Below are 72,089 nucleotides of genomic sequence, written 5' to 3'. Positions count from 1 at the left end.
CTTTGCGGATGATGTGGTGCTAGTTGACGATAGTCGGGCGGGGGTAAATAGGAAGTTAGAATTATGGAGACAAACCTTGGAATCGAAAGGGTTTAGGCTTAGTAGGACTAAAACCGAGTACATGATGTGCGGTTTCAGTACTACTAGGTGTGAGGAGGAGGAGGTTAGCCTTGATGGTCAGGTGGTACCTCAGAAGGACACCTTTCGGTATTTGGGGTCAATGCTGCAGGAGGATGGGGGTATTGATGAAGATGTGAACCATCGGATCAAAGCCGGATGGATGAAGTGGCGCCAAGATTCTGGCATTCTCTGTGACAAGAGAGTGCCACAAAAGGCGACATGTTCAACAGTTAGGTGTGGCGGAGATGCGTACGTTGAGATGGATGTGTGGCCACACGAGGAAGGATCGAGTCCGGAATGATGATATACGAGATAGAGTTGGGGTAGCACCAATTGAAGAGAAGCTTGTCCAACATCGTCTGAGATGGTTTGGGCATATTCAGCGCAGGCCTCCAGAAGCTCCAGTGCATAGCGGACGGCTAAAGCGTGCGGAGAATGTCAAGAGAGGGCGGGGTAGACCGAATTTGACATGGGAGGAGTCCGTTAAGAGAGACCTGAAGGATTGGAGTATCACCAAAGAGCTAGCTATGGACAGGGGTGCGTGGAAGCTTGCTATCCATGTGCCAGAGCCATGAGTTGGTTGCGGGATCTTATGGGTTTCACCTCTAGCCTACCCCAACTTGCTTGGGACTAAAGGCTTTGTTGTTGTTGTTGTTGTTGTTGTTGTTGTAGTAAACGTGATAGTTAGGCCCATGACAATATGCGAGTGAGAAATGCTACTATCGTGTCAAAACAAACCTACCAAGACCATCTTTCTATTTGAAGGCATAATTGAGTGCTAATGACTAGGTGCATTGAATCAATTCGGCACTTCGGCAGTTTAAAAAAATTCTACGATTTTATTAATTTATTTCAAGCTAATCATTTTCTGACATTTGGGGTCACACTTCAAATAAGGTAGCAATTAGCTATGCCCATTGCTGCATGTCTGCGCCCCAGCATAGTTCTCTATTAGAACCTTACACGTTACTAATGTGATCATTCTTTCCTTTAATCTGTGCTAGATAAAATTGGTTGATCAGATTCTTGCTTGCTCAATTTTTTCTTGATTTTTAAAGTTTGGCTAATATTTCATCATGAATATCTTGCCGAATAAGGGTATCTATATGATTAAGTTGGACCTTCTTCGCTCATTTGATCCGCATTGATCCATGATTATTCTGTCCGATACATAGGATATTAGTTGTTTTACTTATTTATTTCTTTGCTCTCCATGGTTAAATCTGTTTCAACATTTTACATGGATGTAAAGCATGGTGGATTTATTACTGCAACTTTCTTATGAAGGTTAGTAGAGGGAGATCGAAGATGAGGAATACGCAGCGGAAACCATCTATTCTCAACTTCGATGCTGGATGCGGATCTTCCTTGTCTTTTATTGTAATAGGCTTGGTGGGATGCACCCTCATTGTCTGCCTATTTTTCATCAGCCATCAAGTAAAAACTGGGCATGCCCATAGCTATTCCAGCCATCTGCCTGCCACCAGAGAATTGGAAGAGGTTGAGGAAGAGCACTTTCGGTTGCCACCTCCTCATAAGGTGAATCCTCGTGCAGTGAAACGTGCAGTCAAACGTCGGGGATCTACCAAGGCTTCAAAGATCATCGATGAATATCTGGATGGGTCCTCAGCATTACACGACATGTTCTTTCCTGGTGAAACAACTGCTGTGAACCCAACAAAAGGCAGAAATGATAGCATGTACTTTTATCCCGGTAGGGTGTGGCTGGACACCGATGGAAATGCCATTCAAGCCCATGGTGGTGGGATTCTGTATGATCAGAATACCGCGACATATTATTGGTACGGAGAGAACAAAGATGGGCCAACCTATCAAATTCACCCTGAAGGGGCACAACGGGTCAGTACAAATTTCTAATAAAACATCTGCCTTAAGCGGTCTCTTTTTTCCAACAACCTGTTCTGATGTGACTCTGGTTTTTATTACCTGTTGTTTGTTCGTGATTGGTTGCTGCTTAGTTGGTTGTGCACTGACACTTGCTTTTGTTTTCAATTTTTCAGATAGACATTATAGGGGTAAGCTGCTACTCCTCGAAGGACCTATGGTCATGGACTCACGAAGGAATCGTGCTTCCTGGAGAGCGTACTAATATCACACACGACCTTCATATATCAAAGGTTCTTGAGAGGCCTAAGGTGATATATAACGACCGTACTCGGCAGTATGTCATGTGGATGCACGTCGACGACGGCAACTACACTAAAGCATCCGTCGGCGTGGCCGTCAGCAGATCTCCCACAGGGCCTTTCAGCTACCTCTACAGTTTCCGGCCACATGGATTTGATAGCAGGGACATGACGATCTTCAAAGACGACGACGGCATGGCCTACCTCTTCTACGCTTCTCGCGGCAACACCGTGCTTCATGTCAGTCCATTGACAAATGATTATCTTAACGTCACATCGGCGATGAGGAGGATATTGGTGAGACGGTTCAGGGAGGCTCCTGCCGTGTTCAAGCTCAGAGGAACCTACTACATGATCACCTCACGGTGCTCGGGTTGGGCTCCGAATCCAGCACTGGCACACGCCACACACAAGATCATGGGGCCATGGGAGACGCTAGGGAACCCGTGCGTCGGAGGCAACCACTTCCTCCGGCTGACAACGTTCCTGTCTCAGAGCACATTCGTGCTCCCCCTCCCTGGCTTGCCCGGCACGTTCATCTTCATGGCAGACAGGTGGAACCCGTCGGATTTGCGCGACTCCCGGTATGTCTGGCTGCCCTTGTCCATCGGAGGTTTGGCGGACGAGGCGTTGGACTACAGTTTCGGGTTCCCGTCGTGGTCGAGGGTGTCGATTTACTGGCACAGGAAATGGCGGCTCCCTGAAGGTTGGAGGAAGAGTTATGCCTGAATCCTACCATGGGCATGGCGACGGTTATATATGACACAGCATCAGTAGGTGGAAGCAATCTGGGTGCAGATACAGTGGTGATTGTTCAGGATCTTGCTTGATGTATCCAAGGAATGCACTCTGAGACTAGATGCTCTTTTTTTACGGTCAATCTGAAAGTAGATACAATATAGGATAGAATCAGCTCATGAAATTTCAGAAATGCGTGGAATTTTGCTGCGACGTAACATCGAAACACAGCCCGGCTAGCTCATATTGGAAAGCGATTTGAGCAAGGAAGCCTCAACTAATAATGCTACACAGATGGTTGGGTCTGAATCCTGTGGCTGTGGGGCAAAAATGAATGAATCTATACTCTAAAATACACCTATATACATTCGTATGTGGTTCATAGCGGAATCTTAGGAACGGAGATAGTAGATAGGTAAAGCAACAAACCAAGCACCGACACACTCCGGTTTTAAGCCGCTGCGCGTGCGCATCAGCACACGCGCCAAACTGGGAGCCGTGGGCCGTGCGCGCACAAGACGGGAGGCGTCAGTGCGCCCCCAGGACCAAGATTGGGACGTGATCACCTGCGTCTTGAGAAACGCCGGTCAAACGGCAAGAGTAATAAGAGCAACGTAAACACTGACGTGGGCGTCTGCGCCCAATCAATTCTATACGAATCTTGGCGCGTTCTAACAGTTTTTGTGTGCCACATAGGATTAAGCTGGTGTGTGGGCATTCATCCGGTCGCCCAAACGTTCTTTTTCATCACACGGGGGGCTGGTGTGTGTGGCCGTTTTCACGCACGCAGCTTTGCCCACACGCCCGTCTACTTGCCCACACCCAAAGCTGGCAGTTGCCATGTGTTTCTGCAGGGTACATGGCAACTGCCCTAGCTTTGCTTGTAAGCAGATGGCAACTCTCTTTTACCCGAGTTGCCATGTGTTTTTGCATGGTACATGGCAACTGCCCTAGTGTGCACGTAAGCAGATGACGACTCTTTCTTTTACATGGCAACTGCCCTAGTGTGCTTGTGAGCACATGACAACTCTCTCTTTTTACCCGAACATGTTTTTTCGCCATGCCTTTTTTAGTGCTACATGGCAACTGCCTAGTGTTAGTGGGCGGTAACTCCTAAAGTTTTGAAATCATGGGAACTGCAGTAGACCAGAGCATATATGGCAACTGCAGTTGAGCAATCATGGCAACTGTAGTTGTCCGACATGGCAACCGAAGTTCAGCGACATGGCAACTGCAGTTAAACGAATATGGACGAGGGTCTGGACCATGGCAACTGCGGGATGCGCGGTGACTGTCACGCGGGGCGTGCGGGACCACGAGGTACGAGGCTTGACTTACGGGGCGTGTGAGAGGGATCGGGAGGAAAAAAAAGGTGTGTGGGCACTACTTGTCTTGCCCACACGTAGGTGTGTGGGCTGTTCCTCTTATACACCACACAAAATGTATGAGCAGACCCCTAACACCTACACGTGTGGCATTTATGTCCTAAGAGCAAAAGCCCAATCTGTGCAAACTTATTTTTGTACTACTCAACAAGATGCGGGTCCCGAGCTTGAGGAGCGACCACAACGGCTGCTTCTCTTGCGGGGCATGCTTCTCTTTTTCCTTGCCAAAATTGTTAGGCGCTGGTTTTCTGCGCTTCTCTGTGCCACTGGGCCTTGAGCGGTAGTAATACAGAGTACTGGTATGTATACGGCGCTAGTGGCACTGCAACTGGGCCTTGGGAAACTACCAGCGCAACGTGATTCCTCCGCGTTTCGCGGTGCCGAGAGCCACAGCCGCCACACACATGACATGCGTCAGAGCCAGAGCCTAGAATAGCACGGCCGCTGCATCCCGCATATTTGCACTGCAGAAAGTGCAGCAGCAAGATGGTTCTCCCTGCCTCCTTCCTATTGCGTGCAGAGATCTGCTCCTGCAGTGCAATGCAATGCCAATGGAGGAGAGGACCCGCCGATTTACAGGGAGGGACGAGATGGATGCGGATGGGATTGATTCCTTCCGTCCTCCCTTCGTTCCATGTGGGCATGTGGCCTGTGGGCTGTGGGCCTGAGGCGCCACCATTCCCTTCCCAAAAATAAAAATAAAAATAAAAATGTGGCGCCACACACCATAGCTTATACTCGGATCAGTTGATGCTCCTACGTGCCACTATAGCGTTTTTAGGAGTTAGCTATAGATAGGTGGCAATGGCACTAGGGCAAAGCAAGGTGTTGGAAACGAGAGTTTTGACAATGCTTCACGATGTATTGATCGGTGCATAGTGCACGTATATATGAAGTACAAAATGGGCCACAACCTCAACTATACAAAGACTAGGAGGTGGGTCGGGCTATACAATATACATGCACAAACCATATGTTCAACACCCCCCGCAGTCGAAGCGTCGCCGGAGACGCAAAGACTGGACCTGAACTCCTCGAAAACAGAAGTAGGCAGTCCTTTTGTCATGACATCGGCGAACTGCTGTGCCGTCGGGACGTGGAGGACCCGGATGCGCCCAAGAGCCACCTGCTCACGAACAAAGTGTATGTCGAGCTCAATATGCTTTGTTCGACGATGGTGGACCGGGTTGGCGGAGAGGTACATGGGGAGACGTTGTCGCAGTAGACGAGCGTGGCCTTGTGAACATCACAAAGCAACTCCTGGAGCAGCTGACGAAGCCAAGAGCATTCAGCAACGGCGTTAGCCACTGCCTGATACTCTGCCTCGGCACTCGAGCGGGAGATGATGGGCTGTCGCTTGGAGGACCAAGAGATCAGAGACGGCCCAAGGTAGACACAGTACCCCGAGGTGGAGCGCCGTGTGTCCGGGCAGCCAGCCCAATCCGCATCAGAGTAGGCGACGAGGTCGGTGGAGGCGGAGGCCATCAGCGTAAGTCCCATGGACTGGGTGCCGCGTATGTAATGGAGGATACGCTTCACCAGGGTCCAGTGAGAGTCGCGCGGAGCATGCATGTGAAGACAGACCTGCTGAACAGCATACTGCAAGTCGGGGCGCGTCAGGGTCAGGTACTGCAAGGCACCCACAATGGAGCGATAGAAGGCCGCATCGGATGCGGGAGAACCCTCCAGAGCGGAAACCTTGGCCTTGGTGTCGACAGGCGTGGGAGCAGGCTTGCAGTTAAGCATGCCGGCTCGATCAAGAAGCTCATGGGCATAGCGCTGCTGGTGCAGGAAGAACCTATCTGGCCGTCGAACCACCTCAATGCCAAGGAAGTAGTGCACGGGCCCCAAGTCCTTCAGGGCAAACTCATCGCAAAGACGAGCAGTAAGCCGCTGGAGGAGCGCGGCAGTGGATGACGTCAGGATGATGTCGTCGACATATAGCAGCAAGTAGGCCGTGTCAACTCCGTGATGGTACACAAAGAGGGACGCATCGGAGCGGGTCGATGTAAATCCGAGCGTCTGCAGGAATGCAGCGATGCACTGGTACCAGGCCCGAGGCGCCTGCTTCAACCCGTAAAGGGAACGGGAGAGCAAGCACACATGGTCTGGATGCGTGGCGTCGACGAAGCCGGTGGGCTGCTCACAGAACACCTGCTCAGCGAGGTGGCCGTGCAAGAAGGCGTTGGAAACTTCCAACTGATGCACATGCCAAGCTCGGGAGACGGCTAGCTGAAGCACGGTGCGGATCGTGACCGATTTAACAACCGGGGCAAAGGTGTCGGTGAAGTCCACGCCCGCACGTTGCTGAAAGCCCCGAACCACCCAGCGAGCTTTATAGCGCTCGAGAGTGCCATCCGGACGAGTCTTGTGCCGAAAGACCCACTTGCCCGTGATGATGTTGGCACAAGTCGGCCGAGGGACAAGTGTTGGGAATCGTAGCATAATTTTAAAATTTTCCTACGCTCACCAAGATGCATCTATGGAGTCTACTAGCAACGAGGGGAAAGGAGTGCATCTACATACCCTTGTAGATCGCGAGCGGAAGTGTTCCAATGAACGTGGATGACGGAGTCGTACTCGCCGTGATCCAAATCACCGATGACCGAGTGCCGAACGGACGGCACCTCCGCGTTCAACACACGTACGGTGCAGCAACGTCTCCTCCTTCTTGATCCAGCAAGGGGGAAGGAGAGGTTGATGGAGATCCAGCAGCACGACGGCGTGGTGGTGGATGTAGCGGGTCTCGGCAGGGCTTCGCTAAGCTTCTGCGAGAGAGAGAGAGAGGTGTTGCAGGGGAGGAGGGAGGCGCCCAAGGCTGTTGTGTCCTGCCCTCCCTCCCCCCCTTTATATAGGCCCCCTGGGGGGGCGCCGGCCCCAAGAGATGGGATCTCAAGGGGGGGCGGCGGCCACAAGGGGGGGAAGGGGTGCCTTGCCCCCCAAGGCAAGGGGGAACTCCCCCCTAGGGTTCCCAACCCTAGGCGCATGGGGGGAGGCCCAAGGGGGGCGCCCCAGCCCACTAAGGGCTGCTTCCCTTCCACTTTCAGCCCACGGGGCCCTCCGGGATAGGTGGCCCCACCCGGTGGACCCCCCGGGACCCTTCCGGTGGTCCCGGTACAATACCGGTAACCCCCGAAACTTTCCCGATGGCCGAAACTGGACTTCCTATATATAATTCTTCACCTCCGGACCATTCCGGAACCTCTCGTGACGTCCGGGATCTCATCCGGGACTCCGAACAACTTTCGGGTTTCCGCATACATATATCTCTACAACCCTAGCGTCACCGGACCTTAAGTGTGTAGACCCTACGGGTTCGGGAGACATGCAGACATGACCGAGACGCCTCTCCGGTCAATAACCAACAGCGGGATCTGGATACCCATGTTGTCTCCCACATGTTCCACGATGATCTCATCGGATGAACCACGGTGTCGAGGATTCAATCAATCCCGTATGCAATTCCCTTTGTCAATCGGTATGTTACTTGCCCGAGATTCGATCGTCGGTATCCCAATACCTTGTTCAATCTCGTTACCGGCAAGTCTCTTTACTCGTACCGCAATGCATGATCCCGTGACTAACGCCTTAGTCACATTGAGCTCATTATGATGATGCATCACCGAGTGGGCCCAGAGATACCTCTCCGTCACACGGAGTGACAAATCCCAGTCTCGATCCGTGCCAACCCAACAGACACTTTCGGAGATACCCGTAGTGCACCTTTATAGTCACCCAGTTACGTTGTGACGTTTGGCACACCCAACGCACTCCTACGGTATCCGGGAGTTGCACGATCTCATGGTCTAAGGAAAAGATACTTGACATTGGAAAAGCTCTAGCAAACGAAACTACACGATCTTTTATGCTATGCTTAGGATTGGGTCTTGTCCATCACATCATTCTCCTAATGATGTGATCCCGTTATCAATGACATCCAATGTCCATAGTCAGGAAACCATGACTATCTGTTGATCAACGAGCTAGTCAATTAGAGGCTTACTAGGGACACTTTGTGGTCTATGTATTCACACATGTATTACGATTTCCGGACAATACAATTATAGCATGAATAATAGACAATTACCATGAACAAAGAAATATAATAATAACCATTTATTATTGCCTCTAGGGCATATTTCCAACAGTCTCCCACTTGCACTAGAGTCAATAATCTAGTTACATTGTGATGAATCGAACACCCATTGCGTCCTGGTGTTGATCATGTTTTGCCCTAGGGAGAGGTTTAGTCAACGGATCTGCTACATTCAGGTCCGTGTGTACTTTACAAATATCTATGTCTCCATTTTGAACACTTTCACGAATGGAGTTGAATCGACGCTTGATATGCCTGGTCTTCCTGTGAAACCTGGGCTCCTTCGCAAGGGCAATAGCTCCAGTGTTGTCACAGAAGAGAGTCATTGGGCCCGACGCATTGGGAATCACCCCTAGGTCGGTAATGAACTCCTTCATCCAGACTGCTTCCTGTGCTGCCTCCGAGGCTGCCATGTATTCCGCTTCACATGTAGATCCCGCCACGACGCTTTGCTTGCAACTGCACCAGCTTACTGCTCCTCCATTCAAAATATACACGTATCCGGTCTGTGACTTCGAGTCATCCAGATCTGTGTCGAAGCTAGCGTCGACGTAACCCTTTACGACGAGCTCTTCGTCACCTCCATAAACGAGAAACATATCCTTAGTCCTCTTCAGGTACTTCAGGATATTCTTGACCGCTGTCCAGTGTTCCTTGCCGGGATTACTTTGGTACCTTCCTACCAAACTTACGGCAAGGTTTACATCAGGTCTGGTACACAGCATGGCATACATAATAAACCCTATGGCCGAGGCATAGGGGATGACACTCATATTTTCTCTATCTTCTGCCGTGGTCGGGCATTGAGCCGTGCTCAACTGCACACCTTGCAATACAGGCAAGAACCCCTTCTTGGACTGATCCATATTGAACTTCTTCAATATCTTGTCAAGGTATGTACTCTGTGAAAGACCAATGAGGCGTCTTGATCTATCTCTATAGATCTTGATGCCTAATATATAAGCAGCTTCTCCAAGGTCCTTCATTGAAAAACACTTATTCAAATAGGTCTTAATACTTTCCAAGAATTCTATATCATTTCCCATCAATAGTATGTCATCCACATATAATATGAGAAATGCTACAGAGCTCCCACTCACTTTCTTGTAAACATAGGCTTCTCCATAAGTCTGTGTGAACCCAAACGCTTTGATCATCTCATCAAAGCGAATGTTCCAACTCCGAGATGCTTGCACCAGCCCATAGATTGAGCGTTGGAGCTTGCATACTTTGTTAGCATCCTTAGGATCGACAAAACCTTCCGGCTGCATCATATACAACTCTTCCTTAAGGAAGCCGTTAAGGAATGCCGTTTTGACGTCCATCTGCCATATCTCATAATCATAGTATGCGGCAATTGCTAACATGATTCGGACGGACTTCAGCTTCGCTACGGGTGAGAAAGTCTCATCGTAGTCAACCCCTTGAACTTGTCGATAACCCTTAGCGACAAGTCGAGCTTTGTAGATGGTCACATTACCATCTGCGTCCGTCTTCTTCTTAAAGATCCATTTGTTTTCTATGGCTCGCCGCTCATCGGGCAAGTCAGTCAAAGTCCATACTTTGTTTTCATACATGGATTCTATCTCGGATTTCATGGCTTCTAGCCATTTGTCGGAATCCGGGCCCGCCATCGCTTCTTCATAGTTCGAAGGTTCACCGTTGTCTAACAACATGATTTCCAGGACAGGGTTGCCGTACCACTCTGGTGCGGAACGTGTCCTTGTGGACCTACGAAGTTCAGTAACTTGATCCGAAGTTTCATGATCATCATCATTAACTTCTTCCCCAGTCGGTGTAGGCACCACAGGAACATTTTCCCGCGCTGCGCTACTTTCCGGTTCGGAAGGGGTGACTATCACCTCATCAAGTTCCACTTTCCTCCCACTCAATTCTTTCGAGAGAAACTCCTTCTCTAGAAAGGACCCGTTCTTGGCAACGAAGATCTTGCCTTCGGATCTGAGGTAGAAGGTGTACCCAATAGTTTCCTTAGGGTATCCTATGAAGACGCATTTTTTCGATTTGGGTTCGAGCTTTTCAGGTTGAAGTTTCTTGACATAAGCATCGCATCCCCAAACTTTTAGAAACGACAGCTTAGGTTTCTTCCCAAACCATAATTCATACGGTGTCGTCTCAACGGATTTCGACGGAGCCCTATTTAAAGTGAATGCGGCAGTCTCTAAAGCATAGCCCCAAAATGAGAGCGGTAAATCGGTAAGAGACATCATAGATCGCACCATATCCAATAGAGTGCGATTACGACGTTCGGACACACCATTTCTTTGAGGTGTTCCAGGCGGCGTGAGTTGTGAAACTATTCCAAATTTCCTTAAGTGTGTACCAAATTCGTGACTTAAATATTCTCCATCACGATCTGATCGTAAGAATTTTATTTTTCTGTCACGTTGATTCTCAACTTCACTCTGAAATTCCTTGAACTTTTCAAAGGTTCCAGACTTGTGTTTCATTAGGTAGACATACCCATATCTACTCAAATCATCAGTGAGAGTGAGAACATAACGATATCCTCCGCGAGCCTCAACACTCATTGGACCGCACACATCGGTATGTATGATTTCCAATAAGTCGGTTGCTCGCTCCATTGTTCCGGAGAACGTAGTCTTGGTCATCTTACCCATGAGGCATGGTTCGCACGTGTCAAATGATTCGTAATCAAGAGACTCCAAAAGTCCATCTGCATGGAGCTTCTTCATGCGCTTGACACCAATGTGACCAAGGCGGCAGTGCCACAAGTATGTGGGACTATCGTTATCAACTTTACATCTTTTGGTATTCACACTATGAACATGTGTAACATCACGTTCGAGATTCATCAAAAATAAACCATTGACCAGCGGGGCATGACCATAAAACATATCTCTCAAATAAATAGAACAACCATTATTCTCGGATTTAAGAGTAGCCATCTCGAATTAAACGAGATCCAGATACAATATTCATGCTCAAAGCTGGCACTAAATAACAATTATTGAGGTTTAAAACTAATCCCGTGGGTAGATGCAGAGGTAGCGTGCCGACGGCGATCACATCAACCTTGGAACCATTCCCGACACGCATCGTCACCTCGTCCTTCGCCAGTCTCCGTTTATTCCGTAGTTCCTGTTTTGAGTTACAAATATGAGCAACCGCACCGGTATCAAATACCCAGGAGCTACTACGAGTACTGGTAAGGTACACATCAATTACTTGTATATCACATATACCTTGGGTGTTGCCGGCCTTCTTCTTGTCCGCTAAGTATTTGGGGCAGTTCCGCTTCCAGTGACCACTTCCCTTGCAATAAAAGCACTCAGTCTCGAGCTTGGGTCCATTCTTTGACTTCTTCCCAGTAACTGGTTTACCGGGCGCGGCAACTCTCTTGCCGTCCTTCTTGAAGTTCTTCTTACCCTTGCCCTTCTTGAACTTAGTGGTTTTATTCACCATCAACACTTGATGTTCTTTTCTGATCTCCCCTTCCGCTGATTTCAGCATTGAATATACCTCGGGAATGGTCTTTTCCATCCCCTGCATATTGTAGTTCATCACAAAGCTCTTGTAGCTTGGTGGAAGAGACTGGAGGATTCTGTCAATGACCGCGTCATCCGGGAGATTAACTCCCAGCTGAGACAAGCGGTTGTGCAACCCAGACATTCTGAGTATGTGCTCACTAGCAGAACTGTTCTCCTCCATTTTACAGCTGAAGAACTTGTCGGAGACTTCATATCTCTCGACCCGGGCATGAGCTTGAAAAACCAGTTTCAGCTCCTCGAACATCTCGTATGCTCCATGTTTCTCAAAACGCTTTTGGAGACCCGGTTCTAAGCTGTAAAGCATGCCGCACTGAACGAGGGAGTAATCATCAGCACGTTGCTGCCAAGCGTTCATAACGTCTTGGTTCTCTGGGATTGGTGCTTCACCTAACGGTGCTTCTAAGACATAATCTTTCTTGGCTACTATGAGGATGAGCCTCAGGTTCCGGACCCAGTCCGTATAGTTGCTGCCATCATCTTTCAGCTTGGTTTTCTCTAGGAACGCGTTGAAATTGAGGACAACGTTGGCCATTTGATCTACAATACATAGTGTAAAGATTTTAGACTAAGTTCATGATAATTAAGTTCATATAATCAAATTATTTAATGAACTCCCACTCAGATAGACATCCCTCTAGTCATCTAAGTGAAACATGATCCGAATTCAACTAGGCCGTGTCCGATCATCACGTGAGACGGACTAGTCAAGATCGGTGAACATCTCCATGTTGATCGTATCTTCTATACGACTCATGCTCGACCTTTCGGTCCTCCGTGTTCCGAGGCCATGTCTGTACATGCTAGGCTCGTCAAGTCAACCTAAGTGTATTGCGTGTGTTCCGAGGCCATGTCTGTACATGCTAGGCTCATCAACACCCGTTGTATTCGACGTTAGAATCTATCACACCCGATCATCACGTGGTGCTTCGAAACAACGAACCTTCGCAACGGTGCACAGTTAGGGTGAACATTTTCTTGAAATTATTATAAGGGATCATCTTACTTACTACCGTCGTTCTAAGCAAATAAGATGCAAAAACATGATAAACATCACATGCAATCAAATAGTGACATGATATGGCCAATATCATCATGCTCCTTTGATCTCCATCTTCGGGGCACCATGATCATCTTCGTCACCGGCATGACACCATGATCTCCATAATCATGATCTCCATCATTGTGTCTTCATGAAGTCGTCACGCCAACGATTACTTCTACTTGTATGGCTAACGCGTTTAGCAACAAAGTAAAGTAAATTACATGGCGTTATTCAATGACACGCAGGTCATGCAAAATAATAAAGACAACTCCTATGGCTCGTGCCGGTTGTCATACTCATCGACATGCAAGTCGTGATTCCTATTACAAGAATATGATCAATCTCATACATCACATATATCATTCATCACATCTTCTGGCCATATCACATCTCATAGCACTTGCTGCAAAAACAAGTTAGACGTCCTCTAATTGTTGTTGCAAGTTTTTACGTGGTTTGTAGGTTTCTAGCAAGAACGTTTTCTTACCTACGTATGACCACAACGTGATTTGCCAATTTCTATTTACCCTTCATAAGGACCCTTTTCATCGAATCCGTTCCGACTAAAGTAGGAGAGACAGACACCCGCTAGCCACCTTATGCAACTAGTGCATGTCAGTCGGTGGAACCTGTCTCACGTAAGCGTACGTGTAAGGTCGGTCCGGGCCGCTTCATCCTACAATGCCGCCGAAACAAGAAACGACTAGTAGCGGCAAGAAGAATTGGCAAACTCAACGCCCACAACTGCTTTGTGTTCTACTCGTGCATAGTAACTACGCATAGGCCTGGCTCATGATGCCACTGTTGGGAATCGTAGCATAATTTTAAAATTTTCCTACGCTCACCAAGATGCATCTATGGAGTCTACTAGCAACGAGGGGAAAGGAGTGCATCTACATACCCTTGTAGATCGCGAGCAGAAGCGTTCCAATGAACGTGGATGACGGAGTCGTACTCGCCGTGATCCAAATCACCGATGACCGAGTGCCGAACGGACGGCACCTCCGCGTTCAACACACGTACGGTGCAGCGACGTCTCCTCCTTCTTGATCCAGCAAGGGGGAAGGAGAGGTTGATGGAGATCCAGCAGCACGACGGCGTGGTGGTGGATGTAGCGGGTCTCGGCAGGGCTTCGCTAAGCTAGGGTTCCCAACCCTAGGCGCATGGGGGGAGGCCCAAGGGGGGCGCCCCAGCCCACTAAGGGCTGGTTCCCTTCCACTTTCAGCCCACGGGGCCCTCCGGGATAGGTGGCCCCACCCGGTGGACCCCCGGGACCCTTCCGGTGGTCCCGGTACAATACCGGTAACCCCCGAAACTTTCCCGGTGGCCGAAACTGGACTTCCTATATATAATTCTTCACCTCTGGACCATTCCGGAACCTCTCGTGACGTCCGGGATCTCATCCGGGACTCCGAACAACTTTCGGGTTTCCGCATACATATATCTCTACAACCCTAGCGTCACCGGACCTTAAGTGTGTAGACCCTACGGGTTCGGGAGACATGCAGACATGACCGAGACGCCTCTCCGGTCAATAACCAACAGCGGGATCTGGATACCCATGTTGGCTCCCACATGTTCCACGATGATCTCATCGGATGAACCACGGTGTCGAGGATTCAATCAATCCCGTATGCAATTCCCTTTGTCAATCGGTATGTTACTTGCCCGAGATTCGATCGTCGGTATCCCAATACCTTGTTCAATCTCGTTACCGGCAAGTCTCTTTACTCGTACCGCAATGCATGATCCCGTGACTAACGCCTTAGTCACATTGAGCTCATTATGATGATGCATCACCGAGTGGGCCCAGAGATACCTCTCCGTCACACGGAGTGACAAATCCCAGTCTCGATCCGTGCCAACCCAACAGACACTTTCGGAGATACCCGTAGTGCACCTTTATAGTCACCCAGTTACATTGTGACGTTTGGCACACCCAAAGCACTCCTACGGTATCTGGGAGTTGCACGATCTCATGGTCTAAGGAAAAGATACTTGACATTGGAAAAGCTCTAGCAAACGAAACTACACGATCTTTTATGCTATGCTTAGGATTGGGTCTTGTCCACCACATCATTCTCCTAATGATGTGATCCCGTTATCAATGACATCCAATGTCCATAGTCAGGAAACCATGACTATCTGTTGATCAACGAGCTAGTCAATTAGAGGCTTACTAGGGACACTTTGTGGTCTATGTATTCACACATGTATTACGATTTCCGGACAATACAATTATAGCATGAATAATAGACAATTACCATGAACAAAGAAATATAATAATAACCATTTATTATTGCCTCTAGGGCATATTTCCAACAACAAGCTACCAGGTGCGGTTCCGCTGGAGCGCGTTGAACTCTTCCTGCATAGCAGCGAGCCAATGAGGATCCCGAAGGGCGGCTCGAGCTGACGATGGGAGAGGGGACGGCTCATAGACGGAAGCAGCGAGAAGGTACTCATCACTGATGTACCGCGTGCTCGGGCGGAAAGTGCCAGCCCGAGAGCGAGTCATCGGGCAGGGCAGCGAGTCCAGGGTGGCGGCGGGCGATGACGAAGAAGAGCCCGCCACCTCCGAGGCTACGGGCGAGTCCGCGGGGGACACCGAGGAGGGCGCAGGGGACGCGGGAGGCGTCACGGCCGCCGGGGAGGCCGACGGCGTGGTCGGGGCGGGGGACGCCAAGGGCGTCGCGGGCGCCAGGAGGGAGGGGGTGCAGCCCCTAAGGCAGCCAGCCGGGGAGAAACTCAACCCGTGGCGCGGGGGGGCACCCTCAAAACCGGGAGGCGGCCCAAGAGAAGCACGCGAGCGGCCATCACCGGGAGCGGGCAAAGCCGCAACATCCGAAGGTACCTGCTGAAACGAAAAAACCACCTCATCAAAGTAAACGTGTCGGGAAGTGATCACCCGATGTGAGATAGGATCATAGCAGCGGTAGCCTTTGGTGTTGGGGGGATAGCCGAGAAAGATGCAGGCCACGGACCGAGGTGCGGGCTTATGAGGAGTAGTGGAAGCTATGCTAGGGTAGCACAGGCAACCGAAGATGCGGAGCTCAGCATAGGAGGGTGGCGTGCCGAACAAAAGGTGATGAGGTGCAAAATTCCCGCGAGTGCGACAGGGACGAATGTTGATGAGTAGTGATGCTGTGGCAAGCGCGTCGGGCCAAAAACGTGGTGGCATGTTGGCGTGAAAGAGGAGGGTGCGGACGCAGTCATTAAGAGTGCGAAGCACACGCTCAACGCGGCCATTTTGTTGCGAAGTGTACGGGCAAGTGAGATGAAAAATCGTGCCATGTGTGGCGAGAAGGTTGCGGATCGCAAGGTTATCAAACTCCTTCCCATTGTCTGTTTGCAACGCATGAACGGGACGTCCAAACTACGTGGAGACATAGGAGTAGAACGCGGTGAGAGTGGCAACAGAGTCCGACTTTCGCCGCAACGGGAAGGTCCACACATAGTGCGAAAAATCATCAAGTATGACAAGATAATAAAGATAGCTCGTGTTACTTGCAATAGGAGAGGTCCAAACATCACTATGAATTAACTCAAACGGGTATGATGCAACATGCGAGGAAGTGCTAAAAGGAAGACAAACATGTTTGCCGAGACGACAAGCATGACAAGTGTGATTGTCGATCTTATTACACGTGAATGAAAAACTCTGAAGAATATGACGAAGGATGGCGGTGTTGGGATGACTGAGACGAGCATGCCAAAGGTCCACTCCGGCGGAAAGCGCCATGGGTGCAGCGATGGAGGAGGTGGATGAGTGGACCGGGTAGAGCTCGTCGGGGCTGTCACATCGGTGGAGCACCATCCGGGTACGGGCATCCTTAACAGAAAAGCCAAACATGTCAAATTCAACGGTGACAGGATTTTCACGTGTAAGAGAACGAACAGAAACAAGGTTTTTAATGATGTGAGAAGAGACAAGTACGTTAGAAAGATATAATGGCATGGAGTTAGAAGGAAAAGCAGCATGACCGACATGAGTAATAGGCATGGAAGAACCGTCGCCCAGTGTAACACCCCCAGTGTCATGCTACAGTAACCCTATGTGATTAAGCCTAATCATTTGGCTAAAGAATGCTTAATCACCTTTGTTCAATATCTCTTTTCAACTCCCATCTGAATTCAAATTCAAATTATAAGTGAAATTTGAAGTTGCATAAAAGTTGCTGGAAAAATGTTCATTATTTAGCAAATATTCCAATACAATTTGATGTAAAGAAAAACAACATCACTCTTATGCTAAAATGGACACTAACATTTATAACAGTGCCATTCCAGCAATTTAAAATACAAATTCATTTATGAAAATTCCAAATGAATCTAAACCTCTCCCAAAAATAATTGAGGCAGTGCCTAAAAATGCACCGGACTTTTATGATCCAGTCCCACATTTTACAAAAATCCTTTTGGCAGCCCAAATATTACCATGCTTTTTTTTCTCTGTAAAAAGAATAGAGCAAAAGTAAAAGAAAAAGAAAACCCCCTTGACCCCCCCGGGCCTTAGTCATCTGGGCGGCCCAACCCAGCAGCCCACCTCCCCCGGTCGCCTCCCTCCTCTCTAATCACCTGACCCAGCGACCGCGCTCGCCAGTCGCCACCGAACCCTCTCGTCGTCCCCGTCGGGGAAGGGATAAGGGAGACGCCCTGCCTCCCCTGGCCCCCCAGGCCTCACTCCTCCTCGACGCTCCCCTCCCAGATCCACTTCTCCTCCCTTTCCCCACCAGATCCCCTTCTCTCCCCCCACGTTGCCCAACGCCGTCGTCGCCGTTCGTCGTCGATCCCGCGGCCACCGGCCGCCCCGCGCCAAGCTGGCATGTCCACGAGCTCCGCCGCGTTCGTCCTCATCGCCTGGGGCCAGCCGTTGCCGCGGGGGAACACCGCAGGCCCCAGATCAAACCGGTGTCCACCTCGGATCACCGGAGCTCCACCGCTCCGTTCGTCGCCTCCCCTGCGCTACAAAGCCGTCGAGGGCTTTTCTTAGCCGCACGATGAGCTCCGCCACTCCTCCCTCCTCTTTCTCCTCGCCTTCGGGCCCGTGCGCGACTTCCACCGCAACAGTGCCCCGGACGCCGCCATTGCTGTCGTTGTCGTGCTCCCGAGCCGTTACGAGCTCGGCCGACTACCCTGGCGTGCTCCTCGTGCGCCGTAGACCCCGCCTAGTTGGTTAGTTTGGCCGCTCGCGCGCTCTAACGCCGAACCCGCTCGCGCCCGGACTCCGGCGCCGTTTCTGCTCGTCGCCGGCGCCGTTCCGGTCGTTCCCGGCCCCAGCCGTCGCCTCCATCTTGCGTGCGACGTCGAGCCGCGTCGAACGCACCTAGCTACGACCCCGGAAACCCCCTGTGTGCAAAACCCGCGCCCCTCCTGAGCAGCGCCGCCGCGTTTGGCGTCACCAGCGTTGAGCCATCGGCCACCGCCGACGTGGCACACCTGGGGCCACCCGTGGGTCACTGCCAGCGGGCCTCGCAGGCCCCGTTGACTGGGTTGACCCAGTCAACGTGCTGACTAGGCAGCCCAGTGCCACTGACGTGTGGGCCCCGCGCTAATTAAATAGGTTTTATAAATAAACAAAATGTTAACTAATCTGTTAATTAGTTTTAATCACTAGTTAGTCACTGGATAATGGGGCCCGCACCCCTAATTAACCCTGTTAGATTAGTTTAATCCACTGTTAAGCTAACAGAGGCTGACATGTGGGCCCCAGTGGCCCCACTGGTCAGGTTTGACCTGGTCAGCCGCTCTGTTGACTGATGACGTCATCAACATGTCATGCTGATGTCATATTCCATTTCTGTTAATATAAATAATTTCAGAATATGTTTTAAACTTGCAAAAATCATAGAAAATAAACCGTAGCTCGGATCGAAAAACTTTATACATGAAAGTTGCTCAGAAAAACGAGGCGAATCCGAACGCTCGGTCCGTTTACTTGTTAGATGCCTCTAACTATCTGAACATGGAACATTCCCCCTCCGGTCATCTGTCTGACACAGGTCCGGAACCGGGAATACATTCCCGGTTGAATTCCCCCTTCACCTATGTCGTGTAGCCATACGTTAGGTCACACCCGGCATAGCATATTGCCACGTTATGCTTTGTGATGCTATGTTTGCTTTATATTTACTGTTTCTTCCCCCTCTTCTCTCCGGTAGACCTCGAGACCGATGCTGCCCCTGTGATCGACTACCTTGACGACGACCCCTCCTTGCCAGAGCAACCAGGCAAGCCCCCCCTTTGATCATCCCGATATCGCCCATTCCATTCTCTCATGCTTGCATTAGATTTTGCTACTGTTATTGTTCGCTCCTATTCTGATGCATAGCCTGTTTATTGTAACCTGTTGTTGTTACCTACCTGCTTATCCTAAACTGTTTAGTATAGGTTGGGTAGAGACCCATCAGAGACCCCCACTTTGTCCCGACTGCCCCGCTGGATTATCAGAAGACCCGATCAACGGGATCGAAGACCAGGCCCCGGCACCGCACATCACTTTCCCCTTAGTTGCTCGACACTACTGGGTTACTATCGAGTGCCGAGGGTGAGACCTCTACAGCACTTCTGATGTTAACCCTGTAGTGTAGCTATTCGGTCGTGGTCATCGAGGGTGATTCCGCCTTAACCACTTCCGATACGACTCTGTCGTGCAACCCCTCAAGTGTGAACCTCGGGGGTGGTTCCTCTTACGTTCACCTTGATGATTACATCGAGTGGAATTCACCGGGGGTGATTCCTTGGGTTTTCCCCTTGATGTTTGGACACACGGATACTTGGACTTTACAACTGTTGCTTGGAAAGGCGGGTCGACCCTGAGGGGTACCCGTGAGTGATGTGGAGACGGGTTGACCTGGAGGGTGCCCGCGAGATAATTACGAGGCGTGGCCGGGCATTCCTAGCCCTTGCCGCAAGTCCTCGAGACGGGGCGACGGGGTCACATCTTTCGTGAGTCTCTGCTTGTTACCGCGCGTTCCTAATCCACTACGATTTGGATATTTGATCCGAGGGGCCTCTGGCCTGATAGCACTAACCATCACGTGGGCATAGTATGGGCGTTCTGCGTCGTATACATCAGCCGAAGCTTAATAGACGTCAGCGACTGAGCGGCGCGCGCCGGGTTGGACTGCGTAAGCACCTGCCTTTTTGAAGGAGGTAGCTAGGTCTGCTCACCGGCTGCCCACGCAACATGCGGGAGTTCCTGGGGCGATGGCCCATGACCCCTGGGGGCATAGGTTTAGCCCGGCGTGCTTGACCTCTCCATTAAGCCTAGGTCGGGTTGCGGCGTATTGTTTGGCCGAGGTCGGGCATGACCCAGGAAAGTGTGTCCGGCCGAAGTTAATAGAGCGTGGTGGGTAAGTTGGTGCACCCCTGCAGAGAAGAAAACATCTATCATTAGCCTGTCTACGGTAACAGACACTTGGAGTTGTATCCCGATCGATACAACTAGAATTGGATACTTGTGACGAGAAATGGATTGTGTTGATAACTGGATAGTATGGCTCTAGGATTACTTTCTCGTAGGGAGTCGAGAAAGGATCTCCGGCCGAGGTTGATAACACTTCTACTACTTTACTTTATGCTACTCTACTCCCTCCTGTTGCTGCAAGATGGTGGTTTCCAGAAGATGCTAGTCTTCGATAGGCTAGGCTTCCCCCTTCTCTTCTGGCATTCTGCAGTTCAGTCCACATATACTACCCTTTTCATTGACACCGATGCATATGTAGTGTAGGTCCTTGCTTGCGAGTACTTTGGATGAGTACTCACGGTTGCTTTGCTCCCCCCTTTCCCCCCTTTTCCATTCTTCTCGGATGTCGCAACCAGATGGTGGAGCCCAGGATCCAGATGCCACCTTCGACGACGACTGCTACTACACTGAGGGTGCCCACTGCTACGTGGAGGCCGCCGACGACCAGGAGTAGTTAGGAGGCTCCTAGGCAGGAGGCCTTGCCTTTTCGATCGTTGCTACTTTTGTGCTAGCCTTCTTAAGGCAAACTTGTTTAACTCATGTCTGTACTCAGAGATTGTTGCTCCCGCTGACTCTTGTGTTTTCGAGCTTATGTATTCGAGCCCTCGAGGCCCATGGCTTGTAATATAAAGCTTGTATTATTCTATTTTGTGTCTAGAGTTGTGTTGTGATATCTTCCCGTGAGTCCTTGATCTTGATCGTACACATTTGCATGTATGATTAGTGTACGATTGAATCGAGGGCGTCACACCCACGGTGATGCGAGCAGCGGTGTGAATGGGGTGAGCGGTAAGAAGGTTACCGGGGTTGGCGGCCATGTGAGCCGTGGCTCCGGCGTCCATATACCAGTCGCCACCGCCAGTGTACTGCTGCGGCGTGGGGGCGGTGTGAAGGGCTGCTAGAAGCGCAGGGTCCCAAGGCGCCGGCGGGAGGGCCGGGGCCGACGGCAGCGGCTGTGGCGGCAGCGCCGCGAACCCACCGACTGAAGGCAGCCCATAGGCCGCAGAGCGGCGCGGGCGGGTACGGCTGAGGGGCCGCGTGAAGCGCCTGATGAGAGGCCGGGTGGGCGCCGAAGAAGCCGAGGACGGGGGCGCGCGGTACAGGCATGGAGTACGCGTGAACGACCCCCGTCCAAGGGTTCTAGCCGGCCTGCCAGGGCGCCGGCGGGAGCTGCTGCTGCTGCTGCTGGCGTGATGCCCCGCCGTGTGCAGCCGGCTGCTGCTACTGTTTGCGGCCACCACGACCACGGCGCCCGCCCCGGCGCTGCTGCTGCTCGGCGGGGGAGGGGGGGGCTTGCGGCGGCGGGTAGGGAAACCCGGGCGGCGGCGGCGCCTGGAAGGGGCCCGGGGCGGGGGAGCCGGGCCGGTGGGTGGCGCACCGTCGCGGGTACCGGCAGTGAGGGCCGTGTGGGTGGCCCGGGTGCGCGACATCTGTTGGGGAACGTAGTAATTTCGAAAAAATTCCTACGCACACACAGGATCATGGTGATGCATAGCAACGAGAGGGGAGAGTATGTCCACGTACCCTTGTAGACCGAAAGCGAAAGCGTTAGCACAACGCGGTTGATGTAGTCGTACGTCTTCACGATCCGACCGATCCAAGTACCGAACGTACGGCACCTCCGAGTTCAGTACACGTTCAGCTCGATGATGTCCCGCGAACTCCGATCCAGCAGAGCTTCACGGGAGAGTTCCGTCAGCACGACGGCGTGGTGACGGTGATGATGTAACTACCGACTCAGGGCTTTGCCTAAGCACCGCTACGATATGACCGAGGTGGAATATGGTGGAGGGGGGCACTGCACACGGCCGGAATAGATCAACAAATCAATTTGTGTGTCCATGGGGTGCCCCCTGCCCCCGTATATAAAGGAGGGAGGGAGAGGCCGGCCCTAGAGGGGGCACGCCAAGTGTGGGGAGTCCTACTAGGACTCCCAAGTCCTAGTAGGATTCCCCTTTCCTTTCCGGAGTAGGAGAGAAGGAAAGAGGTGGAGAGGGAGAAGGAAAAGGGGGCTGCACCCCTTATCCAATTCGGACCAGAGGGGGGGCGCGCGCCTCCTTCCTTTTGGCCTCTCTCCTCTATTCCCGTATGGCCCAATAAGGCCCAATACTTCTCCCGGTGAATTCCCGTAACTCCCCGATACTCCGAAAATACCCGAATCACTCGGAACCTTTCCGATGTCCGAATATAGTCGTCCAATATATCGATCTTTACGTCTCGACCACTTCAATACTCCTCATCATGTCCCCGATCTCATCCGGGACTCTGAACTACCTTCGGTACATCAAATTACATAACTCATAATACAAATCGTCACCGAACTTTAAGCGTGCGGACCCTACGGGTTCGAGAACTATGTAGACATGACGGAGACACTTCTCCGGTCAATAACCAATAGCGGAACCTGGATGCTCATATTGGCTCCCACATATTCTACGAAGATCTTTATCGGTCAAACCGCATAACAGCATACGTTGTTCCCTTTGTCATCGGTATGTTACTTGCCCGAGATTCGACCGTCGGTATCTTCAATACCTAGTTCAATCTCATTACCGGCAAGTCTCTTTACCCGTTCTGTAACACATCATCCCGCAACTAACTCATTAATTACAATGCTTGCAAGGCTTATAGTGATGTGTATTACCGAGTGGGCCCAGAGATACCTCTCAGACAATCGGAGTGACAAATCCTAATCTCGAAATACGCCAACCCAACAAGTACCTTTGGAGACACCTGTAGAGCACCTTTATAATCATCCAGTTACGTTGTGACGTTTGGTAGCACACAAAGTGTTCCTCCGGTAAACGGGAGTTGCATAATCTCATAGTCATAGGAACATGTATAAGTCATGAAGAAAGCAATAGCAGAATAGTAAACGATCAAGTGCTAAGCTAACGGAATGGGTCAAGTCAATCACATCATTCTCCTAATGATGTGATCCTATTAATCAAATGACAACTCATGTCTATGGCTAGGAAACATAACCATCTTTGATCAATGAGCTAGTCAAGTAGAGGCATACTAGTGACACTCTGTTTATCTATGTATTCACACATGTATTATGTTTTCGGTTAATACAATTCTAGCATGAATAATAAACATTTATCATGATATAAGGAAATAAATAATAACTTTATTATTGCCTCTAGGGCATATTTCCTTCAGTCTCCCACTTGCACTAGAGTCAATATTCTAGTTCACATTATCATGTGATTTAACACCAATATTCACATCTGCATGTGATTAACACCCATAGTTCACATCGTCATGTGACCAACACCCAAAGGGTTTACTAGAGTCAATAATCTAGTTCACATCGCTATGTGATTAACACCCAAAGAGTAGTAAGGTATGATCATGTTTTTGCTCGTGAGAGAAGTTTAGTCAACGGGTCTGTCACATGCAGAGCCGTATGTATTTTGCAAATATTCTATGTCTACAATGCTCTGCACGGAGCTACTCTAGCTAATTGCTCCCACTTTCAATATGTATCCAGATTGAGACTTAGAGTCATCAGGATTTAGTGTAAAAGCTTGTATCGATGTAACTATTTACGACGAACTCTTTTATCACCTCCAGAATCGAGAAACATCTCCTTAGTCCTCACTAAGGATATTCTTGACTGTTGTCCAGTGATCTACTCTTAGATCAAAATTGTACTCCCTTGCCAAACTCAGAGCAAGGTATACAATAGGTCTGGTACACAGCATAGCATACTTTTACAGAACCTATGACCGAGGCATAGGGAATGACTTTTCATTCTCTTTCTACTTTCTGCTATGGTCGGGTTTTGAGTCTTACTCAACTTCACACCTTGCAACACAGGCAATAACTCCTTCTTTAACTGTTCCATTTTGAATTACTTCAAAATCTTATCAAGGTATGTACTCATCAAGCGTCTTGATCTATCTCTATAGATTTTGATGCTCAATGTGTAAGCAGCTTCACCGAGGTCTTTCTTTGAAAAACTCCTTTCAAATACTCCTGTTTGCTTTCCAGAAAATTCTACATTATTTCTGATGAACAATATGTCGTTCACATATTCTTATCAGAAAGGCTGTTGTGCTCCCACTCACTTTCCTGTAAATACAGACTTCACCGCAAGTCTGTATAAAACTATATGCTTTGATCAACTCATCAAAGCGTATATTCCAACTCCGAGATGCTTGCACCAGTCCATAGATGGATCACCGGAGCTTGCACATTTTGTTAGCACCTTTAGGATCAACAAAATCTTCTGGTTGCATCATATACAACTCTTCTTTAAGAAATCTATGAAGGAATGTAATTTTGACATCCATTTGCCAGATTTCATAAAATGTGGCAATTTGCTAACATGATTCGGACAGACTTAACCATCGCTGCGAGTGAGAAAATCTCATCGTAGTCAACACCTTGAACTTTGTCAAAAACCTTTTTCGACAAGTCGAGCTTTGTAGATAGTAACACTACTATCAGCGTCTTTCTTCCTCTTGAAGATCCATTTATTTTCTATGGCTTGCCGATCATCGGGCAAGTCAACCAAAGTCCACACTTTGTTCTCATACATGGATCCAATCTCAGATTTCATGGCCTCAAGCCATTTCGCGGAATCTGGGCTCATCATCGCTTCCTCATAGTTCGTAGGTTCATCATGGTCTCGTAACATGACTTCTAGAATAGGATTACCGTACCACACTGGTGCGGACCGTATTCTGGAAGACCTACGAGTTTCTGTAATAACTTCATCTGAAGTTTCATGATCATCATCATTAACTTCCTCACTAATTGGTGTAGGAATCACTGGAACTGATTTCTGTGATGAACTACTTTCCAATTCGGGAGAAGGTACAATTATCTCATCAAGTTCTACTTTCCTCCCACTCACTTCTTTCGAGAGAAACTCCTTCTCTAGAAAGGATCCATCTTAGCAACGAATATTTTGCCTTCGGATCTGTGATAGAAGGTGTACCCAACAGCCTCCTTTGGGTATTCTATGAAGACGCACTTCTTCGATTTGGGTTCGAGCTTATCAGGTTGAAACTTTTTCACATAAGCATCGCAGCCCCAAACTTTAAGAAACGACAACTTTGGTTTCTTGCCAAACCACAGTTCATAAGGCATCGTCTCAACGGATTTTGATGGTGCCCTATTTAAAGTGAATGCAGCTGTCTCTAATGTATAACCCCAAAATGATAGTGATAAATCGGTAAGATACATCATAGATCGCACCATATCCAATAAAGTGCGGTTACGACATTTCGGACACACCATTACGCTGTGGTGTTCCATGTGGCGTGAGCTGAAACGATTCCACATTGTTTTTAAATGAAGGCCAAACTCGTAACTCAAATATTCTCCTCTATGATCAGATTATAGAAAACTTTATTTTCTTGTTACGATGATTCTCCACTTCACTCTGAAATTCTTTGAACTTTTCAAATATTTCAGACTTGTGCTTCATTAAGTAGATATACTCATATCTTCTCAAATCATCTGTGAAGGTCAGAAAATAACGATACCCGCCACGAGCATCAACACTCATTGGACCGCATACATCGGTATGTATTATTTCCAACAAGTCAGCAGCTCGTTCCATTGTTCCGGAGAACAGAGTTTTAGTCATCTTGCCCAAAAGGCACGGTTCGCAAGCATCAAATGATTCATAACCAAGTGATTCCAAAAGTCCATCTTAATGGAGTTTCTTCATGCGCTTTACACCGATATGACCCAAACGGTAGTGCCACAAATAAGTTGCACTACCATTATCAACTTTGCATCTTTTGGCATCAATATTATGAATATGTGTATCACTACGATCGAGATCCAACAAACTATTTTTATTGGGTGTATGACCATCGAAGGTTTTATTCATGTAAACAGAACAACAATTATTCTCTGACTTTAAATGAATAACCGTATTGCAATAAACATGATCAAATCATATTTATGCTCAACGCAAACGCCAAATAACATTTATTTAGGTTTAACACTAATCTTGAAAGTATAGGGAGTGCGCGATGATGATTACATCAATCTTGGAACCACTTCCAACACACATCGTCACTTCACCCTTAACTAGTCTCTGTTTATTTTGTAACTCCCGTTTCGAGTTACTACTCTTAGCAACTGAACCAGTATCAAATACCCAGGGGCTACTATAAACACTATTAAGGTACACATCGATAACATGTATATCAAATATACCCATGTTCACTTTGCCATCCTACTTATCCACAAAATATTCAGGGTATTTCCGCTTCCAGTGACCATTTCCTTTGCAGTAGAACCACTCAATTTCAGGCTCTGGTCCAGCTTTGGGCTTCTTCACGGGAGTGACAACTTGCTTGCCATTCTACAAGAAGTTCCCTTTCTTTCCTTTGCCCTTTTCTTGAAACTAGTGATCTTGTCAATCATCAACACTTGATGTTCTTTCTTGATTTCTACCCTCATCGATTTCAGCATCACGAAGAGCTCGGGAATTTTTTTCGTCATCCCTTGCATACTATAGTTCATAATGAAGTTCTACTAACTTGGTGATGGTGACTAGAGAACTCTGTCAATCACTATCTTATATGGAAGATTAACTCCCACTTGATTCAAGCGATTGTAGTACCCAGACAATCTGAGCACATGCTCACTGCTTGAGCAATTCTCCTCCATCTTTTAGCAATAGAACTTGTTGGAGACTTCATATCTCTCAACTCGGGTATTTGCTTGAAATATTAACTTCAACTCCTGGAACATCTCGTATGGTCCATGATGTTCAAAACGTCTTTGAAGTCCCGATTCTAAGCCATTAAGCATGGCGCACTAAACTATCAAGTAGTCATCATATTGAGCTAGCCAAACGTTCATAACGTCTGCATCTGCTCCTGCAATAGGTCTGTCACCTAGCGGTGCATCAAGGACATAATTTTTCTATGCAGCAATGAGGATAATCCTCAGATCACGGATCCAATCCGCATATTCAACATATTTTTCTCTAGGAACATATCAAAAATAATAAACGAGGAGCAACATCGCGAGCTATTGATCTACAACATAGTTATGCAAATACTATCAGGACTAAGTTCATGACAAATTTAAGTTCAATTAATCATATTACTTAAGAACTCCCACTTAGATAGACATCCCTCTAATCCTCTAAGTGATCACGTGATCCATATCAACTAAACCATGTCCGATCATCACGTGAGATGGAGTAGTATCAATGGTGAACATCACTATGTTGATTATATCTACTATATGATTCACGCTCGATCTTTCGATCTCAGTGTTCCGAGGCCATATCAGCATATGCTAGGCTCGTCAAGTTTAACCCGAGTATTCCGCGTTTGCAACTGTTTTGCACCCGTTGTATTTGAACGTAGAGCCTATCACACCCGATCATCACGTGGTGTCTCAGCACGAAGACCTTTCGCAACGGTGCATACTCAGGAAGAACACTTATACCTTGAAATTTAGTGAGAGATCATCTTATAATGCTACCGTCGATCTAAGCAAAATAAGATGTATAAAAGATAAACACCACATGCAATCAATATAAGTGATACGATATGGCCATCATCATCTTGTGCTTGTGATCTCCATCTCCGAAGCACCATCATGATCACCATCGTCACCGGCGCGACACCTTAATCTCCATCGTAGCATCGTTGTCGTCTCGCCAACTATTGCTTCTATGACTATCGCTACCGCTTAGTGATAAAGTAAAGCAATTTACAGGGCGATTGCATTGCATACAATAAAGGGACAACCATATGGCTCCAGCCAGTTGCCGATAACTCGGTTACAAAACATGATCATCTCATACAATAAAATATGGCATCATGTCTTGACCATATCACATCACAACATGCCCTGCAAAAACAAGTTAGACGTCCTCTACTTTGTTGTTGCAAGTTTTACGTGGCTGCTACGGGCTGAGCAAGAACGGTTCTTACCTACGCATCAGAACCACAATGATAGTTCGTCAAGTTAGTGCTATTTTAACCTTCTCAAGGACCGGGCGTAGCCACACTCGGTTCAACTAAAGTTGGAGAAACTGACACCCGCCAGCCACCTGTGTGCAAAGCACGTCGGTAGAACCAGTCTCGCGTAAGCGTACGCGTAATGTCGGTCCGGGCCGCTTCATCCAACAATACCGCCGAACCAAAGTATGACATGCTGGTAAGCAGTATGACTTGTATCGCCCACAACTCACTTGTGTTCTACTCATGCATATAACATCTACGCATAAAACCTGGCTCGGATACCACTGTTGGGGAACGTAGTAATTTCAAAAAAATTCCTACGCACACACAGGATCATGGTGATGCATAGCAACGAGAGGGAGAGTATGTCCACGTACCCTCGTAGATCGAAAGCGGAAGCGTTAGCACAACACGGTTGATGTAGTCGTACGTCTTCACGATCCGACCGATCCAAGTACCGAACGTACGGCACCTCCGAGTCCAGCACACGTTCAGCTCGATGACGTCCCGCGAACTCCGATCCAGCAGAGCTTCACGGGAGAGTTCCGTCAGCACGACGGCGTGGTGACGGTGATGATGTTGCTACCGACGCAGGGCTTCGCCTAAGCACCGCTACGATATGACCGAGGTGGAATATAGTGTAGGGGGGCACTGCACACGGCTGGAATAGATCAACAGATCAATTTGTGTGTCCATGGGGTGCCCCTGCCCCCGTATATAAAGGAAGGAGGGAGAGGCCGGCCCTAGAGGGGGCGCGCCAAGTGTGGGGAGTCCTACTAGGACTCCCAAGTCCTGGTGGGATTCCCCTTTCCTTTCCGGAGTAGGAGAGAAGGAAAGAGGGGGAGAGGGAGAAGGAAAAGAGGGCTGCACCCCTTGTCCAATTCGGACCAGAGGGGGGGCGCGCGCCTCCTTCCTTTTGGCCTCTCTCCTCTATTCCCGTATGGCCCAATAAGGCCCAATACTTCTCCCGGTGAAATCCCGTAACTCCCCGGTTCTCCGAAAATACCCGAATCACTCGGAACCTTTCCGATGTCCGAATATAGTCGTCCAATATATCGATCTTTACGTCTCGACCATTTCGAGACTCCTCGTCATGTCCCCGATCTCATCCGGGACTCCAAACTACCTTCGGTACATCAAATTACATAACTCATAATACAAATCGTCATCGAACTTTAAGCGTGCGGACCCTACGGGTTCGAGAACTATGTAGACATGACCGAGACACTTCTCCGGTCAATAACCAATATCGGAACCTGGATGCTCATATTGGCTCCCACATATTCTACGAAGATCTTTATCGGTCAAACCGCATAACAACATACGTTGTTCCCTTTGTCATCGGTGTGTTACTTGCCCGAGATTCGATCGTCGGTATATTCAATACCTAGTTCAATCTCGTTACCGGCAAGTCTCTTTACTCGTTGCGTAACACATCATCCCGCAACTAACTCATTAGTCACAATGCTTGCAAGGCTTATAGTGATGTGTATTATCGAGTGGGCCCAGAGATACCTCTCCGACAATCGGAGTGACAAATCCTAATCTCGAAATACGCCAACCCAACAAGTACCTTTGGAGACACCTGTAGAGCACCTTTATAATCACCCAGTTACGTTGTGACGTTTGGTAGCACACAAAGTGTTCCTCCGGTAAACGGGAGTTGCATAATCTCATAGTCATAGGAACATGTATAAGTCATGAAGAAAGCAATAGCAGAATACTAAACGATCAAGTGCTAAGCTAACGGAATGGGTCAAGTCAATCACATCATTCTCCTAATGATGTGATCCCGTTAATCAAATGACAACTTATGTCTATGGCTAGGAAACATAACCATCTTTGATGAACGAGCTTGTCAAGTAGAGGCATACTAGTGACACTCTGTTTGTCTATGTATTCACACATGTATTATGTTTCGGGTTAATACAATTCTAGCATGAATAATAAACATTTATCATGATATAAGGAAATAAATAATAACTTTATTATTGCCTCTAGGGCATATTTCCTTCAACATCTGCATCCTCCTCTCCTCCAGCTTCAGGTACGCGACGATCTTGGGGAACGTCGGGTTGGTGATGAGAGGGATGTTGGAGGCGGCGTTCCCGAAGTCGTCGTTCAGGACGGCGATGAGGGTGCTGAGAAGAAGCTCGTCGGAGACCTTCTCACCGAGGTCACGGAGCTCGTCAACAAGCTTCTTGAGGCGCATGCAATAATCGTCAATAGACGAGTCGAGCTGCTGGCATCCAAAAAACTCGCCGTGCAAGAAAACCTTGCGTTGGAGCGCGTTGGCGGTGAAGAGGCCGTTGAGCTTGGTTCTAACGGCGTGAGCGTCATTGTCGGCGGAGACCACCGTGTGGAAGAGGTCCTTCGAGATGGTGGTGTAGAACCAACAGATGAGAGTAGCGTCGATGGTCGTCCACTCCTCATCGTCCTCCATGAAGCGGGAATCCACGGAGCCATCGATGTGATCCCGGAGGTTGTACTCACGGAACACAAGGGAGAAGTACGTCTTCCAGGCATAGTAGGTGGAGGAGAGATGATCGAGAACGACGGGAACCCGAGCGAGGATGTTGAGATCGCGGATGACGACGGGGTCGGGACCGTCGAACGGGTTGGTGCGGCGGCTGCGGGTGGTGCCGGAGGAACCGGGGGAGGCCATGAGTCCGGGAGGGGACGGTGCGGTGGCACGCGGGGAAGTGGCGTGGCTAAGGGGTGGCGGCGCGGCTTGGGGCGGCGCGGCGGGATGCGGGCGGAAGCGTGGGCGGCGGCGCGACGGGTTGCAGCGGCGGCGGCGGCGGCAAGGGTTAGGGTTAGGATCGTAGGTATGATACCATGTTGAAAATGAGAATTTTGGCAATGCTTCACGATGTATTGATCGGTGCATAGCTCACGTATATATGGAGTACAAAGTGGGCCACAACCTCAACTATACAAAGACTAGGAGGTAGGCCGGGTTATATAATATACATGCACAAAACATATGTTCAACACAAGGCACAGTCGCTGCAGTACCTTGGCGAGCACATCTGAATCTTATGCATGCCTTGCCTTGTCTGGTTGGCGACCGATGCGGCAGAGCAGAGCATGGCACCGATGCGATGCGTGTGCTCTGCAATCTCTGAGATGCCGCATCTGCATCTGCCCTCACTGCCTGATCTACAAAGGATCGGCATTATGATCAGCTCTAATCCCGTCCAAAAAAAAGAATGATTAGCTCGGCTCCGATCTGGTTGCATGCCCTGCGTGGGCATATAATTTTGTAGCACGAACGGATTAGCATTTAGCAGCGCGATCTGCCATAATTTGGTCACTGTATCAGACACTACAATTAACACGGCTCCACGTGGTCTCGGATGCACGGCCCCATCTTACAGCCAGGGACGTACTCGTACTGAACCGCAGCGTAGGGGATGAGCCTGCAAATCCTCGTCGTATTTCGTCCCGGCCAAGCTGGCGTAGAACTGTAGTAGATGTACTCGTACGGGGATCCATACCATGCCGATTGGGCTCCAAGGTTGCCTCTTGCCTGCGTCTGATCTAGCAATGGCCCCAACTTGAGACATCAGCAGACAAAATTACAGACGTCCCAGCTCACTGGCTGGATCGACGAAAGATGCTTCATTTGGAAATGCAACCTAGTAGGAGTCAAGTTATGCAGGGGGGGCAACTAGCGCGATCTGTCCTTCTCTTGTGCAATCCATGGAGTCAAGTCGAATGGATGATGATGCTCATATAGTTATGAACAAATTCTGAACAAGTTTGACAACACAGACAAAGTATTCATACTTTAGTACTCCCTCCGTTCCAAAATATAGTGCTTCCTCTATCCCCATGCTTCAACTTTGACCAAAAATTTAACAAACAAGACCGATTGCGGCGGGAGCAAATGTTATACCAGTGAATTCGTATTCAAAAGAAGTTTTCAATTATATAACTTTTTCTCCCGCCGCAATCGGTCTTGTTGGCTAAATTTATGGTCAAAGTTAGACCTCGGGAAGCGTGGGCGCACTATATTTTGGAATGGGGGGAGTAGTAAGTTGTTGAATTTTGTGAGGGAGAAGTTGTTTACAAACTTTAAAAGCGGTTGATTACACATATTTCACCTTGTACGAACAAAAATTCACCGTCAGATTGGGGTAAAGCTTGTTTTTTTTTTAAGTTAAACATTGCCGATCACCTTAAAACCCGTTTTTTTTAAGTTAACACAGACGGACATTTGAGGTATAGGGTTTGATGGCTAGCTCCCGTATGATGTCCGCGGACGCGTCCAGACGCGGTCGGATAGTGTGGATAGCTTTGGAGATGCCCCATAAGTGTCTAAGTTTCCCGACCATTTCTTTCTGTCTTTTTGATGACTGGGATGTGTGTCTAAGTGTCCTTTTCCCGGTTTTGCTTCCTGAAATTGCGTTGTCCAGAAAAAGAAGGAAAAGGATACACATCCATATGCTTTGACTCACATAGTTTTTAGACAAAAGGCTAATACAGCACATCTTTCTAAATAGAGAAGCAAACAGTTTGACTCACAATGTAGCATAATGCACCGACATGCATGTTCCTTCTCCCCTCTCTATTTATGTTATTGAATTGCTTCAGAAGAATACAGCTTTCTTTGTGTTCAGAAAGCTAATTTAGCAGGTTTTGTCATTTGAGTTGCACAGTTGGATGACACAGCAGCAGCTCTACTTTTCCAAAGCAGTAACTGAATTGATTATTATTAAGTGTAAGCTGTCCCTCCTTTGATCCCAACCATGGTCTCCTCTGCATTACAAAATTGACAGGGAGGAGGCCTGGTCCCTCTGCCTGCCTGCAGCCTACAACATGGAAGCCCATACTACACTCCCAGCCGCTCTGCCAAGTGAACTATCTAGGCCGTGTTTTTTGCACATATCCTACCAACCAAACATGGTCACACGCGACGCATCTCCGTGTTAACTCCTTGAACGTGTAATCAATCATGTGCCATCATGCAATCTCCAATCAAGCCAAGTGGGCATTCATGCAATCCCCCAGATCTAATCTCCTCCTCGGTTCATTTCCCTTTCCCTCTCTCTCTCTCTCTCTCTCTCTCTCCTGAATAATTTTGCTGCGATGGAACAAGGGACCGGACGGACAGATCCTTTTGCTTGATCTTGTTTTGTTTCGATTGCATCTCTTGACCCTCATATTATTATCTTTTTGTTTCTGTTCGGACCAGACCTCGCAAACTAATTATATATAGCCGATGCCGTTTTTCTAGTTATGAAAATTAAGCAGTGGGCGTTTTCCGTTGCCTGGACCAACTCCGGCTTTCTGCATGGGTTGCTTTTGGGTCAAACGTTTGCAATGTTTTCTGGAAGAGCTTGATAAATCTTACTTACTCTGGATTGGTCTCTTTGCAGTGCAGATGCAGATGGATTGAAGTTGGCAAAATCACATTCTGAAACGTGAAGCTTGCGTGCAGATTACAGTAAGAAAAGCTCCTAAGCTGAATTTCACAAGAAAAAAACGCAACTCCTAAACCACCGATCAATCGTGGATATAAAAAAGAGAGACCAAATGTAAATATTACACCCGAGATAACCAGAAGTTCAACAAGTTTTTTGAATTCAGCGATCCAAATTAAATGACACTAATCAGAACCGGCACAAGTCTTCCAACACGTACACCCCCTTGAGCTTCATCCAACAGTATATGTGTGTCAGTGGCCTGCCTTCAGTCCTGTAGTACATCTCGGCAGAGCGTGCAGTCTATACACCGTGTAGCGGTTGTTTCGCGCATGAAACGAACCATGAACGCGCTGCCAAAAGATCGAACCTTTGAGTTCGTGCCTAGAAAGTCCGCATATACGACCAACCACGCATCGCACAGTAATTCACCCACCTTTGCCGAGTACCCCGCCATCATGCTTACACTACAAAACAACAAGAAGTTCAACAAAAATAGCCGAATGACATTTGACCCAACACTTGTCGGGCGTGGTGTGCATCATGGACGTCATCAGCGGGGGAGGTTTCCTGACTGCGGAGGGATCCTGGGCGGACGCCAGCGTAGTCTAAGGAGGGCAGGTGTGGGATGGGGGCTTCAAACGTCCTACGATGCATGCACGGCGGCTAGAGAGTAACAATGGTGGTGTAAGACGAGAAGGATGCAGATGCAAAGCAAGGGGGAGTAGGGGCGGAATGAAAAAATTGGACCCGGAGGGGGATTTGAGTGGGCGGGGGTGGGAGGGGGAGTAGGGACATGACGGCGGTATGGACTCCCGCAAAGCCCCCCCTCCAGTTTGCCTCCGGTTTACGAAAAACAAATGTTCGGACTAGCCCGAGAACATACGAGGTACTGTGTTGATTGCAAAACATGTCCCGACTTCTCGGCCCGGGCAGATGTGGACAATTTAAGAGTCCGCGTTGGAGATACGCTAAGTTTCACCAAGTAAACAGATACGCCATCTGTTTCATAATATAAGATCGTTTTTCAAGCTATGCTAGCTTGAAAAATGATCCTATATTGCCGGACGGAAGGAGTAATTCCCTTGAAAGAAATGGGAGTGGAAGTACAGTGCAGTACATCGAACTAACGAATGTTTGGTGTACGTACAATACAACACATACACGCAGCGGACCAACGTAGAAGACAAGAAGGCAAGACCAGGCAGAAAGTGGTGGCTAGGCTTTGAATTGAATCCGCCTGCAATTTTGCTGGCCTGCTCGCGTCCGTTTTATGCGATGCAACCCCCCAACCAATAATGCTGCCGTAAACCGGGCGATCCACCGTTCATTCATTGCCGCTTATCCCTCGCACCCAACAAACAAATTGCTACAGCAGTGCTGGTGGTCGTAGTGCGTCTCGGCGCCGTCGATCTCCTCCACGTACGACGACCCATGGATCCACCCATCCCCCAGGAGAGAGAGAGAGAGAGAGAGGAGGGGCTCGGGCCGGGTGTCCCCGGCGCCTCATATCCGGCACGTGAAGCGGCAATCATGACGGTGATGATTCATGCGTATGCGCCCACTTTACCCAGACTGCCCTCCGAACGCAACAAGCGACACGGCGACCGACAGAGCCGGAGGCACACACGGAGAAGAGAAGGATCAGCTAGCCGAGCCAGGCCGCAGCGTGCACCACGCCGCCACCGCTCCCGCTGGCCGCTGCTGTAAAAAGCCGTGAGAGAGAGAGAGAGAGCGCACGGTAGAGGAATGAGGCGCAGACGGAAGGGACAGGCCAGGCGGGGAGGTGCGCCGCTGCCGGTGGCAGGAGGGGCAGCCAGCAACGGAGGACTGAGATTCAGTGCCTTTATCAAGTGAAGTCACGCTGCAACTTTACCCTACTAATCTTCATCCAATCCACATCTTACGGTTCAGATCACACAAGGGAAAGGCTCTCAACACTTAGCAGTTTTCGGGGTAGCAGCAAACATCAATAAGCTGCAAACAACGATGCAGTGGCACTTGAACTCAGTTTTATTTGAATAGATTGAAACCCAAAAAATAAAGAACTGCAGATACTCATGACACTAAATCCACTTTGATTGCATAATGCACTACTGTATAACCAAACCAAATTTTGTTTTATAGTCTGCTCATGAGTATCTGCAGTTCTTTATTTTTTGGGTTTCAATCTATTCAAATAAAACTGAGTTCAAGTGCCACTGCATCGTTGTTTGCAGCTTATTGATGTTTGCTGCTACCCCGAAAACTGCTAAGTGTTGAGAGCCTTTCCCTTGTGTGATCTGAACCGTAGGATGTGGATTGGATGGAGATTAGTAGGGTAAAGTTGCAGCGTGACTTCACTTGATAAAGGCACTGGATCTCAGTCCAGCAACGGACGGAGCACGAAGCTGCACCAGCAGAACCGCCAGGACGTCCGTCCGTCGTGAAAGCGCAGAGGTGGCATCTCCAACGCGCACCGTCGACAAGGCCAACAAATGACGACCCTCGAATGGTCCAGCCGTGTCTGTTAAGGCCGCCCAACCCGCAGGAGCAAACGGACTATTGTCCGTTTTTTGCCCGCCGTGCCATGGAGTGGCTGAGTACCGGACCGCACAGCCCCAGCAACGCCCCGAGGCTGCATGCAGGTATTGACAAATACACCAACGGCTGTCGTCCGGACTCGGTGATGGTCCAAAGGCTCGTCGGTGCACTGTTGCCGTTCATAAAGTGCGAAAACTGTCCACGGAAGGTCTTGCACCGCGTGTCTACAACGCCGGAACATCCCTATTCGTTAAGTGCAAAAATGATGGGGTATGTGCTAGTTTAGCTTCGGTTGTGCTCCCGGATTCGGCTCGTTTTGCTTACACTCAAATATTTATTATGTAGGATGGATGCAATTTTTGGTATTGGGAAGAAGAACACACGCAATTTAATAGATATTCGTGCACTTGTTGCTAGAGTAGAGGCTAGAGATGAGACTAGATGCGAAGATGCAACATCTATTTTAGACTCGAAGAAGAAAGAACCATGCAAGATCGAGACTCCGCAGATCAACAATGAATGCATTGAGAAGGCACTAATCCAACTTACGGGAGCAGTTATGAAAGTTGGATATCTTCTAAAATGTCTTCTTGTGATTCTTATTTTTTTTAGTCTTACCATTCTAGTCAAAATTTGGTCATGTACTCCAATGTATAAAAAAATCGATAACGAAAATAATAAGAAATGTGTTGCAAAAAAATGTATGCGGACGAGATGCGGCCACGCGTTGGACGCACAACTGGCACATCCACAAATCGGGACGAACGTGATCCCATTGCCACCCCAAACAGACAAAAAGCGGACGAAACGGACGCCCGTTTGGGGTCATGCGTTGGAGTTGGCCTAACCGTCTGGACTGAGCGGTCCAAACGTAGTTTACCATCTAACATGCTTCGCGCATCATTAGATGTCTGAAATCCCACTATCCGGATAAAAGTCAGGGAAGGCTTTACGGGCATCCGAATCGCTGCCACATATGTGTCTGACAACCTCGGTCCCACCCAAAAACCCTCACCCCCTCCCGCGCAACGCAACTCCACACCTCACGCCGCATTCATACCGGTTCAGAATAGACATGGTCGTTCACTGAAGCCGTCATTGAAGTGGCACCGCCCGCATGGTCTCCACGTCTGTTCAATGCCGGAGAGACTTGACCGGACAAGATGCGATGACTCTCTACTCATTCAAACCGGCTTTCCATTCGTCTGTCTGCCGATATTAAACAGGCGTGGCCGTTCGAGAGACCCACTCATGCGCCCACATTGAAATAGCCCGCTGCTTGGCCTGGCCAACTCCTGCTATTTATACGTGGCCATACCCGACATGATCATACCACACCACCTCCGCTTTGATCCTACTCCATGCACCATCTCCGCTATGGCCGCGAGCTGTAGAGTAATGTGGGAGAGCCTCTCGACGAAGCAAAAGCAGGAGTTGGCTGGCATTGCGGCCGACTGGCAGGCTCACCATGCGGATCGAATAGAGCAAGGCTTGTCGGCGAGCTCACCGAAGGTCAACGGCGACGATGAGACGATGGACGAGGCGCCTCACAACGAGCCGGTGCCATCGCCCCTTCCAGACCATGCCGGCTTCAGCTTGGAGCAGGTGCGGGCATACTTCAACGCCGTAATGACGAAAGTGCAGCAGGCGCAGCCGATGTCAACGTTTTAGCAGGCGTAGGAGGACCAACACCACAAACTCCGACTCCTTGATGAGCACCGGCTCGCGAAGGGACAAATCATCAGCGAGCGGGCCAACGACAGATGATGCTGTCACAGCCATGGTTGCCGAAAATCCGGGCATCCCGGATGAGCAGCGGGCGCTGTACCAATCCACGCGCAGCGCCTCATGACATCTGTCGCTAGCGATGGCGACTGCACATCCTGTGGGCGAAGAGGATGCCCTGTTCGCGAAGATCAATGCGGATGTGTACGATGAGGAGGCGCAGGCGCATGACGCCGCCACCTCCACGTCGATTGTGCCGCTCGCGCGGTTCTCGCTCGGCCGCAACGACCACGAGGCTGGTCCGTCCAGACGACAAGACTCTGGCGACGAAGCGTATAAGGTGGACACGACCACTTTTGGTATCTCACTTAGGCCGTGTTCCACGTCCTATTCTTCCCCTCCCGTAACTTGCTGAACATGGGGAAGACAGGACATGATACACAGATGCCTCCACGGCTGGCGAAGATTTAGACTAGGTTAAAAAAATGTTGTCCGTTTCCGTTTAGTTAAAATATATAAAAAATGTAATAAAATTGTTTTGATTGTAATGAAAATCATCCGGTATGTTCAAATTCTCTTTGAAATATGTTTGGGCACGGTCAGATGCCCGACTCACATCCACAGTCCCAAATTACTTATCGCATGAATGGATAAAATAGATGTATCTAAAACGAAAATACATCTAGATACATTGATTTTGCGTGAAAAGTAATTTGAGACATAGGGAGCAAATTACCCAACCCCCATTCAAAAAAAAAGGTACCCAACCCCAACCGAACCGGACCGGACCGGTGGATGAATGGATGGATGGGGGTGGACGGACGTGTGGGCCGGGCTGGGGCTGGGGCTGGGGGTCGCCACCGACACCATCCTGGCTCCACGCAAGGAATCATCTCATCAGCCCCGCACCTCACGTGTCCCGTTGCACTCACTGCCCCTTCCAGCTTACAACTAACTACAGTAAGCTCTTGTCAAGTTACCCATGCTTCTTCTACTAACTGTACTATGCTAATGAGCCAAGCAAGGGGTTGGATGGAAGCGTCGTCCCGCTGCCATTTGCAGATCCCGAGGACAAGGACACCACGGTTTCCACGTTAACTAAGGCAAACTCCACCGCGCGACCCCATCCGGCCCCGTCCGTGGGGTAAAACGGACGAATAACGCGGCCCAACGCGCGGCCTTAAACGGACAAATGTCCGGGTTCCGTCCGTTTTTGACTCATCCCAGCCCAAAGTTGCGCTCGGTTTGGGGTGAAACGGATGCGTGCGGACGGCCGCGACGCACGCCCTTGTCCCCCCGTGGCCCGCCTGTCGGGGACTCTAGCAGTCCCTCCGCTCCGAACGCTTCGACCCTCTCTCTCCTGCCCCGCCCCGTCGCCGGCGCTGCAGCTATTCTCCGGCCGCCTCCTCACCGCGCAGTCCTCGGCCGTCCATACCAAACCACGTCTCGACATGGCCGTCACCACGCCCGCACTTTCGCTGTAGTTTTGGCCGTCGATCGGAGGAGGTTTGGCCATCGCCGTCTTTGCCGGTGGCAGAGGGGACACGACCGCCGGCGACGTACCACGGCGGCCGCGACAGCTTCCGACGAGAGCTCCAGAGCGGCCAGTAGCCGGCCGGCAACCACCCCTGCTGCGTCGAGGTGATCATCGCGGCCTCTTCGCCACCACGACGGCAAGGTGTTTGACATTTTGCCCACGAAGGTATGGACAGTGGAGACGAGTTTTTCTTCCATCACTTCCTTTGTTCATCGGACGATCCGTCGTGGGATGATGAAGATCTTGTGGTGGCTGCACTGGTCGTTCACGACCACATTCAACGGCAGCTTCCTCGGTACAGAGGGTCAGTCCCTGGCCGTGCTCCCAACCTGAACCGCAACAGGGAGAGTGGCCACGCCCTGCTCTATGCCGATTACTTTTCCAACACCCCGCTCTTCAAGCCGGATAAATTCCGTCGCCGTTTTCGAATGGCAAGGCATGTGTTCAATCGTATCCGAGAGGGAGTGGTTGCTCATGACCCATACTTCGAGTGCAAGACGGATGCCCTTGGCAAGCTTGGATTCTCTTCTTATCAGAAATGCACCACGGCCGTCCGCATGCTTGCGTATGGAATTCCAGGCGATCTGGTGGATGAGTACGTGCGTATGAGTGTGACAACATGTTTGATGTCAATGTATAAGTTCTGTCAGGCTATGATCGAGGTGTTTGGCCTAGAGTACTTGAGGCAGCCAACTGCCGCTGATACAGAGAGATTGTTGGCGACCAACGCAGCTAGAGGCTTTCCAGGCATGCTTGGCAGCATAGATTGTATGCACTGGGAGTGGAAGGACTGTCCATTTGCTTGGCAGGGCCAATACAAGGGGCATGTCAACGAGTGCATTGTCATATTAGAAGCGGTGGCTTCGCAAGATCTTTGGATATGGCATTCTTTCTTCGGCATGGCAGGTTCTCACAATGATATCAACGTGCTGCAGCGTTCTCCTGTCTTCGCAAGGCTTGCAGAAGGCCAGTCCCCACCTGTCAACTTTGAGATCAACGGCCACCAGTACAACAAGGGATACTATCTAGCTGATGGTATATATCCTCAGTGGTCAACTTTTGTGAAGACAATCTCGAAGCCCCAAGGTGAGAAGAGAAAGAGATTTGCCCAAATGCAAGAGAGTGCTAGAAAGGATGTGGAACGTGCTTTTGGTGTGCTTCAATCCCGATGGGGCATCGTTCGGTACCCTGCACTGTCATGGGATGAAAGGAAGCTTTGGGAGGTGATGACTGCTTGTGTGATCATGCACAACATGATCGTCGAGGACGAGCGTGATCACAGTATCTTCGACCAAGGATTTGATTATCAAGGTGACAATGTTGAGCCCCTGCACCAAGAACCGGCCACGTTTGATCTCCAATTCCATCGTGAGCTGCGTGATTGGCACACTCATGTGAATCTTCAAAATGACTTGGTTGAGCACGTGTGGGGTCATATTGGCAACCGATAGATGTATTGGTTCAGTTTATGTTCATTCAAGACAATTTCGATTTGGTTGTAAAACTATTTTTATTAGAGACAATTTCGATTGGGTTGTAAAACTATTTTAATTTTAAAACAATTAATATTTGGATGTGCAAACTTGTTTTCATATGAAAATATGGGCATTTTAGGCCCTGGCGGACGGGATGGGGCAAACGGATGCGGCCGTGCACTGGGCGCACGACCACCGCATCCCAGGACAGGCCCGGACACGACCCCATCGCCCTACCCAAAGGGACAGAATCCGGCCAAAGCGGACGTCCGTTTGGGGTCGTGCGGTGGAGTTGGCCTAATCAATCTCGCCGCTGCTTTGCAACCGAAGTGGGGATTATTATACCAACTTCATGTTAACAGTACGTTAATCGAGCTGATGAACGGGCCCAGCGTTGGGCAGGGAGTGAGAGGTATTCGCTCGGTCCGTGAATAAATGTACATTTAGATTTTATTCTAAATCCGAGTTTTAAAACTTTGGTCAACTTTGTAAAAAAAATAGCAACATTTATGGCACTGAATTAGTAACATTAGATTCGCTTTGAAATGTACTTTTGTAATATATCAAGTTGATGTCATATATGATTACTCTTTTATATAAAATTGATCAAAATTATAAATCTTTGACTTATCGCAAAGATAGAAGTACATTATTCATGGAGGGAGTGAGAGCTACTAGCTGCTTAAAAGCCGTCCTCCACTCCTACTCACTCTGGTGAGGTCTCCAGCTGGAACCAGGGGCCAAAGGGAGCTCTGAATTTTCTTCTCTTTTCTACGGAGGTGGCGGTGGCGGTCGCGCTCGGCTCGCGGCGGTGTGGTAATCATAGGGGAGGGGTGTGTATGTATAAAGGCCCGGCTTGTCCCGAGCTGAGCCGAGGGGAAGTTGGATTGGATCCCCCGCCCTGCCCCGCCGCGACGTGGTGAGCTGCTGAGCTGAGCTGTTTCCTCCTTCTTCCTCCCCTCACTGCCCCAGTCCTCTCCCTGCTGCTGCGCCTCAATCTACGCTACGCTCCGTGCGTGCGTGGGATCCTGCTGCTGTCTGCCTGCCATCCATCCCCGTCCTTCCTCCTGCCATTTCCTTCTAGCCCCTGTCTCTTCTTGCGTCTTGGCGTCCACCTCCAGCTCCAGCCTAGCCTCAGGGTGTGTGTGTTGATGAGGAGGTGAGGGGGGTCACAGCTACAGCCAGCAAGGGGGCGGCATCTGGGGTCCGGGGCCGGCAATGGCGCCGTGGTGGGGGCAGGAGGCGCGGGGAGGGGTGTCCGGCGGCGTGACGGGGACGCCCGTGGTGGTCAAGATGCAGACCCCGGACTGGGCCATCTCCGAGGTGCCGCCGCCGGGGTCGCCCGCCGCGGGGGGCAAGGACGGCCGCGGCAAGAACGCGCGCCAGATCACCTGGGTGCTGCTCCTCAAGGCGCACCGCGCCGCGGGGAAGCTCACGGGGGCCGCCACCGCCGCGCTCTCCGTGGCGGCGGCCGCGCGCAGGCGGGTGGCGGCGGGCCGGACAGACTCCGACGCCGACAACGCGCCGCCGGGGCTGGGGGGCAGCCCCGCGCTGCGCACCAGGCTCTACGGCTTCATCCGCGCCTCCCTCCTCCTCTCCGTGCTCCTCCTCGCCGCCGACGTCGCCGCGCACGCCCAGGGCTGGCACCTCGCCGCGCTCCCCGACCTGGAGGCCGTCGAGGGCCTCTTCGCCGCCGGCTACGCGGCCTGGATGCGCGCCCGCGCCGCCTACCTTGGCCCGGCCCTGCAGTTCCTCACCAACGCCTGCGTCGTGCTCTTCATGATCCAGAGCGCCGACCGCCTCATCCTCTGCCTCGGCTGCTTCTGGATCAAGCTCAGGGGGATCAGGCCCGTGCCCAACGCCGCCGCCGCCGCCGGCAACGGCAACGGCAAGGGCTCGGACGACGTCGAGGCCGGCGCCCAGGAGGAGGGGGACTTCCCCATGGTGCTCGTCCAGATTCCAATGTGCAACGAGAAGGAGGTGAGCTGCAGAAAATACAAAACGAATTTCCACTTCTTTGCCTGCCATTTTTTCTGTGCCTGAAGGTGAAATCTAGGTCGCGGCCTGGGATTGGGCGTCGGGCGCCATGGCCGGCCGCCGCATTGGTGGTCGCAGACATCGAAAGATTCGGATTTGAGCTGCAATCCCGGGACCGAAAATTAACGGGTGGATAAGAGCCATAGTAGGATGGATAGTTGAGATTGGGTTATCTTGGTTGCAGTGCCAGTAACTCAAAATATTGGCCCCTATCACTTTGGGGACTGGAGTGTTGCTTGCAAGTTGGGACTGAAACGGTTTCTCTTGTTTTTTGACCAAAGCTCCTAGTAGTTGGTTAACGTGATGGCTACTACTACTGAGTGTTGGGTGTTGTCATCATGAACTGTTTGGTTGAAGATTCGATTCCGGAGTGGAGTATTTGGGCCAAAGAGTTCCATTTTTGGGGATGGGGTGCTCGAGTGTTTCTAAAGCACATCCCAGTTATGCTTGTCTAGTTCTACAACTTCTTTTCTACCCCAAGACACATTTAGCCGCCGCCGTCAATTCAATTCATTTAGACGCTGCTGTTGATTGAGGATGGCGCAATACGGCGTTATAGTTTTGCTTGTTTAATGATGCTTTTTAATGTTTCACACCCCTAAATTATTGTTCGAGTAGAGGACTAGAGGGCTTGATTTTAGACAATCCTGAATCAGGGAAAATATCGACTGATCTGTGCAATTATGATTAATTTTGAATCAAATTTTAGCTCATTCCTTTGATTTGTATGCGTGTTTGCAGGTGTATCAGCAATCCATTGGAGCTGTCTGCAACCTGGACTGGCCGAGATCGAATTTCTTGGTGCAGGTGCTCGATGATTCTGACGATGCTGCGACTTCAGCTCTTATCAGAGAGGAGGTTGAGAAATGGCAACGGGAGGGTGTCCGGGTATTGTACCGGCACCGGGTGATCCGTGACGGCTACAAGGCTGGAAATCTCAAGTCTGCCATGAACTGCAGCTACGTGAAAGACTATGAGTTTGTTGTTATCTTTGATGCTGATTTCCAGCCACAAGAAGACTTCCTGAAGCTAACTGTGCCCCATTTCAAGGTATAGCTGAAATTTACACATTTTTGCGGTGCATTCTTATCTAATGGTGATGACCCCATGGAAGTTCTATCATCTGACTATCCGCGTGTGCGACTTGCAGGGCAAAGAGGATGTTGGACTAGTTCAGGCAAGGTGGTCTTTTGTAAACAAGGATGAGAACTTGTTAACTAGGCTGCAAAACATAAATCTGTGCTTCCACTTCGAGGTGGAACAGCAGGTTAATGGGGCATTCCTCAACTTTTTTGGGTTCAACGGAACCGCGGGAGTGTGGAGAATTAAGGCACTCGAGGACTCTGGAGGATGGATGGAGAGAACGACAGTTGAAGACATGGATATTGCTGTCCGTGCACATCTAAAGGGATGGAAGTTTCTATATCTTAACGATGTTGAGGTACTTGAATCATGCCTCTTATGGTTTATGACTTTTCTGTAGGTATTCAAACCTTTACTGATCATTCAAACTCTGCTACACGAATTTTCCTTTCAGTGCCAGTGTGAATTGCCGGAGTCATATGAAGCATACAGAAAACAGCAACATCGATGGCATTCTGGTCCTATGCAGCTGTTTAGACTCTGCTTTGTGGACATTATCAAATCAAAGGTATGAACGTAGGCATATTGGCATATTTTGAAATATGAGTTTTGTTTTTCGGGGAAAATACGAGTTTAACTGCATTATATAGAGCACACCCTTCAAAATTTAGTTCTATTTTAAGTATACTTTGTTTAGGTTTGTCCTTTTCTTGCGGTTGACAAGATTTTAGCTGCATTCAGCTGGATAACGAAGTACAATTTGATTAGTACGACAAGTCACATCAGCAGGATGAATATTTAAAAGGTTGATTATTTCCCAGGAAGCACAAGTAGGATGTATGTTTGCAAGTTTTCATGACTAAATTATACAGTTATATAAACTTTGTTTCTATTTTGATCATATAATTAGATTTACATTTTGACTCACTCGCTTTGATAAATTCCCTTCTTACCAAGGGTCATCATTTATGTATTGCCTCCTCACATTTTGCAAACTGTAATGAAGTTTATTTGGTCAAATATAGCAGTACTATCAAATCTGGGGCAAACTCTATTAGTCTGGAAATAAACCGGTCATGTGTGGTTTGTACAAATGCAAAAAATTCGTTTTGATCAGCATCTTTACAATTGATGATCACCCTTAATTTTCAAATTTTAGCCCCATATACATGTCCCACTGAATGTCATTACTCACCTGTTACCTACCTCTGTTGCAGATTGGCTTCTGGAAGAAATTCAACCTGATATTCCTTTTCTTTCTCCTCCGAAAACTGATTCTGCCCTTCTATTCGTTCACTCTCTTCTGCGTCATACTTCCAATGACAATGTTTGCTCCTGAAGCAGAGCTACCCGCTTGGGTGGTGTGCTACATTCCAGCAACCATGTCCTTGCTCAACATCCTCCCAGCCCCAAAGTCCTTCCCATTCATCGTTCCCTACCTCCTGTTTGAGAACACCATGTCGGTGACCAAGTTCAACGCCATGATCTCCGGCCTGTTCCAGCTCGGGAGCGCCTATGAGTGGGTCGTCACCAAGAAATCGGGCCGTTCTTCGGAGGGCGATCTCGTCGCCCTCGTCGAGAACGAGAAGCAATCCAAGCAGCTGAGAGTAGGGTCCGCGCCCAACCTCGACTCCCTCGCAGCAAAGGAGGAATTGTACCCGAAAGCGGAACCCAAACCCAAAAAGAAGAAACATAATAGGTTATACAGGAAAGAGCTAGCATTGTCCTTCCTCCTCTTGACAGCAGCAGCTCGCAGCTTGCTCTCGGTTCAGGGCATACATTTCTACTTCCTTCTGTTCCAGGGGGTCTCGTTCTTGGTCGTCGGGCTCGACCTCATCGGCGAGCAGGTCGAGTGATGATGATAGGATACTACAGCAAGCAAGCAGTATAACGGGGGTTTTCTCTTTTTTTCATTTGATGAAGCGCGTGGAATGTGCCATTTGAAGCATCACCGAACGCGAGAGGGCTCTGGCTGATGATCATCAGAGAGGCTGAAAATGGAATGTTGGGGTTGTAGATATATGGCTTGGGACTCGGCCTGTGAGGTCCCAATTCTTTTGTAAGAATCGATCGATCGGTCTTCGGTGGATAACTAGATTGGGTTAATTCTCTTCTTCTTGACAGTTTACCTTCAAATGGAGTGATACTGTTGTTGTTGTTGTTGTTGTTGTTGTTGTTGTTGTTATCTGTGTAATGTACTTTTGGAATGCATAGTGAGTGATACTTGTTCTGGGTACACCAACCACACCATGGATTGGAATGCTTCTGCTTCTGTGTACTTTGAGGAAGGATTACACGCGAAATGTGTATGGTTTGGCTACTACTTTTGGGCTTTTGGCTTGTGATGGTAGCCGACGGTGCCCTGTTTGGTTTTGGTCACTGTCGATGAGAGGACGATTAGGGCCTAAGTTCGGGGGCTTTGCTCCGTGTGTCTGCAAGCAGTCCATGTGGCCGCGAATAGGAAATTTGCTGTGTGTGATTGTCCTCGGCGATGGACTGTTGTTGCTGTTATGCTGTCGCCTTCGTTCGGCACTTGCATTTTAGTACTGCCGCGCTGCGCTGCTTTGGCGGAGCGGAGCAGTTCGGCAACGAGAAATACTATACGTGTACAACAGCTGCTCGGGTTACTGTCTGCCGGCAAAGTGAAGGGAAGGTGGGTAACATGCACGCACGCCAATCGCCTATACACCCAGACCCGCACACAGTCTGTCTGTCTCCTCGGCTATCTATCTACTATGCCTGATCTCTGCTCTGTTCCACGGCTATCCATCATCGTGGATGCAGATAATTTTCTCTACACTCGATCAAAATTTGTAAAAACTTTACAGATTTTAACTACTACCTCCGTTCCTAAATATAAGTTTTTTAGAAATTTCAATATAAACTACACACAGAGTAAAAGAACTTATATTTAGAAACGCAGGGAGTAGTTTCTATATATTCAATGAAGCGTGACTAGTTATGATGTAGCTAGCTCCAGTTTTGGACCTGAAACGGGCTTGTCTAGCTAGCTAGTTTCCACGGCATGCCCGGATCTAGCTATGCGGTCATCATAGCCTATACATAATCAAACAAGGAGCACACTTGTTCCACATGATCAACGACAGATCGATGGAGGGGGCCTTCAATTTGTCACATCAAGGGGTCCTTCGCTATTTTACTTTAGGAAAAACCACGCCACGGCGCATCGACCGGACGCATGTCTACGGGAGACGGCGACGGTCTAACCGCCGACCGACAGGCCCTGGAAGCATGCACGGCCGACATTGTACTACTCTACGCCGTGTAACACGAGCACTTGTGCAGAAGAACAAACAAGTAAACCGGAGGTATCGTGACGCTGTACGTGTCTGTGTACGTGCTCCCTGGGGAAGTTGCTCCGTCGCCAAGCATTTCGCACGTCGCACGTATGCATTGTACGCGAAACAAAGCTTGGCCCAGACCAGAACGACCTCCTCCGTGTTGGAGTTAGCAGCCGAGCTCGGTCGATCGACGATCACGCCGTGGTTATGTAGATCCTGCTCAGCGTCACTCACACGTACTCTTCCAGCCTCACCAACGACCACGTAAGGTGCCCGTCCCCCGCGCGTCGCCTCTGGCGCACGGGGAAACCCTAACCGCGCCGCCAGCCGCCCCTCCCTGCTTCGCCGCCACCGGAGGGGACACCGGCGAAGCCCGCGTGCTCCCATGGAAGGTGGTGGTGGGGCGTCCTCGTTCGTTCTCGCGCAGATCTCGCGGCGGCCGGTGGCGCGCGGCGGTGTTCCCCCGGTGGCTGGCGCCTGCTGCCCGTGGGGCGGCATCCCTCGCGGCGGCGGGGCTGCCCCTGAACGGCGCTTGGTGGTGGCCACGTGGCGGCGCGCGGGTGGGCCGGATGGCCTTCCGGTCTGCGTCCTCGTCGTGGCAGCGCTTGCCGTTGTCGGCCATGAGGCGTGGTCCGGGACGGGCCGAGCGCCGGTGGTGCTGGCCAGGACGCACGCTGGCAGCGCCCTACTTCATCTCGCGTTGTCTCGCTGGCCAATTAATGGTGGTGGTCATCTTCTTCGTCAGAGATGGCCGGCCAGAGGCTTGGTGATCAGATTTCGAGATCCATCATTTAGTCCCGGCTGCGAGTTGGGGAGACATGGTTGCCAGTGAAAACTGAGCCGTTGGCAGGCGATGGCGGCGTTCTACGCCGTTACCTTGATGGAGGCATCGTCGTGTAACTACTGTCGACCCACTCGTGCTGCTCTGGGGGAAACCCTAGGATCCGGTGTTCCAGATCGGACGATGGCGGTACTGCGGTGTCGTTTCTTTCTTGGGAGCATCGTTTGTGGAGCAGCGCTGGAAGTCAGAGGCAGGAGGTGGAGCGGCTTCGTCTTGCATGGAGCTTCGGTGGAGATGTTAAGTCATACCTGACCGACAGGTGCTACGCTTTGTCATGCCTGGTCGGCAGGTGCTACGCACGACAGATCTTCCAAAGACTTCAAGCTGTGTCGGCTGGTGGTACTTGGCAGCATGGTGCTGAGGTGTATCAGTGGCGACCGCGACGTGCACAGCTGTTTGCGCGCAGGGAGGAGGTGCCGTTGGGCGCCGTGGTGGCGTCGACGATAGCTAGACCGAGCAAGGTTGATGCATCAGTACAGTTCTGAAGATGGAGCGGTGGCAGTTGGCGGCGGCGGCCTCTGAGAGCACGCCGGACCGGCGAGACCCATGCCCGGCAGGCGTCCTGGATGGGTCCTCAGATCTTAGATGTTAGGTTTGGCTGGGATGTCTGTTTGGTATTAGGCCTATGCTATCTGCGCCCCTTCATCAACTGGATAGGTGTAGCACAGTTTGTTGCTTAAGACGGCGGCTTTAGTCTTACTATGGTATTACTTTGTAAGGTCTTGTGAGAATAATTAATAAAGTGGCTGTATGCATCGCCCAGATGCAGAAGCCGGGGTCATCCTCCTTTTTTTTAAAAAAACCAACGACCACGTGGTCTCGGATTCAGCTCTCTTTTTTAGTAAGCCAACCACAGCACGTGCCGCAGGGAGGCCTTGGGCCGCCCAGTCCCGAAGAGTAGATCTACAACTGGGCTTTAGCTCCGTCGCTCACGTAGCGACGAATCACTTTATACGTACATAAGGGGTACTGATTCACCTAAAAAACATAAGGGGTACTGATTCTTTACGGAGGTGAAATTTTTCATCGACATTGTGGTCAAGATATATTGATTCGATGGCCTACATTTTTAGGAGATCATCCCCGACCCAAGTACGTTCATCGATCAAGGTTTCCTATCTTTTTGGATGGGCGACTCAAGGCGCTTTCAAAAATCATTATTGATAATGTTCGTGCGGGTGAAAGAGTGACAACATCGTTGTTCCAGTCCAATTGCAGCCTCTTTACCAAAGTCTTTGGAGTATTTCTGCGAGCAGAGATTGATACCGTGAAGAAGGTGTTTTAAAGAGATTTCATTGTAATTCTTAGTCATAGGAGTTACTTTGTATTTTCTTGGATCTTAGGTCCAAATCAGTGTACCTATAATTGTTATGAGCATGAATAAAATTACAGGTGTTTCTAAAAAACCCCATAAAGGACTCTTTGTAAATGTCACTTTCATCTTTTTTGGTGCTGACAAGTGACACACCGCTGTGCGTCACTTGTTACAATATGTGAGTTTTTTCTAGATTTGGGTTTTCAAAATGTTTCATATCTGGGATCGTGTGTCGAACCAACCCATGCTCTTACTATTTAAAACCATGCTATTGATAGTAAAAATGCCATGCTATTAATAATAAAAATGCCATGATAAAAAAATTAAAGTTGCCATATTGTGTATTTTCTTTGTCCAAACAATCACACAAAAATAAATTACCGTGATTCAAGAATCAAAATGTCATGCTCTTAATAATAAAAATGCCATGCTATTAGTAGTAAAAATGCCATTCTCTTAATAAAAATGCCGTGGCAAATTACAAAAAAATGCCATGGTTTTCAGAAAAACTTTCTAATCTTTTTTGTCATGAACTATAACTAACAGTCTTAAACAAGGCAAAACTTTGGCAAAAACTATCTATAAAACATGGTAGAGAATAACAAAAATTGCCATGATTTTTGTTACTGAACCACCTTTAAGCTCATAAACTTGTGTGTCGAACCAACCCATAAAAAGGATTGCACAAGCACATATTTTTTATCTTGATGAATCATCCCAAGTTATGACACCAAAACACACAATGCCATGATATATTCTTGTGAAAAACAATTTTGGGAATGTTGATTTTCCGTGTTCACTGAAAAATGCCATGGCAACTTGAGAAACACCCCATGATAGTCATGGCAACTATGAAGCATCCATTTTTATTTATAAAGAACATGGCAACTTATTTGGGAAAAATGATTGTAACAGAGCAACTTTTTTTGGAATTTGTATGGGACACATGGGAATAGTTGGGCATTTGGTTATTCAAACTACCATGGTCTAGAGAAAATAATTCCTAAAGATGCCATGGTCCTTTTCTGCCATGACCTAGTGCGAAAGAGTTGTAAGTTGCCATATGTATCAACGACAAATTGCCATAGTTGAGTGCTTAAAACCTGAAATTTCAGTGGATGTAGCACATATATAATGAAGGAAATATGCCCCAGAGGCAATAATAAAGTTGTTATTTTATAGTTCCTTATATCATGATAAATGTTTATTATTCATGCTAGAATTGTATTAACCGGAAACCTGATACATGTGTGGATACATAGACAAAACATCGTGTCCCTAGTAAGCCTCTAGTAGACTAGCTCGTTAATCAAAGATGGTTAAGTTTCCTAACCATAGACATGTGTTGTCATTTGATGAATGGGATAACATCATTAGGAGAATGATGTGATGGACAAGAACCATCCGTTAGCTTAGCAATTGATCGTTCAATTTTATTGCTATTGCTTTCTTCATGTCAAATACATGTTCCTTCGACTATGAGATTATGCAACTCCCGAATACCGGAGGAATACCTTGTGTGCTATCAAACGTCACAACGTAACTGGGAGATTATAAAGATGCTCTACAGGTATCTTCGAAGGTGTTTGTTGGATTGGCATAGATCGAGATTGGGATTTGTCACTCTGAGTATCGGAGAGGTATCTCTGGGCCCTCTCGATAATGCACATCATAAGAAGCGTTGCAAGCAAAGTGACTAATGAGTTAGTCGCGGGATGATGTATTACGGAACGAGTAAAGAGACTTGCCGGTAACGAGATTGAACTAGGTATGTACATACCGACGATCGAATCTCGGGCAAGTAACACACCGATGACAAAGGGAATAACGTATGTTGTCATAACGGTTCGACCGATAAAGATCTTCGTAGAATATGTAGGAGCCAATATGAGCATCTAGGTTCCGCTATTGGTTATTAACCGGAGAGGTGTCTCGGCCATGTCTACATAGTTCTCGAACCCGTAGGGTCCGCACGCTTAATGTTCGATGACGATTTAGTATTATATGAGTTATGGGATTTGGTGACCGAATGTTGTTCGGAGTCCCGGATGAGATCACGGACATGACGAGGAGTCTCGAAATGGTTGAGAGGTAAAGATTGATATAGTATTCGGACACCGGAAGTGTTTCGAAGTGTATCGGGTATTTTTCGGACTATCGGAGGGGTTACCGGAACCCCCGGGAGGTTAATGGGCCACATGGGCCAAAGGGGAAGGGGCACACCAGCCCACAAGGGGCTGGCGCACCCCTCCTAGGCCGCCGGCCAAGTGGGAGAAGGAAGGGGGGGGGAGTCGGCCTCCCCCTTCCTTTCCTCTCCCCTCTCTTCCTTTTCCCTCTCCGGGAATATGAAGGGGGGGGGGGTGAATTGGACTAGGCCCCAAGTAGGATTCCTCCTACTTGGGGCGCCCCAAGGCTGCTCCCCTCCCCCTCCCACCTATATATATATGTGGGGGGGGGGGGCGCCTAGAACACACACCAACAATTGTTAGCCGTGTGTAGTGCCCCCCTCCACAGTTTACGCCTTCGGTCATATTCTCGTAGTGCTTAGGCGAAGCCCTGTGCGGATCACCTCACCATCATCGTCACCATGCCGTCCTGCTGATGGAACTCATCTACTTCCTCGACACTTTGCTGGATCAAGAGTTCGAGGGACGTCATCGAGCTGAACATGCGCAGAACTCGGAGGTGCCGTACGTTCGGTACTAGATCAGTTGGAGCACGAAGGAAGTTCGAATACATCAACCGCGTTGTGAAGCACTTCCGCTTACGGTCTACGAGTGTACGTAGACACATCGGAAATGGTTCCAAGGTCGATGTGATCGCCGTCGGCACGCTATCTCTACATCTACCTTCGGGATTAGTTTTAGACCTAAATAATTGTTATTTGGTGCCAGCATTGAGCATGAACATTATATCTGGATCTTGTTTAGTGCGAGACGGTTATTCATTTAAATAAGAGAATGATGGTTGTTCTATTTATACGAGTAATATCTTTTATGGTCATGCACCCTTGAAGAGTGGTCTTTTTTTATTGAATCTCGATCGTGGTGATACACATATTCATAATATTGATGCCAAAAGATGCAAAGTTGATAATGATAGTGCAACATATTTGTGACACTGCCGTTTAGGTCATATTGGTATAAAGCGCATGAAGAAACTCCATGCAGATGGGCTTTTGGAATCACTTGATTATGAATCATTTGATACTTGCGAACCATGCTGTTAGGTAACGTAGTAATTTCAAAAAAATTCCTATGCACACGCAAGATCATGGTGATGCATAGCAACGAGTGGGAGAGTGATGTCCACATACCTTCGTAGACCGTAAGCGGAAGCGTTATGACAACGCGGTTGATGTAGTCGTACGTCTTCACAATCGACCGATCCTTAGTACCGAAAGTATGACACCTTCACGATCTGCACACATTCGGCTCGGTGATGTCCCACGAACTCACGATCCAGCAGAGTCTCGAGGGAGAGCTTCGTTAGAACGACAGCGTGATGACAGTGATGATGAAGCTACCGACGCAGGGCTTCGCCTAAGCACTGCAACAATATGACCGAGGTGGATTATGGTGGAGGGGGGCACCGCACACGGCTAAGAACAATGTCTGTTGTGCTTCTAGGGTGCCCCTGCCCCCGTATATAAAGGAGCAAGGGGGAGGCCGGCCGGCCCTTGGGGCGCACCAAGGAGGGGGAGGAGTCCTCCTCCTAGTAGAAGTAGGACTCCCCTTTTCCTAGTCCAACTAGGAGGAGGAAGGGGGAAGGAAAGAGAGGGAGAGGGAAAGAGGGGCCGCGCCCCCGTCCCCTAGTCCAATTCGGACTCCCCTTGGGGGGGGGGGTGCGCCACCTCCTGGGCTGCTGCCCTCTCTCTCCCCTAAGGCCCAATAAGGCCCAATACTTCCCCGGGGGTTCCGGTAACCCCTCCGGCACTCCGGTTTTCTCCGAAATCACCCGGAACACTTCCGGTGTCCGAATATAGCCGTCCAATATATCGATCTTTATGTATCGACCATTTCGAGACTCCTCGTCATGTCCGTGATCATATCAGGGACTCCGAACTACCTTTGGTACATCAAAACACATAAACTCATAATACCGATCGTCACCGAACGTTAAGCGTGTGGACCCTAAGGGTTCGAGAACTATGTAGACATGACCGAGACACGTCTCCAGTCAATAACCAATAGCGGAACCTGGATGCTCTTATTGGCTCCCACATATTCTACGAAGATCTTTATCGGTCAAACCGCATAACTACATACGTTGTTCCCTTTGTCATCGGTATGTTACTTGCTCGAGATTCGATCGTCGGTATCTCAATACCTAGTTCAATCTCGTTACTGGCAAGTCTCTTTACTCGTTCCGTAATGCATCATCCCGCAACTAACTCATTGGTCGCATTGCTTGAAAGGCTTATAGTGATGTGCATTACCGAGAGGGCCCAGAGATACCTCTCCGACAATCGGAGTGACAAATCCTAATCTCGATCTATGCCAACTCAACAAAAACCATCAGAGATGTTGGGGAAAAATAGTAATTTCAAAACTTTTCCTACGCACACACAGGATCATGGTGATGCATAGCAAAGGGGAGAGTGTGTCCACGTACCCTCGTAGACCGAAAGCGGAAGCGTTAGCACAACACGGTTGATGTAGTCGTACGTCTTCATGATCCGACCGATCCAAGTACCGAACGCACGGCACCTACGAGTTCAGCACACGTTCAGCTCGATGACGTCCCGCGAACTCTGATCCAGCAGAGCTTCACGGGAGAGTTCCGTCAGCACGACGGCGTGATGACGGTGATGATGTTGCTACCGACGCAGGGCTTCCCCTAAGCACCGCTACGATATGACCGAGGTGGAATATGGTGGAGGGGGGCACCGCACACGGCTGGAATAGATCAATAGATCAACTTCTGTGTCTATGGGGTGCCCCTAGCCACGTATATAAAGGAGTGGAGGAGGGGAGGGGTCAGCCCTCTCTATGGCGCGCCCTAGGGGAGTCCTACTCCCACCAGGAGTAGGATTCCCCTTTTCCTAGTAGAACTAGGAGCCCTTCCAAGTAGTAGGAGTAGGAGAGAAGGAAAGGGAAAAGAGAAGAGAAGGAAGGAGGGGGCGCCGCCCCTCCCCCTAGTCCAATTCGGACCAGACCATGGGGAGGGGTGCGGCCACCTTTTGAGGCCTTTCTCTCCTTTCCCGTATGGCCCATTAAGGCCCAATACGAATTCCCGTAACTCTTCGGTACTCCGAAAAATACCCGAATCACTCGGAACCTTTCCGATGTCCGAATATAGTCGTCCAATATATCGATCTTTACGTCTTGACCATTTCGAGACTCCTCGTCATGTCCCCGATCTCATACGGGACTCCGAACTACCTTTGGTACATCAAATTACATAACTCATAATACAAACCGTCACCGAACTTTAAGCGTGCGGACCCTACGGGTTCAAGAACTATGTAGACATGACCGAGACACGTCTTCGGTCAATAGCCAATAGCGGAACCTGGATGCTCATATTGGCTCCTACATATTCTACGAAGATCTTTATCGGTCAAACCGCATAACAACATATGTTGTTCCCTTTGTCATCGGTATGTTACTTGCCCGAGATTCGATCGTCGGTATCTCAATACCTAGTTCAATCTCGTTACCGGCAAGTCTCTTTACTCGTTCCATAACACATCATCCCGCAACTAACTCATTAGTTACAATGCTTGCAAGGCTTATAGTGATGTGCATTACCGAGTGGGCCCAGAGATACCTCTCCGACAATCGGAGTGACAAATCCTCATCTCGAAATACGCCAACCCAACAAGTACCTTTGGAGACACCTGTAGAGCACCTTTATAATCACCCAGTTACGTTGTGACGTTTGGTAGCACACAAAGTGTTCCTCCGGTAAACGGGAGTTGAATAATCTCATAGTCATAGGAACATGTATAAGTCATGAAGAAAGCAATAGCAGAATACTAAACGATCAAGTGCTAAGCTAACGGAATGGGTCAAGCCAATCACATCATTCTCCTAATGATGTGATCCCGTTAATCAAATGACAACTCATGTCTATGGTTAGGAAACACAACCATCTTTGATTCAACGAGCTAGTCAAGTAGAGGCATACTAGTGACATCGTGTTTGTCTATGTATTCACACATGTATTATGTTTCCGGTTAATACAATTCTAGCATGAATAATAAACATTTATAATGATATAAGGAAATAAATAATAACTTTATTATTGCCTCTAGGGCATATTTCTTCAGTCTCCCACTTGCACTAGAGTCAATAATCTAGTTCACATCGTCATGTGATTTAACACCAATATTCACATCTGTATGTGATTAACACCCGTAGTTCACATCGTCATGTGACCGATACTCAAAGGGTTTACTAGAGTCAATAATCTAGTTCACATCGCTATGTGATTAACACCCAAAGAGTACTAAGGTGTGACCACGGTTTGCTCGTGAGAGAAGTTTAGTCAACGGGTCTGTCACATTCAGAGCCGTATGTATTTTGCAAATATTCTATGTCTACAATGCTCTGCACGGAGCTACTCTAGCTAATTGCTCCCACTTTTAATATGTATCTAGATTGAGACTTAGAGTCATCTGGATCGGTGTAAAAGCTTGCACCGATGTAACTCTTTACGACGAACTCTTTTATCACCTCCATAATCGAGAAACATTTCCTTAGTCCTCACTAAGGATATTCTTGACCGCTGTCCAGTGATCTACTCCTAGATCAAAATTGTACTCCCTTGCCAAAATTAGTGTAGGGTATAGAATAGATCTGGTACACAGCATGACATACTTTATAGAACCTATGGCTGAGGCATAGGGAATGACTTTCATTCTCTTTCTATCTTCTGCCGTGGTCGGGCTTTGAGTCTTACTCAATTTCACACCTTGTAACACAGGCAAGAACTCTTTATTTGACTGTTCCATTTTGAACTACTTCAAAATCTTGTCAAGGTATGTACTCATTGAAAAAACTTATCAAGCGTCTTGATCTATCTCTATAGATCTTGATGCTCAATATGTAAGCAGCTTCACCGAGGTCTTTCTTTGAAAAACTCCTTTCAAACACTCCTTTATGCTTTGCGGAATAATTCTACATTATTTTCGATCAACAATATGTCATTCACATATACTTATCAGAAATGTTGTAGTGCTCCCACTCACTTTCTTGTAAATACAGGCTTCACCGCAAGTCTGTATAAAACTATATGCTTTGATCAATTTATCAAAGCGTATATTCCAACTCCGAAATGCTTGCACCAGTCCATAGATGGATCGCTGGAGCTTGCATATTTTGTTAGCACCTTTAGGATTGACAAAACCTTCTTGTTGCATCATATACAACTCTTCTTTTAATAAATCCATTAAGGAATGCAGTTTTGTTTATCCATTTGCCAGATTTCATAAAATGCGGCAACTGCTAACATCATTCGGACAGACTTAAGCATAGATACGAGTGAGAAACTCTTATCGTAGTCAACACCTTGAACTTGTCGAAAACCTTTTTCGACAATTCTAGCTTTGTAGATAGTAACACTACTATCAGCGTCTGTCTTCCTCTTGAAGATCCATTTATTTTCTATGTCTTGCCGATCATCGAGCAAGTCAATCAAAGTCCACACTTTGTTCTCATACATGGATCCCATCTCAGATTTTATGGCCTCAAGCCATTTCGCGGAATCTGGGCTCATCATCGCTTCCTCATAGTTCGTACGTTCATCATGGTCTAGTAACATGACTTCTAGAATAGGATTACCATACCACACTGGTGCGGACCATACTCTGGAAGACCTACGAGTTTCTGTAATAACTTGATCTGAAGTTTCATGATCATCATCATTAACTTCCTCACTAATTGGTGTAGGAATCACTGGAACTAATTTCTGTGATGAACTACTTTCCAATTCGGGAGAAGGTACAATTACCTTATCAAGCTCTACTTTCCTCCCACTCACTTCTTTCGAGAGAAACTCCTTCTCTAGAAAGGATCCATCTTAGCAACGAATATTTTGCCTTCGGATCTGTGATAGAAGGTGTACCCAACAGTTTCTTTTGGGTATCCTATGAAGACGCACTTCTCCGATTTGGGTTTGAGCTTATCAGGATGAAACTTTTTCACATAAGCATCGCAACCCCAAACTTTAAAAAACGACAGCTTATGTTTCTTGCTAAACCACAGTTCATATGGTGTCGTCTCAACGGATTTAGATGGTGCCCTTTTTAACATGAATGCAGCTGTCTCTAATGCATAACCCCAAAACGATAGTGGTAAAATCGGTAAGAGACATCATAGATCGCACCATATCAAATAAAGTACGGTTATGATGTTCGTACACACCATTACGCTGTGGTGTTCCGGATGGCGTGAGTAGTGAAACTATTTCACATTGTTTTAACTGAAGGCCAAACTTTGTAACTCAAATATTTTTCCTCTACTATCATATCATAGAAACTTTTATTTTCTTGTTACGATGATTCTCCACTTCACTCTGAAATTCTTTGAACTTTTCAAATGTTTCAGACTTGTGTTTCATCAAGTAGATATACCCATATCTGCTCAAATCATTTGTGGAGGTCAGAAAATAATGATACTTGCCGTGAGCCTTAACACTCATCGGACCGCATACATCAGTATGTATTATATCCAATAAGTCAGTTGCTCGCTCCATTGTTCCGGAGAACGGAGTCTTAGTCATCTTGCCCATGAGGCATGGTTCGCAAGCATCAAGTGATTCATAATCAAGTGATTCCAAAAGCCCATCAGCATGGAGTTTTTTTTCATGCGCTTTACACCAATATGATCTAAACGGCAGTGCCACAAATAAGTTGCACTATCATTATTAACTTTGCATCTTTTGGCTTCAATATTATGAATATGTGTATCACTACGATCGAGATCCAACAAACTATTTTCATTGGGTGTATGACCATCTAAGGTTTTATTCATGTAAACAGAACAAAAATTATTCTCTGACTTTAAATGAATAACCGTATTGCAATAAACATGATCAAATCATATTTATGCTCAATGCAAACACCAAATAACACTTATTTAGGTTCAACACTAATCTCGAAAGTATAGGGAGTGTGCGATGATGATTACATCAATCTTGGAACCACTTCCAACACACATCATCACTTCACCCTTAACTAGTCTCTGTTTATTTTGCAACTCCCGTTTCGAGTTACTACTCTTAGCAACTGAACCAGTATCAAATACCAAGGGGTTGCTATAAACACTAGTAAAATACACATCAATAACATGTATATCAAATATACTTTTGTTCACTTTGCCATCCTTCTTATCCGCCAAATACTTGGGTCAGTTCCGCTTCCAGTGACCAGTCCCTTTGCAGTAGAAGCACTCAGTTTCAGGCTTAGGTCCAGACTTGGGCTTGTTCACTTGAGCAGCAACTTGCTTGCCGTTCTTTCTTGAAGTTCCCCTTCTTCCCTTTGCCCTTTTCTTGAAACTAGTGGTCTTTGTCAACCATCAACACTTGATGCTCTTTCTTGATTTCTACCTTCGCCGATTTCAGCATCGTGAAGGGCTTGGGAATTGTTTCCGTTATCCCTTGCATATTATAGTTCATCACGAAGTTCTAGTGACTTGGTGATGGTGACTAGAGAACTCTGTCAATCACTATCTTATCTGGAAGATTAACTCCCACTTGATTCAAGTGATTGTAGTACCCAGACATTCTGAGCACATGCTCACCAGTTGAGCAATTCTCCTCCATCTTTTAGCTATAGAACTTGTTGGAGACTTCATATCTCTCAACTCGAGTATTTGCTTGAAATATTTACTTCAACTCCTGGAACATCTCATATGGTCCATGACGTTCAAAACGTCTTTGAAGTCCCGATTCTAAGCCGTTAAGCATGGTGCACTAAACTATCAAGTAGTCATCATATTGAGCTCGCCAAACGTTCATAACGTCTGCATCTGCTCCTGCAATAGGTCTGTCACCTAGCGGTGCATCAATGACATAATTTTTCTGTGCAGCAATGAGGATAATCCTCAGATCACGGATCCAATCCGCATCATTGATACTAACATCTTTCAACATATTTTTCTCTAGGAACATATCAAAAATAATAAACGAGGAGCAACATCGTGAGCTATTGATCTACAACATAGTTATGCAAATACTATCAGGACTAAGTTCATGATAAATTAAAGTTCAATTAATCATATTACTTAAGAACTCCCACTTAGATAGACATCTCTCTAATCATCTAAGTGATCACGTGATCCAAATCAACTAAACCATGTCCGATCATCACGTGAGATGGAGTAGTATCAATGGTGAACATCACTATGTTGATCATATCTACTATATGATTCACGCTCGATCTTTCGATCTCAGTGTTCCGAGGCCATATCTGCATATGCTAGGCTCGTCAAGTTTAACCTGAGTATTCCGCGTGTGCAACTGTTTTGCACCCGTTGTATTTGAACATAGAGCCTATCACACCCGATCATCATGTGGTGTCTCAGCACGAAGAACTTTTGCAACGGTGCATACTCAGGGAGAACACTTATACCTTGAAATTTAGTGAGAGATCATCTTATAATGCTACCATCAATCAAAGCAAAATAAGATGTATAAAAGATAAACATCACATGCAATCAAAATATGTGACATGATATGGCCATCATCATCTTGTGCCTTCGATCTCCATCTCCAATGCATCGTCATGATCTCCATCGTCACCGGCATGACACCATGATCTCCATCATCTTGATCTATATCAATCTGTCGTCACATGGTCGTCTCGCTAACTATTGCTCTTGCAACTATTGCTATCGCATGGCGATAAAGTAAAGCAATTATTCGGCGCTTGCATCTTATGCAATAAAGAGACAACCATAAGGCTTCTGCCCGTTGCCGATAACTTCAACAAAACATGATCAACTCATACAACAACTTATATCTCATCACGTCTTGACCATATCACATCACAACATACCCTGCAAAAACAAGTTAGACATCCTCTACTTTGTTGTTGCAAGTTTTACGTGGCTGCTACGGGCTGAGCAAGAACCGTTCTTACCTACGCATCAAAACCACAACGATATTTCGTCAAGTTAGTGTTGTTTTAATCTTCTCAAGGACCGGGCGTAGCCACACTCGGTTCAACTAAAGTTGGAGAAACTGACACCCGCCAGCCACCTGTGTGCAAAGCACGTCGGTAGAACCAGTCTCGCGTAAGCGTACGCGTAATGTCGGTCCGGGCCGCTTCATCCAACAATACCGCCGAACCAAAGTATGACATGCTGGTAAGCAGTATGACTTGTATCGCCCACAACTCACTTGTGTTCTACTCGTGCATATAACATCTACGCATAAAACCAGGCTCAGATGCCACTGTTGGGGAACGTAGTAATTTCAAAAAATTTCCTACGCACACACAGGATCATGGTGATGCATAGCAACGAGAGGGGAGAGTGTGTCCACGTACCCTCATAGACCGAACGCAGAAGCGTTAGCACAACGCGGTTGATGTAGTCGTACGTCTTCACGATCCGACCGATCCAAGTACCGAACGCACGGCACCTCTGAGTTCAGCACACGTTCAGCTCGATGACGTCCCGCGAACTCCGATCCAACAGAGCTTCACGGGAGAGTTCCGTCAGCATGACGGTGTGATGACGGTGATGATGTTGCTACCGACGCAGGGCTTCGCCTAAGCACCGCTACGATATGACCGAGGTGGAATATGGTGGAGGGGGCCACCACACACGGCTGGAATAGATCAATAGATCAACTTCTGTGTCTATGGGGTGCCCCTAGCCACGTATATAAAGGAGTGGAGGAGGGGAGGGGCCGGCCCTCTCTATGGCGCGCCCTAGGGGAGTCCTACTCCCACCGGGAGTAGGATTCCCCTTTTCCTAGTAGAACTAGGAGCCCTTCCAAGTAGTAGGAGTGGAGAGAAGGAAAGGGAAAAGAGAAGAGAAGGAAGGAGGGGGCGCCGCCCCTCCCCCTAGTCCAATTCGGACCAGACTATGGGGAGGGGTGCGGCCACCTTTTGAGGCCTTTCTCTCCTTTCCCGTATGGCCCATTAAGGCCCAATACGAATTCCCGTAACTCTCCGGTACTCCGAAAAATACCCGAATCACTCGGAACCTTTCCGATGTCCGAATATAGTCTTCCAATATATCGATCTTTACGTCTCGACCATTTCGAGACTCCTCGTCATGTCCCCGATCTCATCCGGGACTCCGAACTACCTTCGGTACATCAAATTACATAACTCATAATACAAATCGACACCGAACTTTAAGCGTGCGGACCCTACGGGTTCGAGAACTATGTAGACATGACCGAGACATGTCTCCGGTCAATAACCAATAGCGGAACCTGGATGTTCATATTGGCTCCTACATATTCTATGAAGATCTTTATCGGTCAAACCGCATAACAACATACGTCGTTCCCTTTGTCATCGGTATGTTACTTGCCCGAGATTTGATCGTCGGTATCTCAATACCTAGTTCAATCTCGTTACCGGCAAGTCTCTTTAATCGTTCCGTAACACATCATCCCACAACTAACTCATTAGTTACAATGCTTGCAAGGCTTATAGTGATGTGCATTACCGAGTGGGCCCAGAGATACCTCTCCGACAATCGGAGTGACAAATCCTAATCTCGAAATACGCCAACACAACAAGTACCTTTGGAGACACCTATAGAGCACCTTTATAATCACCCAGTTACGTTGTGACATTTGGTAGCACACAAAGTGTTCCTCCGGTAAACGTGAGTTGCATAATCTCATAGCCATAGGAACATGTATAAGTCATGAAGAAAGCAATAGCAGAATACTAAACGATCAAGTGCTAAGCTAACGGAATGGGTCAAGCCAATCACATCATTCTCCTAATGATGTGATCCCGTTAATCAAATGACAACTCATGTCTATGGTTAGGAAACACAACCATCTTTGATTCAACGAGCTATGAAGTAGAGGCATACTAGTGACATTGTGTTTGTCTGTGTATTCACACATGTATTATGTTTCCGGTTAATACAATTCTAGCATGAATAATAAACATTTATCATGATATAAGGAAATAAATAATAACTTTATTATTGCCTCTAGGGCATTTCCTTCAAGAGACACCTGTAGAGCACCTTTATAATCACCCAGTTACGTTGTGACGTTTGGTAGCACACAAAGTGTTCCTCCGGTATTCGGGAGTTGCATATCTCATAGTCATAGGAACATGTATAAGTCATGAAGAAAGCAATAGCAACATACTAAATGATCAAGTGCTAAGCTAACGGAATGGGTCAAGTCAATCACATCATTCTCTAATGATGTGATCCCGTTCATTAAATGACAACTCATGTCTATGGCTAGGAAACTTAACCATCTTTGATTAACGAGCTAGTCAAGTAGAGGCATACTAGTGACACTCTGTTTGTCTATGTATTCACACATGTACTAAGTTTCCGGTTAATACAATTCTAGCATGAATAATAAACATTTATCATGATATAAGGAAATATAAATAACAACTTTATTATTGCCTATAGGGCATATTTCCTTCAGTCTCCCACTAGCACTAGAGTCAATAATCTAGATTACACAGTAATGATTCTAACACCCATGGAGTCTTGGTGCTGATCATGTTTTGCTCGTGAGAGAGGCTTAGTCAACGGGTCTGCAACATTCAGATCCGTATGTATCTTGGAAATCTCTATGTCTCCCTCCTTGACTTGATCGCGGATGAAATTGAAGCGTCTCTTGATGTGCTTGGTTCTCTTGTGAAATCTGGATTCCTTTGCCAAGGCAATTGCACCAGTATTGTCACAAAAGATTTTCATTGGACCCGATGCACTAGGTATGACACCTAGATCGGATATGAACTCCTTCATCCAGACTCCTTCATTTGCTGCTTCCGAAGCAGCTATGTACTCCGCTTCACACGTAGATCCCGCCACGACGCTTTGCTTAGAACTGCACCAACTTACAGCTCCACCGTTCAATATAAATACGTATCCGGTTTGTGACTTAGAGTCATCCGGATCAGTGTCAAAGCTTGCATCGACGTAACCATTTACGATGAGCTCTTTGTCACCTCCATAAACGAGAAACATATCCTTAGTCCTTTTCAGGTATTTCAGGATGTTCTTGACCGCTGTCCAGTGATCCACTCCTGGATTACTTTGGTACCTCCCTGCTAAACTAATAACAAGGCACACATCAGGTCTGGTACACAGCATTGCATACATGATAGAGCCTATGGCTGAAGCATAGGGAACACTTTTCATTTTCTCTCTATCTTCTACAGTGGTCGGGCATTGAGTCTGACTCAACTTTACACCTTGTAACACAGGCAAGAACCCTTTCTTTGCTTGATCCATTTTGAACTTCTTCAAAACTTTATCAAGGTATGTGCTTTGTGAAAGTCCAGTTAAGCGTCTTGATCTATCTCTATAGATCTTGATGCCCAATATATAAGCAGCTTCACCGAGGTCTTTCATTGAAAAACTCTTGTTCAAGTATCTTTTTATGCTATCCAGAAATTCTATATCATTTCCAATCAACAATATGTCATCCACATATAATATTATAAATCTTACATAGCTCCCACTCACTTTCTTGTAAATACAGGCTTCTCCCAAAGTCTGTATAAAACCATATGCTTTGATCACACTATCAAAACGTTTATTCCAACTCCGAGAGGCTTGCACCAGTCCATAAATGGATCGCTGGAGTTTGCACACTTTGTTAGCACCCTTTGGATTGATAAAACCTTCAGGTTGCATCATATACAACTCTTCTTCCAGAAATCCATTCAGGAATGCAGTCTTTACATCCATTTGCCAAATTTCATAATCATAAAATGCAGCAATTGCTAACATGATTCAGATAGACTTAAGCATCGCTACGGGTGAGAAAGTCTCATCGTAGTCAACTCCTTGAACTTGTCGAAAACCTTCGCAACAAGTCGAGGTTTGTAGACAGTAACATTACCGTCAGCGTCAGTCTTCTTCTTGAAGATGCATTTATTCTCGATGGCTTGTCGATCATCGGGCAAGTCAACCAAAGTCCACACTTTGTTCTCATACATGGATCCCATCTCAGATTTCATGGCCTCAAGCCATTTCGCGGAATCTGCGCTCATCATCGCTTCCTCATAGTTTGTAGGTTCGTCATGGTCAAGTAACATGACCTCCAGAACAGGATTACCGTACCACTCTGGTGCGGATCTTACTTTGGTTGACCTACGAGGTTCGGTAGTAACTTGATCTGAAGTTTCATGATCATTATTATTAGCTTCCTCACTAATTGGTGTAGGGATCACAGAAACTGATTTATGTGATGAACTACTTTCCAATAAGGGAGCAGGTACAGTTACCTCATCAAGTTCTACTTTCCTCCCACTCACTTCTTTTGAGAGAAACTCCTTCTCTAGAAAGGATCCATTCTTAGCAACGAATGTCTTGCCTTCGGATCTGTGATAGAAGGTGTACCCAACAGTTTCCTTTGGGTATCCTATGAAGACACATTTCTCCGATTTGGGTTCGAGCTTATCAGGTTGAAGCTTTTTCACATAAGCATCGCAACCCCAAACTTTAAGAAACAAAAACTTTGGTTTCTTGCTAAACCACAGTTCATAAGGCGTCGTCCCAACGGATTTAGATGGTGCCCTATTTAACGTGAATGCAGCCGTCTCTAAAGCATAACCCCAAAACGATAGCGGTAAATCAGTAAGAGACATCATAGATCGCACCATATCTAATAAAGTGTGGTTACGATGTTCGGACACACCATTACGCTGTGGTGTTGCGGGTGGCGTGAGTTGCGAAACTATTCTGCATTGTTTCAAATGAAGACCAAACTCGTAACTCAAATATTCACCTCCACGATCAGATTGTAGAAACTTTATTTTCTTGTTACGATGATTTTCCACTTCACTATGAAATTCTTTGAACTTTTCAAATGTTTTAGACTCATGTTTCATCAAGTAGATATACCCATATCTGCTCAAATCATCTGTGAAGGTGAGAAAATAACGATACCCGCCGTGAGCCTCAATATTCATTGGACCACATACATCAGTATGTATGATCTCCAACAAATCTGTTGCTCGCTCCATTGTTCCGGAGAACGGAGTTTTAGTCATCTTGCCCATGAGGCATGGTTCGCAAGTACCAAGTGATTCATAATCAAGTGATTCCAAAAGTCCATCAGAATGGAGTTTCTTCATGCGCTTTACACCAATATGACCCAAACTGCAGTGCCACAAATAAGTTGCACTATCATTATCAACTCTGCATCTTTTGGCTTCAATATTATGAATATGTGTATCACTACTATCGAGATTCAACAAAAATAGACCACTCTTCAAGGGTGCATGACCATAAAAGATATTACTCATATAAAAAGAACAACCATTATTCTCAGATTTAAATGAATAACCGTCTCGCATGAAACAAGATCCAGATATAATGTTCATGCTCAACGTTGGCACCAAATAACAATTATTCAGGTCTAAAACTAATCCCGAAGGTAGATGTAGAGGTAGCGTGCCGACGGCGATCACATCGACTTTGGAACCATTTCCCACGCGCATCGTCACCTCGTCCTTAGCCAATCTTCGTTTAATCCGTAGTCCCTGTTTCGAGTTGCAGATATTAGCAACAGAACTAGTATCAAATACCCAGGTGCTACTGCGAGCATTAGTAAGGTACACATCAATAACATGTATATCACATATACCTTTGTTCACCTTGCCATCCTTCTTATCCGCCAAATACTTGGGGCAGTTCCACTTCCAGTGACCAGTCCCTTTGTAGTAGAAGCACTCAGTCTCAGGCTTAGGTCCAGACTTGGGCTTCTTCACTTGAGCAGCAACTTGCTTGCCATTCTTCTTGAAGTTCCCCTTCTTCCCTTTACCCTTTTTCTTGAAACTGGTGGTCTTGTTGACCATCAACACTTGATGCTCCTTCTTGATTTCTACCTCCGTAGCCTTTAGCATCGCGAAGAGCTCGGGAATTGTCTTGTTCATCCCTTGCATATTATAGTTCATCACAAAGCTCTTGTAGCTTGGTGGCAGTGATTGAAGAATTCTGTCAATGACACTATCATCAGGAAGATTAACTCCCAGTTGAATCAAGTGATTATTATACCCAGACATTTTGAGTATATGTTCACTGACAGAACTATTCTCCTCCATCTTGCAGCTATAGAACTTATTGGAGACTTCATATCTCTCAATCTGGGCATTGGCTTGAAATATTAACTTCAACTCCTGAAACATCTCATATGCTCCATGATGTTCAAAACATCGTTGAAGTCCCGGTTCTAAGCCTAAAGCATGGCACACTGAACTATCGAGTAGTCATCAGCTTTGCTCTGTCAGACGTTCACAACGTCCGGTGTTGCTCCTGCAGCGGGTCTTGCACCTAGCGGTGCTTCCAGGACGTAATTCTTCTGTGCAGCAATGAGGATAATCCTCAAGTTACGGACCCAGTCTGTGTAATTGCTACCATCATCTTTCAACTTAGCTTTCTCAAGGAACACATTAAAATTCAAAGGAACAGTAGCACGGGCCATTGATCTACAACAACATAGACATGCAAAATACTATCAGGTACTAAGTTCATGATAAATTAAAGTTCAATTAATCATATTACTTAAGAACTCCCACTTATATAGACATCCCTCTAATCATCTAAGCGATCACGTGATCCAAATCAACTAAACCATGTCCGATCATCACGTGAGATGGAATAGTTTTCAATGGTGAACATCACTATGTTGATCATATCTACTATATGATTCACGCTCGACCTTTCGGTCTCAGTGTTCCGAGGCCATATCTGCATATGCTAGGTTCGTCAAGTTTAACCCGAGTATTCTGCATGTGCAAAACTGGCTTGCACCCGTTGTATGTGAACGTAGAGCTTATCACACCCGATCATCACGTGGTGTCTCGGCACGATGAACTTTCGCAACGGTGCATACTCAGGGAGAACACTTGTACCTTGAAATTTAGTGTGAGATCATCTTATAATGCTACCGTCAATCAAAGCAAAATAAGATGCATAAAAGATAAACATCACATGCAATCAATATAAGTGATATGATATGGCCATCATCATCTTGTGCCTTTGATCTCCATCTCCAAAGCACCGTCATGATCACCATCGTCACCGGCGCAACACCTTGATCTCCATCGTAGCATCATTGTCGTCTCACCAACTATTGTTTCTACGACTATCGCTACCGCTTAGTGATAAAGTAAAAACAATTACAGGGCGATTGCATTGCATACAATAAAGCGACAACCATATGGCTCCTGCCAGTTGCCGATAACTCCGTTACAAAACATGATCATCTCATACAATAAAATTTAGCATCATGTCTTGACCATATCACATCACAACATGCCCTGCAAAAACAAGTTAGACGTCCTCTACTTTGTTGTTGCAAGTTTTACGTGGCTGCTACGGGCTGAGCAAGAACCTTTCTTACCTACGCATCAAAACCACAACGATTTTTCGTCAAGTATGTGTTGTTTTAATCTTCAAAAGGACCGGGCGTAGCCACACTCGATTCAACTAAAGTTGGAGAAACTGACACCCGCGAGCCACCTGTGTGCGAAGCACGTCGGTAGAACCAATCTCGCATAAGCGTACGCGTAATGTCGGTCCGGGCTGCTTCATCCAACAATACCGCCGAATCAAAGTATGACATGCTGGTAAGTAGTATGACTATTATCACCCACAACTCACTTGTGTTCTACTCGTGCATATAACATCTACGCATAAACCTGGCTCGGATGCCACTGTTGGGGAACGTAGTAATTTCAAAAAATTTCCTATGCACACGCAAGATCATGGTGATGCATAGGAACGAGTGGGAGAGTGATGTCCACATACCCTCGTAGACCGTAAGCGGAAGCGTTATGACAACGCGGTTGATGTAGTCGTACATCTTCACGATCGACCAATCCTTAGTACTGAAAGTACGGCACCTCCGCGATGTGCACACGTTCGGTACGGTGACGTCCCATGAACTCATGATCCAGCAGAGTATCGAGGGAGAGCTTCGTCAGCACGACGACGTGATGACGGTGATGATGAAGCTACCGGCAGGGCTTCGCCTAAGCACTGCAACGATATGACCGAGGTGGATTATGGTGGAGGGGGGCACCGCACATGGCTAAGAATAATGTCTGTTGTGCTTCTAGGGTGCCCCCCTGCCCCCATATATAAAGGAGCAAGGGGGGAGGCCGGCCGGCCCTTGGGGCGCGCCAAGGAGGGGGAGGAGTCCTCCTCCTAGTAGGAGTAGGACTCCCCTTTTCCTAGTCCAACTAGGAGGAGGAAGGGGGAAGGAAAGAGAGGGAGAGGGTGAGGGAAAGAGGGGCCGCGCCCCCCTCCTCTAGTCCAATTCGGACTCCCCTTGGGGAGGGAGCCACCTCCTGGGCACTGCCCTCTCTCTCCCCTAAGGCCCAATAAGGCCCAATACTTCCCGGGGGGTTCCGGTAACCCCTCCGGCACTCTGGTTTTCTCCGAAATCACCCGGAACACTTCCGGTGTCCGAATATAGCCGTCCAATATATCGATCTTTATGTCTCGACCATTTTGAGACTCCTCTTCATGTCCGTGATCATATCCGGGACTCCGAACTACCTTCGGTACATCAAAACACATAAACTCGTAATACCGATCGTCACCGAACGTTAAGCGTGCGGACCCTACGGATTCAAGAACTATGTAGACATGACCGAGACACGTCTCCGCTCAATAACCAATAGCGGAACCTGGATGCTCATATTGGCTCCCACATATTCTATGAAGATCTTTATCGGTCAAACCGCATAACTACATATGTTGTTCCCTTTGTCATCGGTATGTTACTTGCTCGAGATTTGATCGTCGGTATCTCAATACCTAGTTCAATCTCATTACTGGCAAGTCTCTTTACTCGTTCCGTAATGCATCATCCCGCAACTAACTCATTAGTAACATTGTTTGCAAGGCTTATAGTGATGTGCATTACCGAGAGGGCCCAGAGATACCTCTCCGACAATCGGAGTGACAAATACTAATCTCGATCTATGCCAACTCAACAAACACCATCGGAGACACCTTTAGAGCACCTTTATAATCACACAGTTACGTTGTGATGTTTGGTAGCTCACAAAGTGTTCCTCCGGTATTCGGGAGTTGCATAATCTCATAGTCATAGGAACATGTATAAGTCATGAAGAAAGCAATATCAACATACTAAACGATCAAGTGCTAAGCTAACGGAATGGGTCAAGTCAATCACATCATTCTCTAATGATGTGATCCCGTTCATGAAATGACAAGTCATGTCTATGGCTAGGAAACTTAACCATCTTTGATTAACGAGCTAGTCAAGTAGAGGCATACTAGTGACACTCTGTTTGTCTATGTATTCACACATGTACTAAGTTTCTGGTTAATACAATTCTAGCATGAATAATAAACATTTATCTTGATATAAGGAAATATAAGTAACAACTTTATTATTGCCTCTAGGGCATATTTCCTTCACATGCCTCATGGGAAAGATGACTAAAACTCCGTTTTCCGGAACAATGGAACGAGCTAATGACTTATGGGAAATAATACATACCGATGTATGCGGTCCGATGAGTGTTGAGGCTCGCGGCGGGTATCGTTATTTTCTAACCTTCACAGATGATTTGAGAAGATATGGGTATATCTACTTAATGAAACACAAGTCTGAAACATTTGAAAAGTTCAAAGAATTTCAGAGTGAAGTGGAGAATCATCGTAATAAGAAATTAAAGTTTCTATGATCTGATCGTGGAGGCGAATATTTGAGTTACGAGTTTGGCCTTCATTTAAAACAATGTGGAATAGTTTCACAACTCACGCCACCTCGAACACCACAGCGTAATGGTGTGTCCGAACGTCGTAACCGTACTTTATTGAATATGGTGAGGTCTATGATGTCTCTTACCGATTTACCGCTATCGTTTTGGGGTTATGCATTAGAGACAGCTGCATTCACGTTAAATAGGGCACCGTCTAAATCCATTGAGACGACACCGTATGAACTGTGGTTTGGCAAGAAACCTAAGCTGTCATTTCTTAAAGTTTGGGGTTGCAATGCTTATGTAAAAAAGCTTCAGCCTGATAATCTCGAACCCAAATCGGAGAAGTGCGTCTTCATAGGATACCCAAAAGAAACTGCTGGGTACACCTTCTACCATAGATTCGAAGGCAAGATATTTGTTGCTAAGAATGGATCCTTTCTAGAGAAGGAGTTTCTGTCGAAATAAGTGAGTGGGAGGAAAGTAGAACTTGATGAGGTAATTGTACCTTCTCTCGAATTGGAAAGTAGCTCATCATAGAAAACCGTTCCCGTGATGCCTACACCAACTAGAGAGGAAGCTAATGATAATGATCATGAAACTTCAGATCAAGTTACTACCAAACCTCGTAGGTCAAACAGAGCACATTCAGCACCAGAGTGGTACGGTAATCCTTTTCTGGAAGTCATGTTACTAGACCATGACGAACCTACGGACTATGAAGAAGCGATGATGAGCCCAGATTCCGATAAATGGCTTGAGGCCATGAAATCTGAGATATGATCCATGTATGAGAACAAAGTGTGGACTTTGGTTGACTTGCCTGATGATCAGCGGGCCATAGAGAATAAACGGATCTTCAAGAAGAAGACTGACGCTGATGGTAATGTTACTGTCTACAAATCTCGACTTGTCGCAAAAGGTTTTCGACAAGTTCAAGGAGTTGAGTACGATGAGACTTCCTCACCCGTAGCGATGCTTAAGTCCGTTCGAATCATGTTAGCAATTGCCACATTATGAAATCTGGCAAATGGATGTCAAAACTGCATTCCTTAATGGATATCTCAAAGAAGAGTTGTATATGATGCAACCAGAAGGTTTTGTCAATCCTAAAGGTGCTAACAAAGTGTGCAAGCTCCAGCGATCCATCTATGACTGGTGCAAGCATCTCGGAGTTGGAATATACACTTTGATGAGGTGATCAAAGCATATGGTTTGTTACAGACTTATGGTGAAGCATGTATTTACAAGAAAGTGAGTGGGAGCTCTGTAGCATTTCTGATATTATATGTGGATGGCATATTGCTGATTGGAAATGATATAGAATTTGTATATAGCATAAAATGATACTTGAATAAGAATTTTTTTTATGAAAGACCTCAGTGAAGCTGCTTACATATTGGGCATCAAGATCTATAGAGATAGATCAAGACGCTTGATAAGATTTTCAATGAGTACATACCTTGACAAGATTTTGA

At 47.6% G+C, this 72,089-nt stretch overlaps 4 protein-coding genes across 5 annotated transcripts in view; 3 read left to right on the top strand and 1 right to left on the bottom strand.

Annotated features, from left to right (window-relative positions):
* LOC109768823 (uncharacterized) overlaps positions 1–3,218 on the top strand; it is a 6,721-nt gene extending 3,503 nt beyond the window's left edge. The window contains exons 2-3 of one of the 2 annotated variants that reach the window (XM_020327548.4): positions 1,413–1,980; positions 2,142–3,218. In XM_020327548.4, the coding sequence (XP_020183137.1) occupies positions 1,429–1,980; positions 2,142–2,996 (1,407 nt within the window). In that variant the 5' untranslated portion in view covers positions 1,413–1,428 and the 3' untranslated portion in view covers positions 2,997–3,218. Of the gene's footprint in view, positions 1–1,407; positions 1,981–2,141 lie in introns of both variants that reach the window. The other variant, XM_020327547.4, reaches the window with a different exon arrangement.
* Positions 3,219–25,250: 22,032 nt separating this feature from the next.
* Positions 25,251–31,146, bottom strand: LOC141042999 (uncharacterized). Its single transcript, XM_073511914.1, has 2 exons — positions 30,500–31,146; positions 25,251–25,254 (listed from the first exon to the last, which is right to left on the bottom strand). The coding sequence occupies exons 1-2, from the start codon at positions 31,144–31,146 to the stop codon at positions 25,251–25,253; spliced, it is 651 nt and encodes a 216-aa protein (XP_073368015.1).
* An 8,716-nt stretch (positions 31,147–39,862) lies between these two features.
* Positions 39,863–41,146, top strand: LOC120975890 (uncharacterized). The gene is made up of 3 exons (XM_073511913.1): positions 39,863–40,463; positions 40,602–40,781; positions 41,007–41,146. Exons 1-3 carry the CDS (start codon positions 39,863–39,865, stop codon positions 41,144–41,146), a joined length of 921 nt encoding a protein of 306 aa, XP_073368014.1.
* A 620-nt stretch (positions 41,147–41,766) lies between these two features.
* LOC109738452 (probable xyloglucan glycosyltransferase 1) lies at positions 41,767–46,526 on the top strand. The gene is made up of 5 exons (XM_020297549.4): positions 41,767–43,150; positions 43,949–44,257; positions 44,358–44,648; positions 44,745–44,858; positions 45,508–46,526. The coding sequence occupies exons 1-5, from the start codon at positions 42,389–42,391 to the stop codon at positions 46,144–46,146; spliced, it is 2,115 nt and encodes a 704-aa protein (XP_020153138.1). The 5' UTR covers positions 41,767–42,388; the 3' UTR covers positions 46,147–46,526.
* Positions 46,527–72,089: the final 25,563 nt, after the last annotated feature.

This window comes from Aegilops tauschii, chromosome 3 (genome assembly GCF_002575655.3).
Source record: "Aegilops tauschii subsp. strangulata cultivar AL8/78 chromosome 3, Aet v6.0, whole genome shotgun sequence".
NCBI lineage: Eukaryota > Viridiplantae > Streptophyta > Magnoliopsida > Poales > Poaceae > Aegilops > Aegilops tauschii.
This window is presented reverse-complemented; position numbering and strand designations above follow the sequence as displayed.

Bases quoted from the DNA above. Each gene is read 5' to 3' on its own strand.
- LOC120975890 (XM_073511913.1), top strand. From the start codon at position 39,863: ATGGACAGTGGAGACGAGTTTTTCTTCCATCACTTCCTTTGTTCATCG. The intron at 40,464-40,601 runs GTATGCACTGGG...TCGGCATGGCAG, and splicing joins CATGCTTGGCAGCATAGATT to GTTCTCACAATGATATCAAC. The intron at 40,782-41,006 runs GTGAGAAGAGAA...TTGATTATCAAG, and splicing joins GACAATCTCGAAGCCCCAAG to GTGACAATGTTGAGCCCCTG.
- LOC141042999 (XM_073511914.1), bottom strand. From the start codon at position 31,146: ATGGCCTCCCCCGGTTCCTCCGGCACCACCCGCAGCCGCCGCACCAAC.
- LOC109738452 (XM_020297549.4), top strand. From the start codon at position 42,389: ATGGCGCCGTGGTGGGGGCAGGAGGCGCGGGGAGGGGTGTCCGGCGGC. The intron at 44,258-44,357 runs GTATAGCTGAAA...TGCGACTTGCAG, and splicing joins TAACTGTGCCCCATTTCAAG to GGCAAAGAGGATGTTGGACT. The intron at 44,859-45,507 runs GTATGAACGTAG...CCTCTGTTGCAG, and splicing joins TGGACATTATCAAATCAAAG to ATTGGCTTCTGGAAGAAATT.